The sequence below is a fragment of the Salvia miltiorrhiza genome, chromosome 8 (genome assembly GCF_028751815.1).
Source record: "Salvia miltiorrhiza cultivar Shanhuang (shh) chromosome 8, IMPLAD_Smil_shh, whole genome shotgun sequence".
In the NCBI taxonomy this organism is placed as follows: domain Eukaryota; kingdom Viridiplantae; phylum Streptophyta; class Magnoliopsida; order Lamiales; family Lamiaceae; genus Salvia; species Salvia miltiorrhiza.
Genome location: NC_080394.1, coordinates 8,327,750 through 8,388,697, shown reverse-complemented (window position 1 = coordinate 8,388,697; position 60,948 = coordinate 8,327,750). Strand labels below are relative to the sequence as shown.

The window sequence follows — 60,948 nt, the reverse complement described above, 5'->3', positions numbered from 1 at the left end:
GCCTCATAAGGTGCCATGGCGATAGTTGCTTGATAGCTGTTGTTTAAGCAAATTCGATTAGTGGCAACACACGCTCCCAATCTTCTCCTCTATCTAGCACAACAGTCCTTAACATATCTTCTAGCGTTTGAATTGTCCTTTCGGACTGACCGTCGGTCTGCGGGTGGAAAGCTGTGCTGAAATTCAACCTTGTTCCCAATTCCTTCTGCAAGCTTATCCAGAATCTGGAGGTAAACTTCGAATCTCTGTCGGACGTGATTGTCTTCGGCACCCCATGTAAACGCACGATCTCCTTGATGTAGAGTTGGGCTAACTTATCTGATCTATACGTGATAGGGATAGGCAGAAAGTGTGCACTCTTTGTGAGTCTGTCTATAATGACCCATATTACCGTGTTACCTCGTCTTGTTTTTGGCAATCCTGTAACAAAGTCCATTGCAATATCGTCCCATTTCCATTCTGGAATCTCCAAAGGTTGTAGCTCGCCGTAAGGTCGTTGGTGTAAAGCCTTTACTTGCTGGCAAACTAGACACTTTTCGACGAATAAAGCCACGTCTCGTTTCATTCCTTCCCACCAGAAATTTTCTTTTAGATCTTGATACATCTTAGTGCTTCCCGGGTGGGCGACATAAGGAGTGTCATGGGCTTCGCTCATGATCTTGTTCTTGAGTTCATTGTCATGAGGGATGCATATTCTCTTCTCAAAGAAAATAGCATTGTCGGCTTCTTCGTGATAGTTCTTGAGATTTCCTTCTCTTATCTTAGCTCGTAATTTCTCCAATTTATCATCCTTCCTTTGAGCTTCTACCACCAATTTCCTCAAATTCGGTATAATCGCGACCACCCCCGCTATTGTAGCAGGTGGGTTTATCACCTCTAATTTCATCCTATCAAAATCTCGTATGAGCTCTTCTTCCTTTGTAAGGATGTATCCCAGTTTCAATGGGACCTTGCGGCTCAATGCGTCGGCTACTACATTGGCCTTCCCCGGGTGATAATTTATACCACAGTCATAATCTTTTACTAATTCGAGCCACCTTCGCTGTCTCATGTTGAGATCTTTTTGCTCGAAGAAGTACTTCAGACTTTTGTGATCGGTGTAAATCTCACACCTGACACCATATAGATGATGTCTCCAAATTTTTAGTGCGTGCACTACCGCCGCTAGTTCAAGATCATGGGTCGGATAATTCAATTCGTGTGGCCTAAGTTGCCGCGATGCATATGCAATCACTTTGCCTTCCTGCATCAAAACGCATCCTAGTCCGTTCTTTGATGCATCCGTGTAGACCACATACTCCTTGTCTGGTTCCGGAATTGTTAGCACTGGCGCTGTAGTTAGCTTTTCCTTGAGCAGCTGAAAACTTTCTTCACACTCGTTAGTCCATGTGTATTTAATTCCCTTTCGGAGCAATTGCGTCATCGGCCTTGCTATCTTGGAAAATCCCTCAATGAATCTTCGATAGTAGCCAGCCAATCCCAAGAAACTTCTGATCTCGTTTGGGGTAGTTGGCGACTTCCATCCTTGTACTGCTTCCACTTTGGCGGGGTCCACCTTAATACCTTCTGAAGATACAATATGTCCCAGAAATGTAACTTCTTTGAGCCAAAACTCACATTTGCTGAATTTGGCATAAAGGCATTCATCCCTTAGCGTTTGTAACACAGTTCTCAGATGTTCCATATGTTCTTCTTCATTCTTGGAGTAGATGAGAATATCATCAATAAACACCAAGACGAACTTATCCAAATAGGAATGAAATACTCTGTTCATGAGGTCCATGAACACAGCTGGTGCATTTGTTAGTCCGAACGGCACAACTACGAACTCGTAGTGACCATATCTTGTTCGGAAAGCCGTTTTGGGTATATCTTCATGTCTAACCTTTAACTGATGATACCCAGACTTCAAATCGATTTTGGAGAAAACACTCGCGCCCTTGAGTTGGTCGAATAAATCTTCAATTCTGGGCAATGGATACTTGTTCTTAAGCGTTAGCTTGTTCAGCTCTCGATAATCGATGCACAATCTCAAGGTGCCATCTTTCTTCTTGACAAACAGCACCGGCGCTCCCCATGGGGACACACTAGGCCTGATGAAGCCTAGGTCCAATAACTCTTGTAACTGGATTTTCAACTCTTCCAATTCCTTCGGGCCCATTCTGTACGGTGCTTTTGATACCGGCGCCGCTCCTGGCTCTAGATCGATGGTGAATTCTACTTGTCTGTCAGGTGGTAATCCTGGCAAATTTTCTGGGAAAACATCTTGAAAATCCCGCACGATCTCTACATCTTCCATTGTCTTTTCGGTCTCAATTCCCCCGTTCAGGTATACGAGGAAGGCTTGGCAGTCTTTCTTGTTCATCATCTTCCTTGCCTGTAAAGCTGAAATAGTCGGCACTCTGTTCCTCCTGCATATTCCGTGGAAACTCAAAGCGTCCCTTCCTGGAAAGTTGAAACCGATTTTCCGCTCTTGGCACAATATCGTGGCATAGTTCTCCGCTAGCCAGTCCATTCCCAGGATTATATCAACGTCCTCCATCGATATGACGTGCAAGTTGTTTGCTATAACCTTAAACGATCCTATGGTCAGTTCTAGGTTCGAGCAAGCATGTGTTACTACTGCTATTCCTCCTATTGGTGAAGAAATTCTCAAGTCCTGATTAGTCTTTTCAGGTTGGAGCTTTAAAGTTTTTACACATACACTTGCAATAAAAGAATGCGAGGCACCCGTGTCGAACAGAAGTATAACAGGTGTGTCAAGTAATGTGCCCATACCTGCCAAATTCCCTTGGTTATTTCCTTGCTTATTCTTGTGCAATGCATAGGCTCTTGCCTGTGGAATTTGCGGTGGACGTGCCGCAGGTCGATACTGTTGCTGTGGTGGTGGGTAGAGTAACTGTTGGCCTTGGATAGCCCTGAGTGGTTGTACTTGGCCCGGCTGATTCGGCCCTTTCATTCCTCCTTGTGGTTTTCCTTGGCAGTCTCTGGCAAAATGGCCCTTCTGGCCACACTTAAAGCAGGTATTGCTGCCAGCCAAGCATATGCCGTGATGTGACTTGGAGCATTTGGGACACAAAGGTGCCCTGAGCTGGCCCTGATTGTTTCCAGCTGATCCTGGATTGACTGGTCGTCCTTGCCATTGCCTTTGTGGCATCATGTTTCCTTGCCATGGCCTCTTGTTATCTTGGTTGTTGTAGTAACCCCTATTATTGTTGTTGTTGCCTTCCCATTTTCTCTTCCCACGATCGTTGTTTCCCGGAGCTTGAGTCTGGGTTGGGCGGTCTTCAGGCATTGCTGCTTCAACATCCAGGGCTCTGCTAAGTGCTTCAGAGTGGGTGAGATCACCATGACTAGCAAGCGCCATCTTGATCTCATGCCTAAGGCCTGAACGAAACTTCTCGGCCATCTTTTCATCAGTGTCGATCAGATGAGGGGCATAGCGAGACATGTCGCAGAAAGCGCGATCGTATTCCGTCACGGACATCTTGTTTTGTTTCAGATTGAAAAACTCCGTCTCTTTCTTCTTTCTGTAGCTCTTGGGAATGTATTTATCGTAGATCTCCGTCTTGAAGTCTTCCCAAGTCAGGTTTTCCAATTGTTCGAGGGTCATTGCCCTCTTCTTGGTTTCCCACCAAAAATCTGCCGACCCAGTTAGTTGGAATGCAACACAAGAGAGTCTCTCTTGATCAGTACAGTGAAGAAAGTCGAAAATCCTTTCCATTGCTCTAATCCAGATTTCGGCATCAGTCGGGTTGCCGGTCCCGTTGAATGTTGGTGGGCTCTGTTTAAGAAAAAGTTCCTCAACCCTTCGTGGGGGTTCGTTTGCGGTTCCCACATTGTTTCTTGGGGCTCTTCTGGGAGGCATTCTGTGCTTCAAAAATAAAAGATCCTCAGTATATTCCTTACCTCAATTCATAACATATTCCTCTTGATTTAATCATGAAAGCATCATAACAAAACATCTAAATCCTTATTGATCACAAGAGGGTACTAGGACAACTCAACAATTGTAAGGCTCAATTCTTGAACGATATCAAAACAAAGTGGTGCAGAAAAAAAATTTGTTGAGAAACTCAAACGAATAACCAGATGGTAGAAAGGAGTAACTACTAGGTCGAACAAAATGATCTAGAATAAAAACTCATCTGGCTTTTCAACCGAAAGTTGAAACACATGGGTTTTCAACCCAAAAGACGTCGACTGATATTTGGATCATGTGGACTGGCTAGGTCCAATCATCATCACCTCCCAATCACACGGAAAACATCATCCCAAACTTAGAAAGCCGTGGACAACTATTCATAATAATAAAACTCAAGTTCGTACTGGCAAACCAAAAGCTTAATTTAAAGTTCTATGTCCTATTGGACCCAAACCCCCGCTATAACATGTACACAAATATATACATATATATATAGGCAAAGCATACTGTTCTTAAAATCTATCGTGTACTAAAAGTCGATTCGGTGTTCCATCGCGTGTGAACATTTGAACGTAGAGACTATGCTCAAACCCTTGATGCAGCGTTTGCCTTGAATTCGTCTTGTATCATCATCCCGTGTTTTTCCTTCAACGTGTACATGTCTTTTCATTCCTCTTTGTAGTTCAAAAGAACCATTGTTTTCTTGTGGGAGTTTGAAATGCTCTAAGTTCTCTTTCATTCTTCTACATCATCACTTTAAGAATCTAGATTGTAGAGATATCCTACTAATCCAGCAGTCTATGTTCTTTTAGAATAGTGATCATGCAACTTATAGCAATCTATGTTTTCTGGGGAAAGCATGTGTCAATTCTCTATCATTCTTCTCTTATCATAACATCATAACTGCAATGATATGCCATGAAAGGCAAAACATTCAACATTTCAATGAAAGGCAAAACTTTCAACATTTCATCATAGCATGCTCTTTACATAAACATTTTCATGAAACAGTTTAGAATAATAACATCTTTAAAACATTGTAACTGCAGTTACCTTTTTCCTTGATTGAGCACGATGCAATGGAGTGTTGAGCGGTGTCGTATGATCCCACATATGTCAAGTGAATCAATCTAGACATGACTTTTTAGAATAAGGTTTCTAGGGCCAGAGCAAATGAACTGCTCTGATACCACTCTGTCACAGCCCACTATCCCAATGACGGGTTAACCGGGGTTATGACTTGGGTGAACAATAAGAAATGGAAATTAAAAAGGGATTTACTAAATAACCAACATTAATAACAACAAACTAGTGGTATATATATATATATATATAACCACTTGGGTAATTAACAAATGAGCCAGCCATAACGACTAAACCCCAAATGAGAGTTAAACAAAATGAAGGAGTAATAAGTTCCACAATACGATAACAAATTCAGAGTGTTTGTAGCGGAAAAACGTGTGAGTTATGCATATGGAGATGCATACTCAAGGTTTCATTACATAAACATCAAAAGGGAAATCCGCTCAACACCGATCCATTCCATCGCCTGCTCAACCTGCACATTTAGAAATACATGCAGGGCTGAGTATAAAAATACTCAGTGACATAAGCCGAAAATACAACATGCATACATATATAAATTGAACTGCCATAACAGTAACACACAGGGGTTTTCATAAATGACCTGCGCTTACTAAAACATTTCATTCATTTTCATAAAGGTGGATGCATCCCATTTTCAGTCTATATGATCCATATCTGTCCTTTCTGTCACGCGCCGGGAAGGAGGCCTCCTTACCACGGACGCCAAGACCGGTCGCAAGCGACTCGCGGTCTCCATGAGTGTACACGTTAACCCTAGCTAGCGACCTTTGTCTAGCATAGGATCCCAATTGGATTTCCTTTAAAGTTGGCGAACCAACACAGATAGGATACATATAAAAACATAAACATTTTGGCAGTCAATCATTTCATAAACATTTCATTTTCATAACATTTTCATTTTCATAAAGGGCATTAAACATATAAACATTTCATAAGAACTGAATAAATAGTCAAAACATATCATGCATATATATTCGCATATGAGGCCTACGTCACGCAGGGGATCTCTATATACGTAATAATAAAATAATGCCCACCTCAATTGTTCTTAAAGTTGGCGTGGAATCGTTTCTTCTTCTGCTTCACTTTCTGTCGCTCGGACCTTCATTGATGAAGAGTCGATAAGTTCGTGAAGAAATTGTCATAAGACAAAGTCTAATTCTACGTGCCTAAGGTATCTTTTAAAGTTTTAGGGTTCTAGCATCCATATTAATCTCGTTTCATTCAATCAATAAAATGTAACCAATTATCATGTAACTATCATATAGGTTCGAACCCATTTGTTCGAACATCAACATGTACATAATCCATAACCTCCCTCTATACCCGTCATTTAGTCAAGTACTCCATCAATTAAGAACAAGCCATATATTATCACCCTGAAAATTATAAATCATGCTTTCCAATACTTCGCACATTTTCATCACTTAAATAAATAAATCATTTAAAAACACATGCTTAGTAATTTAATATCTCAATTAAATCCCAAGCTCATTTGTTAAAGTAAATCATATACTTAATCATTCTATAACACAATTCCACATTTTTTTTTTATCATGAAAATAAATAAGAAATTCCATTATTCATTTATAAATAATAAAACATTTTAAAATCCATTGATATGAAATAAAACATTTTAACCATAAACAAAAAATCCATACTCGTAAGCTTTGAAAATAATTTTATCATATAATAAATGGGGCTTAATCCCAAAATATTTGCTTTAAAGTCCATTAATAAATTTAGATAAAAGAACGGACTTCATTTAAAATAAATAGTCCCAATTTTCAATATTAAAATTAAGTCAAGAGATTTAAATTCACTAAAATAATTTAGTGAAAAAAAATCAAGCATTTTTAAATTAAATTAGGCCAAAATTCGTAGGCTTCATTAATCAATAACAGCCCAAAATTAATTAAAATGAGCCCAACAGAAATAAAATCGGCCCACTCGTTTTTTTTTTTTTTTTTTAAAAAAATTTCGGCCCATCCTCATTATAGGGCTTTGAGCCCAAGCCTAACCCTAATCATACATACATATACATACACACACAAAACACATAACACACGCACACACACAGCACGCCTCACTCTCCCTCTCTCTCCCTCTCGGTCTGCCTCCCTCTCCCTCGCCGGACGACAGCGGCGCCGTCAGCAGCGAGCGCCGCTTCGCCGGCCGCTTCTCTTCCCTTCCCCTATTCTCTCTTTCCCCTTTGGTTCTTCCCTTTTCGTCCGTCTCTATCTCTCGGAAACAACCACACGCCGCCTCTGCCTCCTTCGCGTGCCACTGCCGCCTCCGCCGTGGCCAAGCACGGCGCCGCCTGGTCGTCCCCGGCCTTGGAACAGGGTGGCAGAGGCCTCTCCGCCGCTGCATGTGCCTTCTCCGGCCGTTGTGAAAAGCCGAGCGTCGCCGCGCCGCTTCCCCTGTTCTCCGCCGTCTCCGCCATGGCCGGAATCGTGGTGGATGGCCGAGCTTTGTCTCGCCGGAAAGGTAAGCTCCAGATCTGAGCTCCCTTTCCTCTCCTTTCTATTTTAAAAAAAAACAGATCTGAACTCCTCCCTTTTCTCCTCTTTTCCGGCCGAACAGAACCGCCGTTCGTGTCGCTGCGCCGCTGCTTCCGCCGCGTCGTCGGAAAAGATAAGTCTCTCCCCCTTTTTCCCGTATCTCTCTCTCTTTTTTTTATTTTTACAGAAGCCCTAACCATCTCTCTCTCGTTTCAGATAGACAAAGGAAAAAGGCGGCGGCTGCCGCCGCGCCGCCTCCGGCCGCGAGCAGCCGTCGGCTGCTCTCACCCCCCCCAAATTCCAGTCACACGCACAAAACACACATAGAGCACTTAGGGTTTCAATTCTGTTCATTTTCATTCATTTCTATTTACAAAAACTGATCTGTACTTGTAATAGATAGAAATATAGTAAAATGTGTGCGTGTGTATTATTCTGTTGGTGGTTCTCTGATGGTGATAAGCTAATGTAATTGAAACAATAATAGTCTAAAAGAAGTGGTAATGGATGCGTGTGTTCTATCTGTTTTCATTTGAATCATAGTTTTGTAATTTAACAAATGAATGTATGGAAAAAGTAAAGTAGGAGGTAACCTTGATAATTTTCTGAACTCACAAAGTTGGATCTGCGAATCAACAATTTAACAATGAATTTGGATCTGAATCTGCTTGATTACTGGAATTTGGAAACATAAACATAGTTAAAATGGAGGGTTGTATCCCCAAGGAAGAAGAAGAGAATTGGTTGGAACACTTACCTCTGCACTTTAAACTTTGTTGGGTGTGTTGAAAAGAGAAGGAAAGAGCGGATGAACTAATAGAATGAAACTTAGCTTTTAAAACTTGGCTTTTGTCTAATTGAAATGGCAGAGGATTGATGATAAGATTTGCTAAGATTATGAGGATTTGATTGTCTGCATAAAGGAGAGTTGGTGGTGAAAGTTGGTAGTGAAGTGGAAGATTAGGTGTAGTGGTGGGGAAAAAGAAAGAAGAAGAAAAAAAAAATGTAATGGTGGGGAAGTAGGCTACGGTTAAGATGTATCAAATTTAAATAGAGCTCTTGACTCTGATCAATTAAAAGATTCTTTATGAAATCCTTGCAGTAAAATTATTGAAGTAAAACACTTTATAAAACTTAATATCCCATTTAAAGGAAATTTCATGGCTTCATGCCCACTAAAAAAAAAATCCATAAGGCTCATATAATATGCTCAAACCACTAATTAAACTTGTGCACCATATTTATAAAGATCCTTTAAAAATTCAAACGGATTCAAATAATAATAAGAATTAAGCACATCAAGACACATATAAAACAATTAAATGACATCTGATAAATCAAACCATTTTTATTATTAATGGATGCCGAACCCTAATTATTAAGTCTTTAATCAATGATTAAAAACTGGGATATGACAATAAATAACTTTATAGTGACAAAAAAAATCGTTGTCACAAAATAATGTATCAGTGACAACTTTTGTTGTTGTCGATAATTATTGTCACTATATGTCAGTGACGAACTGAGTGTTGTCACTGTAAATATGCATGTAGTGACGATACGATATATCGTTGCAAAATAGTGTAGCAGTGACATATTTAATTATTGTCAGTATTTATTGTCACTACATGTTAGTGGTGATCCTTTTTTTATCACTACAAAATATATATATAGTGACAATATTGTGTATCGTGACAATACTGTGTAATAGTGACAAATTATATTGTTGCGGATATTTAATGTCACTGTATATCAGTGACAATTATATTTTTATCACTACACGTTTGAATATAGTGACAACACATATTAATATCACTAAATAGCATAATAGTGTCAACTTTTGTTGTTGTCATTATTTATTGTCACTATATATCAGTGACAATCTTTAAATTGCCACTATAAACATATTTATAATTACAATAATTTATTATCGCCACAATGATTATAACAGTGATAAATTATATTATCGTCGGTATTTAATGTCACTATACGTCTGTGACGATTGTTAAGTTTGTCACTGCAATCATATATATAGTGACAATATATTATAGTGTCACCACAAAGTGTAATAGCTAGTGACGTGTTTTACTGATTGTCATCATTTGTTGTCACTAAATTTCTTTGTTAAGTTGTGACAGTTGTTTCACTCGTCACAAAAAAATGCATTAGTGACAAACTTAATTGTTGGCAACATATATTGTCACTATATGTCACACAAAAAACAATGATCTTATAAATATAAACGAATGCGATGATATTATACGAATTAATTTATATTTTAATATGAATTCGTTTGTATTATATTCTTCAACCTAACTACTGTAGATTAAATGTGATCACGTATCTAATAAAAAAAACATCTGTAATGAATTGATGCTAATATCACGCTTTGATTCACATAAGATTATTGCTCAGAAGACGTGATCACGCTTATTATAAAATAAGAGTATTGCTCATAAGACTTGATCACGCTTTTTATCAAATAAGACTATTGCCCAGAAAACGCGATCATGTTTATTATGAAATAAGAGTCAAACTTTTAGTGTCGGTGCATACAGTCTCAACTCAACGACGAACACAAAAGTCGTCACTTATAACCACTTATAGTGACAATTTTGGTATATATAGTGACAAAAAATGTCGCCACTAAAAACTGTTTTTTTTGTAGTGTTTTTGTCTTATTTTTCTTTTTAATTAGCTTGTTTTTAAATTGAATTTGAGTCAATCCCCAAGTTAAAGTAAATTATGAACTATTAATAATGAAATTGGTTTATTGTTTTAGAAGATAAAACAATTTTTCAAAAAAAATTACGAACAACTATTTACCATATTAAGTTAATGATTCTAATTCTAAACCCATTAAGATTCTACTTGGATATAAAAATAAACTATATACTCGGGATGTTATTAGGGGAAATTGATGTGGTCCACACCAAATAAGTATTTATTATGTATAATTTTTTGTCTTATTCATTATGTATAATATATATGCCCAACATCCCGAGTTGGTAGACGATGAACCGCAATCTGTTGATAAGACGCTTCTCCTCCAACCAATAGGTCGGGGGTTCGAGTCACCTAAAAGGCTAGAGTGTGAGTGTATTTTTCCTTTCTTTGGGTATAACAAATATATATATATATATATATATACTGATGAACAAGACAATATATACTAATGAACAAAGCAGTATATACTGATGAATAACAAAATTTAAAATATTTTGTTCCCTCCGGGATTCGAACACTAAGAGAAAATTTCGCCCTCTAGGTACAATATCAGCCATAAAATTAATAAATAAACGCACGAGATCGTGTCTAAGATCTCACTTAAAATAAAGCTGGGTCTCATTGAAGTGTTCCCCTATATATATATATAAACATCCCGAGTTAGTAAATTATTTGTTTAATTGATTTGGTGATAAAAACCTCATATTTCTATCATTCTATGAAATAAATGCGGATTAGCTCTCATATAGCAGAATACTAAAAAGTCTAGGTTTGAATCAAAATTTCTCTCTACCTAAATTATCTATATTACAAGACTATTCAAATTTAAGGGTTGCTGATATTGACACTGTATAGGCTATTGCGCCGAAAAAAACATTCAGTTTGGTAAATCTACTATTCATTATTGCGTTTCTATAATATACAATACAAATGTGACCAAAGTCATGTCTAAAATAAATACGGATAGGTTTTTTTTTTTTTTTTTTTTTTGAGGGACTATAAAATACTGATAGTGCAAGCCCTAAAATGATAGTGTTTTGTCAATACGAATCACGAATGAACAAAAAGTAAAAAAAAAAAGGAAATATCTTTTGAGACATTGAGATCTCAAAGAAAGGAATAATAACATGAGAAAATTATTTTTTTTACCTATCTTTTTGAACAAGAGCGGGCCCCATGAAAGCTTGGGTTGCTAAAAGGAAAGATTCTTTTTTGCCCTTGTGTTGTTGTGCACCTTTTAGAGAGAGAGAGAGAGAGTTTATAAGAATTTTTGGAGAAACGTGTGGGTCTCGTGGGAGTAGTCGACATTTCGAGGGGCACCAGTCATCTCTTGTCTTTCTTATCGACTCCTATCCTTTCCCTTTCTTTCCCTAAACTTTCAAAACATGCATTCTAATTCTGTATTATTTGTTCATCATATCATAATCTATTTGATGCATTAATTGCGGTTGAAGCGTCAATTTTTATCAGCCTGTCAATTTCTAGGGGTAAATTCCCAAGATAGCCACATTCTCTTTTCTTCAAATTAAAAATTTTGACAATTTCATTTGAGTTTTAATTTGGTCAAATGGGAAAAACTCATCCTATTTGTACTGTTCCAAACTCAGATAAAAAATACAACCAAATATAATTTTAGTATAAATTGGTGAACTAATCCAATATTAAATGGACAACTGAACTTTCATGATGAGAAAGGGGACCAAACACTAAATTGGGTTGATTTGTGTGAGACCTCTGGAATTTTCTAAACTTACTAAAGGGATACCGTAAATTTCATTCGAATCTTTACTGTGTGCATGTGAGTATTTTTTTTTCTTTCTGTTGTACCAAATTTAAATCGGTTAATCTCACATTCTCAATTTGTATCGACTGAATGAAAGGACATTATTACGAACCATGCATTCCATTAATGTACATCTTATGTTCTCATTTAATTATTTACTCATTTAATTATTTAATCAACACTAAAAACAGAAAAAACTACTCATGATTTTTCAAGGGCTAAAAGTGTCTAAGAATAAAGTGAATAGAGTATATCTCATTAGTACTATGTGTATATATATATATAGTACACGTAAATCGAAATGTGACAATATATATGGAGAGAGAAGAGAACTAGGAAAAATAAACTAGTTTTCATTATTAATAATTTATAATTTTACTTTAACTAGATGATTGACTCACGTTCAACATTGAAGAGTAACTAAGAAATGAAAATAGAACAAAAATAACACAAATTCAACGAATTTGTATAACAAAACACCGTAAAATATTAAGCACTGAGCTTAGATGCTACTATATTTTAAAAAACTCAAAATTTGGGAGGGGCTTCAGCCCCCAAGCCCACTGGATCCGCCACTGACAATAAGGATGGCATATATGTTAACTTTCATTTTAAAAAAAAAATCACAAAGTTATTTGAATACAAAAATGCATAATGTTAAACTCAAAAATGTATAACATTAATCACAAAAGTGTATAAAATTACGATATGTGTGAATTTAATAATATTTCTCTATGTTTTTTTTCAAAAACTAATCTCTTCATATATTACAATAATACCTATTCGCATTTTTTTAATAAAAAATTCTACCACATATATACTTCCTCCGTCCCATTGATAATGACTCATTTTCTTTTTTAGTTTGTCCCATTGATAATGACTTATTCCATAAAAGGAAATCATCTTCTCTCGTAAAAAGTTGTGGGTTCCATCACTTTATATCACTTTTACCCTTGAATCACTCTTCTTCTTAATAATCGTGCCCAAAAGTAATGAGTCATTATCAATGGAACGAAGAGAGTATTATATTTCTATATTTCTAATGTGTTCATAGGAAATTATCTGAATTTGAATCAATAAACCACTAACAAAGCGCGTAGTTACCAAATTTATATGTATAAACAATATATATTTACTTTTAAATATGAACATAATTTGTGATCTGAATTTGAATCAACAAACCACTAACAAAGCGTATTTACCAAATTGATATGTATTTAGTTTTAATTGTATAGGGCGAAAATGACAGTATAGTGGGTCCCACAACATCCACCTACTCTCCCACTGAAGCCAGTTGCCGTCAGTCTTCACGGGACGGCACCGTATGAATGAATAATAATATTATTATAATGGTACCACTATTCACAAAATTACCGCTAAAATAATAATAAAAGATTTGGAAAAAAAAGAAATTTGGAATTTTATATAGCTGTTTCAAAAGATTTTTTTAGGCTGAGAAGAATGGTCCAAAAAACAATAATGGCATAATCATTTTCACCGAATCCATGGCTGTAAAGCTTTTTAACTTTTGTTTCTCTAACCTTTTTGTGACTACCAAAGTTTGAAAATTCCACTTTTACAGCCTTCTACTTTTCCCACCTCCCCAATCCTAAATTTCCCGATTTTCATTGTTGAATAAATTGAGGAATTTACCCTAAAAAATATTTTAAAAAGTAGCTTGAGGCAATAAATAATATTTCAATGTGATATATGCTATTAATTTAGGGTGTTCATCTTGGAGTATATCTTGGATAGATTGATTAGTTTTAAGTTCTTTTAATCATACTCCCTTCGTCCATAAAAATATGATCTGATTGTCACGAATTTTAAGAAAAATTATGTTATTTATTTAGTATTTGAAGAAAGAGGCCCACAAATTAGTCAAATCATTACTAAAAATAGGCTATGACTAACGGACGAAAATGACAAATTAAATCATATTTTTGTGGATGGAGGGAGTATAATTTTTACGATATAACATGATTTAGTAATTTACGATTTTCATATATAAATATTCAATTCAAGATTTATCTTAGAAGGTAAAATCTCTCATTGTGAAAATCTTGACCCCTACAATGGAGGTCATCAATTCATGTAATTATTTACAAGGTGAAATCTGTCACTGTGAATATGTATGCTATTTTTTTTTTTTTGATCAGGCAAAGAAAAATTTTCATTATAAAATCAAGGTACCAGAGGTACCGTACGGAACAAAGGAAAACCAATTTAATAAAAGAGCAACACAAGAGTAGAGAACTCTAACACAAAGAAAAAGCAAAACAATAAAAGAGCAGAAAGCTTACATCCTCAGAAGCAGATCAAAAGCGAAGCATCCTAAGCATTAAGTCTTGCCACAGCAATCCAACTTCGAAAATCACTAACCGAAGTCGGCAGCTTGAATGCCATTCTCCATCCCCACAATCTGGATTTGATCTCGGTTATCATTTTCTCTCTACATGTCACGACCGCACTTGCTAAGGATAGCAAATTCGGGGAAACCGCGACTAAGGGAGGGAATTTAGGAGCGGGATTTAGAAAGGGGCATATTCGGTTTCTTGATGACTCGACTTGTATAAGGAAAACAATTGAAATTAACTAGAATTTAACGAAGGTCAAAAGGAACCGTACATAATATTATCCAAAAGAGGTACTCAACGAGTTTGAGTACATTATTAAATAATACATATTGTTTTGACATAATATCTTAACATAATCAGTGTTCGCAGCGGAATAATAATTTGAATATATGTATGAAGACATATACTCTACTCTGAGGTACTCATCCTAGATTGACAGAAGCTCCGCTTGCACACTACATCCTCGATCACAGCTCAACCTGCACATTTAAAAATACATGCAGGGCTAAGTACAAAAGTACTTAGTGGACACTTGCCGAAATTTACATACATGCATAATATTTTATTGTCAAGCCTTTCAACAGTAGTAAGATACGAGGGTTTTCCTTTAAAGACTCGTATTTACCAAACATAATATCATTTCTTTCATCAATAACCCGCGCAGGTATTTTATATCATTAATCACCATATCAGTAACTCGTGCCGAGAGGGAGGCCTCCCTCTACGGACACTATGATCGGCCAACCCGCTAGATGACTCACGATCACAAGGTGTACACTAATTCCGAAGGGATTTGCGGTCCCATCCAGAATCCGAATTCGATTAACATCAGATAGGCAATTAATAATAAAACATAAAGCATTTAGGCATTGACAATATCATTTAAATTCATAAGCATAAAGTCTTAACAATTCTAATATATAATTTTAGTTTATACGTAGAAAGCCTACCTGAATAGCAGACTCACGGTTTAGCTCTAACTCTGGTGCTTGACCTTTAATTCGAGAAAATAAAATAAGATTCTAATTCTCGAAAAATCTCAATAAATGAGGATGCGTGAAAAGATTATGCATGACTCATATTCCTTTAATTAAATTATGAGATGCTAATCCTATCTAAGGAATTAAATCTCGTCTTATGAGGTCGGATTATTAATCTTTAATAATCTACTCATCTTAAAATAATCTAATTCACTTACTAATTAATAATTAGTAAGTCTTAAAATTTATCACTAATTAAAATAATTAGGATTAAATAATGGGCCTAAATTAATAAATCTCATTGGTCTTAACTAATAAATTTCATTGAACTTAATCAATTAAAATAGTAGGAGTTCAATTAATAAAAATAATAAATTCATTATTAATAATTAATAGAAGCCCAATCAAAATAAATAATAAGAGCCCATTTATAAAAATAATAGAGTCCAAACAATATATATATTAGCCCAATGGAAATAAAATAAGCAAAGCCCAATTGAATTAATCTCCGGCCCAATAAAATAAACTAGGCCCAAAAGGAATTTAATTCGAGCCCAAATGAACAAATTCGAAGCCCAGTGCATTAATAATATTAGGCCCAACATCAATTAAATTCTAGAGCCCAACAAATGAGGCCCAAGATAATAAAATCATGAAGCCCAATAAGTGAGCCCATCATCACCCTTAAAGTAATTAGTAAATTTTAATATTAATCTTATCTCGTCAAAACCTTAGACTCAAAACATTATCACATAACTATCATTTAGGTTCGAAACTATTTATTCGAACATCAACATGCGCATTAATCATAACTCGTTCTATTTATGTCATCAAGTCAAATATTCCGTTATTTAAAAATAAATCCTATAATATTACATAGATAAATCATATCATCATAGATCATGCTTTCTTATTTTTAAAATCATTTAATCATTTTCAAATAATCCATATTAATAAGTCATTTGAAAAGAATTAATTTAAATGAGAGTTTAACTCAAAATATTTTATTTATAAACCATTTATAAATACTTGAAATAAAGAACTCCATTTAAATAATTAATTTAAAGGTCAATATATAATTAAATTAATCAAGCTCAATTTAAATTAATAATTAAGAGCTCAAATAATTTAAATAGATATAAGCCCAAATTAATTAGATAAATTAAGTCTATCATGTTTTTCTTTGAATAAGCCCCAAACAATTAATTAAATCGGCCCAAACAATTTAATTAAATCGGCCCAAGAGTTTAATTAAATCGGCCCAAGAAGTTTAATTAAATCGGCCCAAGAAGTTTAATTAAATCGGCCCAAGAAGGAGCCCAATATTTTCGGCCCAAACCCGGCTCAAACCCGGCCCAAACCCGGCTGAAACCCGGCCCAAACCCGGCTCCCTTTTCTAACCTAAATATACACACACAAACACTCAAACACACACATTCAAGCTTCTCTCTCTCTCTAACTCTCTCTGCTCTCTCTCTTTACTCTCTCTGCTCTCTCTCTTCGTTCGGCTGAGGGCGGCGCCGCCTCCGGCGCGCCGCCTCGCCGTCGCCTCCTCCCCTCCTCTCCTTCGGCCACCGCGACCAGCCACCAGGTGTCGCCACCCTCGACCCCCTCGCTCCCTCGGCCGCTGGAACCAGGCGCAGCAGCGCAAGCACGCCGCCGCTCCGTCGCCTCCGCCTCTCCTCCATGGCAGATCCGCCGCCGCCGTTCAACGCCACGGCCACCGCTTGGGTCGACGGGAGCCGCTGGAGCTGCTGCTGCTTCGCCGGGAGTCGACGGATCTGGCCTTCAGCCGTTCGTCTCGCTCGGAGCTCCCGCCGCCGTTGGCTTGCACGGAGTCGCCGCCGACTGCAGCTGCTTCGCCGAGAGTCGACGGATCTGGAGTTGCTGCAGGCTCGTCCGGTGGTCAGTGGCTCGCTGGAGGAGCGCCGCCGCCGGCCGCTGCTGTTGGCAGCAAGAGCCCGGCAGCCGCCTCTCCCGGAGCCGCCGTCGCCGTGAGTCGCAGGGCTCCGACAATCCACCATCCTTTCTCTCTCGTTTTATCACTCACGATAGGTTCGTAAATTTGAATTAAAAACTGAAACTCCTCTTTCCCTTTCTTGGCAGATCGGAGACAACCGCGGCTCCGTCGCCGTCCGTCAACCGCCGGCGACGACGAGCCACCGAGGCTGCCCTCCCCCTGACCTCGACTCACACACGCAAACAGCCAACACAAAGGGTTTTTGTGCGAGAATCATATACTGTAATTGCTCAAATAAAAGTTTTAACTCTTTCCTTGTAACTTCAGTTCACAAGTACATATTTAGTAACTGTAAATCTATGAATTTGCTACTCATTTTCTTCATTTATCAAAGCATATGTAAATCTGAGTTAATGAGCATGTGTTGGTATTCTGGAATTGATGTATACAATTGAAGGATAATATATAAATTAGAAATATAAACCTTGAATGATGAAAGATGTGGTGTCGTTTCTTGGCTGCGAGAGAGATGGTAGATGAATGTGAGAGGTGGGAATTGGCTGAAAAATGGTGTAGGTTATAAAAGAAAAAAAATGGGGTGGCTTGGATGGAAATTCTTCAGCTTACAGGTATGAACACTTTCAGCCTGCATGTAAGACTGAAGAATTTCCTTCAGCATGCGCTCCAAATTTCTTCAGCTGGCATGTAAGACTGAAGAATTTCCTTCAGCATGCGTAGTAAGAATTTCTTCAGCATGCTAGGATTATTCAACTTTAATCATTAAAAAAAAAATCTAAGAGATTAATATATTAATTATATGGTTCCAAACTCATTTAAATACATTAAGACATATAAGCCTAATTCTTATTGAAGCATAAAATCCATTTGAGCTTGCTTCTAACATAAAATAAATTACTCATGGGCTTAAGTAAACAATCGATAAAAGATTCATATTTAACACTTCAGTGTTAAATTCTCCACAATAAATTAATGGACTCAAAATATATTTTGAGTGCATCATCTATTGAAAATAAAAAAAAATAAATCATCACATATATAAATTATCAATTTCATATAAGTTCGTATTTTATAAATGGATGCTGAACTCTAATTACCATAATCAATCCTTAAATCAGTAATTAAAAGTATATAATCCTTAATAAAAAGTCGGGTCATTACATACTATCCCCCTTAAAAGAAATTTCGTCCCGAAATTTGCATACCTATGTGAAAAGTTCTGGGTATTTTTCTTTCATCTGGTCTTCAAGTTCCCACGTTGCTTCTTCTGGTCCATGGTGTCTCCACAGTATTTTGACTGACGCGATCGATTTATTCCTTAATTCTTGCACCTTTCGGTCCAAAATGGCTTCAGGTTTTTCCTCGTACGTCAAGTCTGGGTTAAGAATCATTTCATCTTGATGAATCACGTGTTTGGGATCAAACACGTACCGTCTCAGCTGTGACACGTGGAACACATTGTGGACGTTTCCAAAGCTAGGTGGCAGTGCCAACCTATATGCTACGGGACCTATTCTTTCAAGGATCTCATAAGGTCCTACAAAACGGGGTCTCAACTTACCCTTAACACCGAATCTAACGATCCCTTTCGAGGGTGATATTTTAAGGAAAACCTTGTCTCCAATCTGAAATTGTAGTTCAGTTCGTCGGGTATCAGCATAAGACTTCTGTCTGTCCTGAGCCTCTTTAATTCTTGCTCTAATCTGGCGGATGGTCTCAATCATCTCGCTTACTGCATCTGGCCCAAGGATTTTTCTTTCACCCACTTCATCCCAGTAAAGTGGTGATCTACACTTCCTTCCATACAGCGCCTCATAAGGTGCCATATCAATGGTTGCCTGGTAACTATTGTTGTAGGCGAATTCGATTAACGGCAGCACTGATTCCCAACTTCCTCCTCGGTCTAGCACCACTGTCCTCAACATATCTTCAAGGGTCTGAATTGTCCTTTCTGATTGTCCATCTGTTTGAGGGTGAAAGGCGGTGCTAAAGTTTAATCTCGTTCCCAACTCTTTCTGCAAACTGATCCAAAATCTAGAAGTAAATTTTGAATCTCTATCTGAAGTAATGGATATTGGTATTCCATGTAGCCGTACAATCTCACGAATGTACAGTTGGGCTAGTTTCTCCGATCCATGGGTAATTGGAATCGGTATAAAATGAGCGCTCTTCGTGAGACGGTCTACTATTACCCAAATAGCTGTGTTGCCCCTATTTGTCTTGGGTAAACCCGTCACGAAATCCATCGCTATGTGCTCCCACTTCCATTCTGGGATTTCCAATGGCTGTAATTTCCCATATGGTCGTTGATGTAAAGCTTTCACTTGTTGGCATGCAAGGCAACGCTCTACAAACGAGGCTATATCTCGTTTCATCCCGTCCCACCAAAACTTCTGTTTTAGATCTTGGTACATTTTGGTACTTCCGGGATGAGCGGTATAGGGCGTGTCATGAGCTTCACTCATGATCTCGTTTCTGAGTTCCTCGTTATGGGGAACACACAATCTTCCTTCAAAAAGAACTGCGTTATCCGTTGCCTCTTGGTAGCCTCCTGGCGTGCCTGTTCGGATCTTGAGACGAACTTTTTCCAAGCTTTCATCCGCTCTCTGGGCACTGACGATCCTTTCTCTGAGGTCTGGGACGGCTACTAGAGTTGCAATAATTGCTCTTGTCGTTGCCGGTGGCTGAACCACTTCTATCTTCAATTTGTCAAAATCCCTTACAAGCGTGTCCTCTTGAGTGAGAAGAAGTCCTAACTCGGATTGAGTTTTACGACTTAAAGCATCAGCTACTACATTAGCTTTTCCCGGGTGGTAGTTGATACCGCAATCGTAATCCTTCACGAGCTCGAGCCATCTCCTCTGTCTCATGTTCAAGTCTTTCTGCTCGAAAAAGTACTTAAGGCTTTTGTGATCAGTGAAGATTTCACATCTAACTCCGTATAGATGGTGTCTCCAAATTTTCAAAGCATGCACAATTGCTGCTAGTTCCAGATCATGAGTGGGGTAATTCAATTCGTGTGGCCTTAGTTGCCGTGAGGCATAGGCAATGACCTTTCCTTCTTGCATCAACACACAACCTAGCCCATTTTTGGACGCGTCTGTGAAGATCACGTATTCTTTATCGGCTGCTGGAACTGCTAACACTGGTGCAGTTGTCAATTTCTTCTTCAGCTCTTGGAAGCTGGCTTCACACTCTTCGTTCCACTTATACTTGATTCCTTTGCGAAGTAATTGCGTCATTGGTCTCGCTATTTTAGAGAATCCTTCGATGAATCTCCGGTAGTATCCTGCCAAACCTAAGAAACTTCGGATTTCATTAGGTGTGGTTGGTGATTTCCACTCGCGCACTGCTTGCACCTTGGCGGGGTCCACCTTGATTCCATCTGCTGATACGATGTGCCCTAGAAACATTACTTCTTTCAACCAAAATTCGCACTTGCTGAATTTGGCGAACAACTTCTCCGTCTTTAATGTCTCCAGGATGATTCTTAAATGATTTTCATGCTCTTGGTCATTCTTAGAATAGATGAGGATATCATCTATAAACACTAAGACAAATTTGTCTAAGTATGGATGGAAAACTCGATTCATGAGGTCCATGAATACTGCCGGTGCATTGGTTAAACCAAATGGCATGACAACGAATTCATAGTGACCATATCTTGTGCGGAAAGCGGTCTTAGATATATCCTCTGATCTGATCTTCAGTTGATGATACCCAGACCTTAAATCTATTTTTGAGAATACACTGGCTCCTTTGAGTTGATCGAACAAATCATCTATCCTTGGAAGAGGATATTTGTTTTTAAGCGTCAGTTTGTTCAACTCTCGATAATCAATGCACATTCTCATGGTTCCATCTTTCTTTTTGACAAAGAGTACAGGCGCTCCCCAAGGCGAGACACTGGGTCTGATGAAACCCAAGTCCAAGAGTTCCTGTAGTTGCACCTTTAATTCTTGTAGTTCCTTTGGGGCCATCCTGTACGGTGCCTTTGATACTGGGGCAGATCCAGGTTCTAGATCAATGGTGAAATCTAGTTGCCTGTCTGGAGGTAGTCCTGGCAATATTTCAGGAAAAACTTCTGGAAAATCTCGTACTATTGCCACATCTTCCACTTTCTTGTCTTCACTAGCTTCCCCGTTTAGGTAGACGAGATAAGCTGTGCTTCCTTCCTTCATCATCTCTTTTCTGGCTTGTAATGCGGATATCACTGGTACTCTTTTCTTCATACCTATGCCGTGAAATTCCGTCGGTTCCTTTCCAGGTGGTCGAAGAGAAATTTTTCGTTCACTACAAAGGATGGTGACGTGATTCTCAGCTAGCCAGTCCATTCCTAAGATTATATCTACATCCCACATGAGCAGAATATTAAGATTGTTCGCTACCATCTTAAGTTCTCCTATTTCAAATTCTACGTTCGAGCAAACATGTGTGGTGGTAGATCTTCCTCCTGAGGGTGTAGTGATTCTTAAGGCACACTTAGCTCGTTCTGATTCGATTTCTAAGGTATCTACGCAAGGGGCAGATATAAAAGAATGCGAGGCACCAGTATCGAACAGAATCATTATGGAAAAACCTTTAAGCTTGCCCATACCTGCCAGGTTTCCTTGGTTTTTCTCGGGCTGGTTTTGGGTGAGAGCAAAGGCTCTCGCCTGCTGCGGCAATGGTTGCTGCCGCCTCTGTTGCTGTTGGCGCTGTTGGTGCTTGTTTTGGTATTGCTGCTGGTATGGTTGTTGTTGGCGGGGCTGGTATTGGTATTGCTGCTGGTATGGCTGTTGTTGGCGGGGCTGGTGTTGCCCTGGAACTGCTTGCAGGGGCTGGGCATAAGTGGCCCTGATTGCCGCGCCCTGCTGTTTGTTGGGGCATTGTGAGGAGTAGTGGCCCTTCTGGCCACACGTGTAGCAACTGTCAGTTCCAGCCTTACAGACACCACGATGTGGTTTGTGGCATTTTGGACAAAGGGGAACTTCATTTTGTCTTTGGCTGCCTCCAGCTGGGGCAGGACCCTGTTGCTTCCCTTGTCCTTGTTGCTGATATTGTCCAAACGGCGCATTTCCTTGCCATGGCCTCTTGTTAGTCTGGTTTTCATTTCCTCTATGGTCGTTCCAGTTGCGCTTCCCTTTAAAGTTCTGAGGGCGTGCAGGTGGGTTGGCTGGCGCTGGGGTCTGTGATGGAGCCAACCTTTCTACTGGCATCGCAGCTTCGATGTCCAGTGCCCTGTTCAAAGACTCAGTGTATGAGAGTCCACCATGACTAGCTAGAGTCATCCGAATCTCGTGCCTCAGACCAGCACAAAATTTCTCCGCCATTTTCTCATCAGTATCCACCTGTTGTGGAGCATAACGCGATAGATCGCAGAACTCTCTGTCATACTCGGTCACCGTCTTCTTCCCTTGTTTCAGGCTATAAAACTCAGCCTCCTTCTTCTTTCTGTAGCTCTTGGGAATATACTTATCATATAATCCCGTCTTAAAGTCTTCCCAAGTGTATGCTGCCCATTGTTCGGGAGTCAGAGTCTTTCGGCGGGCTTCCCACCAAAAGTCAGCCGATCCGGCTAGTTGGAAAGACATACACGAGAGTCGCTCCTCTTCTGTGCAGTGTAGGAAAGTGAAGATACGCTCCAAGGCGCGTATCCAAGCTTCGGCCTCGGCTGGGTCGCCTGTCCCAGTGAATGTGGGCGGATTCTGTCGAAGAAACAGTTCTTCAGTCCTTCTAGCAGGGGGTGGAGGGGGGTGGGGTAGGTTCCCTGTCGTTTCGCCGCCCTTCAGGTATTTCATCGCGATTTCCATCATTGTTAACGTTTCTCCTAGGGGGGCGACCTCGTTTAGGCGGCATTCTGCAAATTACAAACACCCTTTTTAATACATTCTATACAGGAATCTCTAAGGCAATTAATAAAGAACTGTTTGTTAAATTTAACTTATCATAACTCCAAAACTAAGATATTAACAGGAACCGTTGTATACACAAGTCACATTATTCAAAGCTACTACATTCTTAACTGACTCGTGAAGAATAAAACCCGTAGAGAAACATAAAACATACACGAGATCGTCGTAGAAAACCCATGCTAGGGTCATTTTTATCTCATGGAATATTGTCTCATCGAGGGCTTTTACATTGTCAACCCAAAATGTAAGTAAAGTCTATCCAGTACTCCCTATGATGTACCGGCTTACTAGTTAAGCAATCATAAAAGGGTTTTTATTCACGGAACGTCCTAGAGACCAACATTTCCGTACTAATGCTAGCTAGAAAAAAAAATAAAAACATAGTCATTGGAACGAATTATCGTTTCCGGAGTACATCCACAAGCTAAAACTATCAAATTTGTGAACTCTGAGTCGCGGTACGACTGTTCCTCGGTGACGCCAGGGGGTCCTCTTCTGGATCCTCCTCGGGGTCTTCCTCCTCATCCTCCTCGGGGTCCTCTTCCTCATCCTCGCCCGGCTCCCCGCTGGGCAACGGAGTCTCTCCCTGGCCCTCGCCTGTCTCCTGCATGATCTGGGCTGAGCGGAAGATGTCGTTCACCATCTCACGGATCGGATCGTCTCTGGTGCTGATCCTGGCCGTGGCACGAGGCTCGGTTGGAGCTGGAGATGGCACGGGCTCGGGATGAGTACTCCTCATCGTACCATACGGTACTGTACCATCATCCTCCTGCATAGGGGCTTTGCCCCTATCTATGAACTCCCTCAGGTTGGACATGACCCTGTCAGCGTTGGCCATGGCAGTCGAAAGCCTTGCTTCTGCCGTAGGTATCATTGGTGGTGGAGGAGTAGCAGCCCGGGCTGATGAGTCAGGGGGCGATGGGAAATCCTTGCGAGCCCGTGGACGAGAAGGGCCTGCCTCGTCATCGTGCCTACCACGGCGCCCTAGAACTGAGGCTCGTGGTGGAGGATCTCGGGGCAAGGCCATCGAGGGCTCGGGAGCAGTAGTGGGTGCTTCCGCTGGCAAAGGCGTCCCCACCTGTACGTAGTCTCCCGGAAGGATGTAGGGCCCTAGAGGAGCACGGCCCCACAAAGTGAAACAGATCTGAAGCTCCGCAATAAAGCTAGGGAAGTCTCCCACGAGGTCGTGGTAATCTTCTCGGCGAAAGATATAGTGGGCAGAGACCTGTCTAGCCCATCCCTGCCACTCGGAAGGTAACAGTAAGATCAACCTCTGGATACCGTCATATCCTGATACTCCATGTGCACTCGCCTCGACCCAGTGTCTGTGAAAACCTGCGAGGAACTGTCCGAGGTTATCCTCGTGACATGGAGCATAGGTGCGGTAGGACCGCTTGACCTCCTCTGGACTAGCCCATGGGGGTAGTGGTCGTCGTCGGGTGAAAACAGTTCTCGCCATCTAACAAAGGAAATTCTATCGTCAAAAGTAGCACACGACAAGTAACTTAAGGCGATAAGGTTCTAAATATCTAAAATCGGAAAACAAGTTCGGTTCAATAACCATAACGTGTAAAAACACCTCATCATCTAAATCTACCATTTACACAAGCCATACAGGTTCTTAATACTTAATCACAGATTATCAATTCGACTATCATATAGTTCTAGTGTCGTTGTTTACCGAACTTAGGGCTTGTTATGTGATGATGATATTTTCTTAAATCTAGCAACGAGCACTAAAAGTTTCAACAAAATAAGTTCAAAAGGCCAAGCTAATTCGAGATCTCATCGTAGAAAAACACTCGAATATTTAAGCTATGCCCATGCCATCAACGTACTATTGGCGTTCGTTATGCTGCTCAATCTTCATGCTCGTGGTTTCATCATGCGACCCTTCGTGTGATTCTTCTTTCTCTATCTCGACCGTCATTGTCGATGTCATCGTAACATGAAGAAAAAGTTAAGGCATCTCCCTAAGTTCTCTTCTATGTTCCGTCGTGAGAGTGAGCATGTATAACTTAACAGTTCTAAGTTCTTGTGATTCATACCATAGTCATACTTATTCATGCTTCATACATTTCAAGAAATTAACTTAATTAAAACTTGAAAGTACTTACCATAACCTCCGTTGAGCGTGACGAGATGTAGTGCCAAGCTTTTGTCAACTAGTTCAAAGTGTATTTACTTACTTAATCTAGACTCAACTGAGTAGTACTCAGAGCAAAAGAAATGCTCTGATACCATTCTGTCACGACCGCACTTGCTAAGGATAGCAAATTCGGGGAAACCGCGACTAAGGGAGGGAATTTAGGAGCGGGATTTAGAAAGGGGCATATTCGGTTTCTTGATGACTCGACTTGTATAAGGAAAACAATTGAAATTAACTAGAATTTAACGAAGGTCAAAAGGAACCGTACATAATATTATCCAAAAGAGGTACTCAACGAGTTTGAGTACATTATTAAATAATACATATTGTTTTGACATAATATCTTAACATAATCAGTGTTCGCAGCGGAATAATAATTTGAATATATGTATGAAGACATATACTCTACTCTGAGGTACTCATCCTAGATTGACAGAAGCTCCGCTTGCACACTACATCCTCGATCACAGCTCAACCTGCACATTTAAAAATACATGCAGGGCTAAGTACAAAAGTACTTAGTGGACACTTGCCGAAATTTACATACATGCATAATATTTTATTGTCAAGCCTTTCAACAGTAGTAAGATACGAGGGTTTTCCTTTAAAGACTCGTATTTACCAAACATAATATCATTTCTTTCATCAATAACCCGCGCAGGTATTTTATATCATTAATCACCATATCAGTAACTCGTGCCGAGAGGGAGGCCTCCCTCTACGGACACTATGATCGGCCAACCCGCTAGATGACTCACGATCACAAGGTGTACACTAATTCCGAAGGGATTTGCGGTCCCATCCAGAATCCGAATTCGATTAACATCAGATAGGCAATTAATAATAAAACATAAAGCATTTAGGCATTGACAATATCATTTAAATTCATAAGCATAAAGTCTTAACAATTCTAATATATAATTTTAGTTTATACGTAGAAAGCCTACCTGAATAGCAGACTCACGGTTTAGCTCTAACTCTGGTGCTTGACCTTTAATTCGAGAAAATAAAATAAGATTCTAATTCTCGAAAAATCTCAATAAATGAGGATGCGTGAAAAGATTATGCATGACTCATATTCCTTTAATTAAATTATGAGATGCTAATCCTATCTAAGGAATTAAATCTCGTCTTATGAGGTCGGATTATTAATCTTTAATAATCTACTCATCTTAAAATAATCTAATTCACTTACTAATTAATAATTAGTAAGTCTTAAAATTTATCACTAATTAAAATAATTAGGATTAAATAATGGGCCTAAATTAATAAATCTCATTGGTCTTAACTAATAAATTTCATTGAACTTAATCAATTAAAATAGTAGGAGTTCAATTAATAAAAATAATAAATTCATTATTAATAATTAATAGAAGCCCAATCAAAATAAATAATAAGAGCCCATTTATAAAAATAATAGAGTCCAAACAATATATATATTAGCCCAATGGAAATAAAATAAGCAAAGCCCAATTGAATTAATCTCCGGCCCAATAAAATAAACTAGGCCCAAAAGGAATTTAATTCGAGCCCAAATGAACAAATTCGAAGCCCAGTGCATTAATAATATTAGGCCCAACATCAATTAAATTCTAGAGCCCAACAAATGAGGCCCAAGATAATAAAATCATGAAGCCCAATAAGTGAGCCCATCATCACCCTTAAAGTAATTAGTAAATTTTAATATTAATCTTATCTCGTCAAAACCTTAGACTCAAAACATTATCACATAACTATCATTTAGGTTCGAAACTATTTATTCGAACATCAACATGCGCATTAATCATAACTCGTTCTATTTATGTCATCAAGTCAAATATTCCGTTATTTAAAAATAAATCCTATAATATTACATAGATAAATCATATCATCATAGATCATGCTTTCTTATTTTTAAAATCATTTAATCATTTTCAAATAATCCATATTAATAAGTCATTTGAAAAGAATTAATTTAAATGAGAGTTTAACTCAAAATATTTTATTTATAAACCATTTATAAATACTTGAAATAAAGAACTCCATTTAAATAATTAATTTAAAGGTCAATATATAATTAAATTAATCAAGCTCAATTTAAATTAATAATTAAGAGCTCAAATAATTTAAATAGATATAAGCCCAAATTAATTAGATAAATTAAGTCTATCATGTTTTTCTTTGAATAAGCCCCAAACAATTAATTAAATCGGCCCAAACAATTTAATTAAATCGGCCCAAGAGTTTAATTAAATCGGCCCAAGAAGTTTAATTAAATCGGCCCAAGAAGTTTAATTAAATCGGCCCAAGAAGGAGCCCAATATTTTCGGCCCAAACCCGGCTCAAACCCGGCCCAAACCCGGCTGAAACCCGGCCCAAACCCGGCTCCCTTTTCTAACCTAAATATACACACACAAACACTCAAACACACACATTCAAGCTTCTCTCTCTCTCTAACTCTCTCTGCTCTCTCTCTTTACTCTCTCTGCTCTCTCTCTTCGTTCGGCTGAGGGCGGCGCCGCCTCCGGCGCGCCGCCTCGCCGTCGCCTCCTCCCCTCCTCTCCTTCGGCCACCGCGACCAGCCACCAGGTGTCGCCACCCTCGACCCCCTCGCTCCCTCGGCCGCTGGAACCAGGCGCAGCAGCGCAAGCACGCCGCCGCTCCGTCGCCTCCGCCTCTCCTCCATGGCAGATCCGCCGCCGCCGTTCAACGCCACGGCCACCGCTTGGGTCGACGGGAGCCGCTGGAGCTGCTGCTGCTTCGCCGGGAGTCGACGGATCTGGCCTTCAGCCGTTCGTCTCGCTCGGAGCTCCCGCCGCCGTTGGCTTGCACGGAGTCGCCGCCGACTGCAGCTGCTTCGCCGAGAGTCGACGGATCTGGAGTTGCTGCAGGCTCGTCCGGTGGTCAGTGGCTCGCTGGAGGAGCGCCGCCGCCGGCCGCTGCTGTTGGCAGCAAGAGCCCGGCAGCCGCCTCTCCCGGAGCCGCCGTCGCCGTGAGTCGCAGGGCTCCGACAATCCACCATCCTTTCTCTCTCGTTTTATCACTCACGATAGGTTCGTAAATTTGAATTAAAAACTGAAACTCCTCTTTCCCTTTCTTGGCAGATCGGAGACAACCGCGGCTCCGTCGCCGTCCGTCAACCGCCGGCGACGACGAGCCACCGAGGCTGCCCTCCCCCTGACCTCGACTCACACACGCAAACAGCCAACACAAAGGGTTTTTGTGCGAGAATCATATACTGTAATTGCTCAAATAAAAGTTTTAACTCTTTCCTTGTAACTTCAGTTCACAAGTACATATTTAGTAACTGTAAATCTATGAATTTGCTACTCATTTTCTTCATTTATCAAAGCATATGTAAATCTGAGTTAATGAGCATGTGTTGGTATTCTGGAATTGATGTATACAATTGAAGGATAATATATAAATTAGAAATATAAACCTTGAATGATGAAAGATGTGGTGTCGTTTCTTGGCTGCGAGAGAGATGGTAGATGAATGTGAGAGGTGGGAATTGGCTGAAAAATGGTGTAGGTTATAAAAGAAAAAAAATGGGGTGGCTTGGATGGAAATTCTTCAGCTTACAGGTATGAACACTTTCAGCCTGCATGTAAGACTGAAGAATTTCCTTCAGCATGCGCTCCAAATTTCTTCAGCTGGCATGTAAGACTGAAGAATTTCCTTCAGCATGCGTAGTAAGAATTTCTTCAGCATGCTAGGATTATTCAACTTTAATCATTAAAAAAAAAATCTAAGAGATTAATATATTAATTATATGGTTCCAAACTCATTTAAATACATTAAGACATATAAGCCTAATTCTTATTGAAGCATAAAATCCATTTGAGCTTGCTTCTAACATAAAATAAATTACTCATGGGCTTAAGTAAACAATCGATAAAAGATTCATATTTAACACTTCAGTGTTAAATTCTCCACAATAAATTAATGGACTCAAAATATATTTTGAGTGCATCATCTATTGAAAATAAAAAAAAATAAATCATCACATATATAAATTATCAATTTCATATAAGTTCGTATTTTATAAATGGATGCTGAACTCTAATTACCATAATCAATCCTTAAATCAGTAATTAAAAGTATATAATCCTTAATAAAAAGTCGGGTCATTACACTACACCACATTTCTTGGCTAAATTTGCATTCGTTCCTTGTTTTCCACACACACCAAATACAACAGATCCACACTCCCAATAGGAAGGTTTTATCCTTCTTATTTCCAAGGTTGGAAAAAGCTATAAGGTGTTCCTTAGCCTTGTGGTGAAGCGCTGCCTGCTGTCCAATCCATGACAAAATCGCCTTCCAAATTTCCTCAGTTTTGGCACATTCAAAAAATAAGTGGTTGATAGATTCAGCTGTCGACTTACATAGGGTACAAATCGCCTCCGTACTTGGTATCGCCACTTGTCTTTTTTGGAGATTGTCGCATGTTGCTAGCCTCCCTTTTAAGACCTTCCAAGCGGTCGTGATAGCATTGAAGGGAGCTGGAGCTTTCCAAATGAGCTGCCACTCATTCTTTTCTTTGCTGGGCTGATCTGATCTAGCTTCTGAGCTCATCGCTTTATAGGCCGATTTAACTGTAAAGATCCCATTATCCGCGGCTTTCCAACTCCATCTATCTCTTTTGCCTGCAGCCACACACACATTTTTTATAGAAGAAAAAAGGTTATTGAGCTGATCTAGCATTGAATATGTATGCTATTGATCTAGTATTCTCAAGTAGTAGACATTTTGGCATAATTCACTAGATGTAGCTCATAGAATATTGACCTCTACAATGAAGTATCATATCTATGTACGTTCCGAATGTGAGTAAGAGATATAAAGTTACTGTGATTTTATCAAAAGTATTAATTTAAATGATAAAGGTGGATAAGAAAAAGATGAGAAAATATTATTTTTTTCATCATATATTTACTACAGATGAAAAGACTATAAAATATTGGAAAACATTTTCACTCTACTACCCAAATTTAATATAATTCAATATTGAAGTAAAAATAAGTGAAAAAGAGTTGTCTAAAAAAATATTCCATCCTGCCTGGAGATTTTTTTTTATCATAATAAACATGTGAAAATGATGGGAAAATGGTGAAAATATATATTTTGTCTCATTTTCCATCAAAATAAATGCACCCTAATACGATATATCTACTAGCTAGGTAGCAAACAAAAATCATGATTTTTATGTTATTCCGTAAAAAAAAAAAGTTATGAAAATATATACTACTACTAGTTTACAAAATGATGTTATTTAATAGACAAAAATAACTGCAAGCTGCTTGTTGTTTCGACATACATTTTATAGAACTATATGTATTTTTGGATTGAAGGGCGATTTATTCCAAAAGTCCATTTTTAAAAAGTGTAAATTTGAGCACTCTTGAAAATTTGTATTCTTGCACTTGTCTGCATTTTCACCCAACATACCACAATCTTCACAAACACACAAATTTAAGATGTCCATCTTAACAAAGAACATCCACTTCAAAAATGTTATCGGACTGTCCTTTTCTCCAATTCCATACGAATATAAGAGTAATTAACAAATAAAATTTCCAAGTTATAATATTACTTAATTATTAAAGTATTTCTTTTTTCCTACTAAATCTCAACATCGATCAAATTTCACATGATTAGTTAATTATGATATACAATAAATTAGTTTCTGCAATAAGGTTTGCATGGTGTTTGGAAAAGAAAAAAAAGTGGCATAACAATCATTACGCATAATTTGAAGAATTTGCATTAATTGGCAAGATAAGCATTTGCACGAAATGTACTAAATTTATAAAAAGTTATCATCAATAATAATTGCATTATTGCAAACATACATATTTAATTTAAATCTTCAATTCCCATCTCGCTTACGAAAAATAAAATAAGAAGTTTTGTAGTGATTCTCATTTCCCATGGAATGTTTGCATCTTCTGCGTTGATCATTATTATATAATTTGATATATACTGCAATTAATAAAAGTTACTCCCCTCATCAGACAATGAATACGTACACATGTACATTATATATATATATTTATAGAGAGAGAGAGAGAGGAGTGGTCCAATCTGAGTCTATGGCTGACCGACTTTAGAAGAAGCAGCAGGCAGCAGTAGCAGCCGTGTAAGATAAGGAGAGAGAAAGAGAGAAGAAAATATTCTCCGGTAGAGCTGCGTTTCATGGCATATGGTATTTTCTGCTAACATTCAAACAAGCATGCAACACTAGTAATTCCAAATCTCTGCTTCTCCTACTTCTACTCCTACTCCTTCTTCTTCTATCCTCATCAAAACAATTCATTTCATAACCAAATTTCAGCGAGTCCCTTGTTTTTTTTTACAACTCAACTGCTGCCATCACATATACATATATATACACACATCTCTTCTCTCTCTGGAGTCGAAGACTCGAAGCAGTATATACAGCGCACCTTAAGATGATGTCTGAAGATGGGATTCATCCTTCCATGAGAAGCTTCATCCAGGATCCGAATCCCAATCCCAACCCTAATATGAACCCAAACCCTAATCCGAATTCATCGAAGCGCAAGAGAAATCTCCCAGGAACACCAGGCAAGCTACATGGATCTGGGATTTGTTTTCCTCTTGAGTAATTAATGATGCGAATTGAATTGAATGTTGTGGTTTTGTGAAATTAAGCAGATCCAGATGCGGAAGTGGTAGCGCTGTCTCCGAAATCTCTAATGGCGACCAACAGATTCCTGTGCGAAATCTGCAACAAGGGTTTCCAGCGAGACCAGAATCTGCAGCTCCACCGCAGGGGACACAATCTGCCATGGAAGCTGAAGCAGCGCAGCAACAAGGAGGTGAAGAAGAAGGTGTACATCTGCCCGGAGAAGAGCTGCGTCCACCACGAGGCGTCGCGGGCGCTGGGCGACCTCACCGGAATCAAGAAGCACTACAGCCGGAAACACGGAGAGAAGAAATGGAAGTGCGAGAAATGCTCCAAGAAATACGCAGTTCAATCCGATTGGAAAGCCCACAGCAAGATTTGTGGGACTAGAGAGTATAAATGCGACTGCGGCACTCTCTTCTCAAGGTTAGATATATTAATTCTCTACACCCAATTATACATATATAGTTAGGTAGGTTGTTGCCATGGATGGAGTGTGTGTATATATATGAAGTAGGAGTGTATGATGTTTTTGGGAACAGAAAGGATAGCTTCATCACGCATAGAGCCTTTTGCGACGCACTAGCGGAAGAGAGCGCGAGATTCAGCAGCCCCGTCGCGTCTGCGAATCTGAATTTCAGGAATGAATTGATCAACACTCTGCAAACTTCGGGAAATCCCCAATTTCCGATGTTAGGCAATCTGGATAATATGCAAAAACCTAGGCTTCCTCTGTGGCTGGACTCCGCCAATCCTCATCTGCCAACCGCCAACTCTAACAATTTCACTTTGCCGGAGCTGGTGCAGAATCAGTGGTACGGCGGCAGAGATCCTAACCAAGTAGGAGTAGGATTCATTAATAATATGAATGCGTCATCTTCTGCGATTCCCAGAGTACTAAAAGAGGAGGAAGAAAACAAAGGAAATCTGTCGGAAGCCATTACTTCACTTTATTACACAAGTAACAACCATAGTCAGCACGAAACAAATCATATGTCCATGTCAGCCACCGCATTGCTGCAGAAAGCGGCTCAAATGGGATCGACCAGAGCCACCGATTCCTCCTTCTCCGCCGCGGGATTCGGCCTCATCAGCTCCTCATTCTCCGCCGGAAACTTCAAACCGGAGAACTTGATGGCGGCGGAGGGCAGCCTAACTCGGGATTTCCTGGGAGTGGGCGGCAATGATCAGAACCGGCAGTTCATGCCGGAAAACGAGCTGGCCAAGTTCGCGACGGGCATGGACATGAGCCATAACCATTACAGCAGGAATGAGTGAGAAGAGATAGAAGAAGATTTACAGCTGCGCGCAGGTAGAAACAGAAGAGATCTTGTGAAGTGTCAGAGGTGGGGTGTTGGATGAGACGTGACATAAGATGACATGGCAATCACAAGGCACACATTCTTGATTCTACTGCACCTACAAAAACTCCTTTTTTTTCCTTTCTAGGGTTTCAGATTCTATGTGTATATTTATATGGACCACAAAATTACTGTGTGCCCTGTGATTCATTGGGTCCAGTGATCTATATTTTATGCATGTCTTCAGTTTCGGATGAGCCTAGGGGATTAATAATTTCTTGCATTTTTCATATCTTGCTCTTTCATGTATCACCACATACTCTACTCGTCACCAGCTGTACTGAGGTAAATGTGAAATTTTGTTAGAGTAAAAATAAATTCTACTTGTAATTGTAAGAATAGTAATTTTTGTGTAAATATTCCAATTTAATTACCCCTAATGAAAATTCTCCGCGCGCCACTGCCGCCATTGATTTTGAACCACTACACCATACAAGAACATTTGTTACATGATATGAACATATTGGTTTGGATATTCATGCAATCGTAATCGTATAATAGTTTATTTTGAATTTTATGCAAATGCATATGCATGATCTGTTGGTGAATTCTTTTAATTTGTGTGCCCAATGATATTTTAATAACATTGATGAGTTTTTTAATTTTATTATTGTTACGACTACTTTTCATCTCTTCTATTTCATATATAATGGTCATTTCTAAAGTCAGCTCGTCCAACAATTTTATGAACATTGGAATATCACAAATTTTCTATATATATGATCATCGGTGCGGTGATGACCAGGCCACTCACATTCCTTAATACACTATTAAGTATTACTCCATATTAAAGTGTCTATTAAAATATGTAAATGGTTCGTATGGCGCAGACGTCCGCACAAGAGAGCTCCTATAAGAATATATAAAGACCCAATACTTTTAAAGTAGAAGTTTATTCAAGAAATTGAAGTGCAGACACCAAATGTATATTCTTAATCTTATTATATGCAATATATTCCCTCCGCCACGTTTTGTCATTTATATGTACCGCATAAAAATAATTATTTCAGGTATCAACTTAGCACCCAACTATTAAAATGACATGGCATGATGTAGCTCAGTCTTATGATCCAGAATGATTAGCTGTTATGCCTTTCAGGTGTTCTCTATAAATATGATTTTGTGTTTTCATTTTGATATATATTGATGGAGAAAAGTTACTGTTCATCACTTTCAACAATATAATTTTACATATTTGTTTTAATATATCTTCATCATTTGTTCATTACCTTCAACGATATATATAATTTCACATAATTGTTTTAATATATCTTCACAATTTGAACGACATTCAATAAATACTGAACTACAGAAAGGGAGATTATAAATTGCATTTGGTCGTCAATTGTTTTTTAAGGTCATGTCTTTTTTTAGGTCTAAGGTGTCATTTTAGTATTAAAATTACCAGATTCTGAAATCTGTGCGGATCAAAAATAGTTTTTTTTTTTTTTTTTACCACTCAGTTTGGTTATCGAGAAAAAAGTAATTCTAAAACAAACTGCAATTGTTACTTGTTTAGCTCAAATTGCTAAAAAGGTTGTACGCCCTATTACAGATGGTAGGGGTGAGCAAATCGATCAGTTCGGTTGAGAATCGATCCGATCTCTTAAAATAAATCATTCAAATTTTTAATACAATTGATTCAAATGAAAATTTTACTTTCAATCAATCCGATTCAAACCATACTTAAACTTCGGTTTCGGTTCGATTTTCGATTTAACCGAACTTTAACATAATATTTTATTTTTTAATTTTAGAAGCCTATTTCCTAACATTATTTAAATCAAAAATTTTGTAATAAAATAAATTAAATCAACCTCAACTCCAATATTTACCATAAAGCTAGTCACATACAACTTAAAGAGACATGTTTGAGCTGTGCAAAAACATTGGAGCAAACAAAATATATTGAAATCCCTAGAGAGTTGGTTCAATTATGATCAAATTGTAAGTATAATATATATATATATATATATATATATTAAATTAAAAAACTCCGATCGGTTCGGTTTCATCCGAATATCTTAAATACAAAATCAATCCAACCAAAAAAATTCAATTTTTTCAAAATTGGAATAGATCCAAAATCAAAATAGTTGAAAACAGAACCAAACCGACCAAATATCAATGATTCGGTTCGGTTATTTAGTTCTGGATCGGTTTTGCTCACCCCTATATAAGAGAAGGGAAATGAATCCTGAGCTCGTAATGTTATGAAGTACTATCTTATCTAATATTTTATTTGATCAATATAACTATAAAAATAACAATAATGTTATTTGGATCAAAATATGTCCATACAAAATATGATTTCATTCTTAGAAAAATTAATTTATTTAATTTTTTTGGTCAAAAAATAAAAAAAAAAAAGAAGAAAAAGATTTAGTTAGTTTCATTGTTTTCTCCACATTATAGTTTTTTTTTTGTAGTTTTCTAATTTTTTTAATTATTATTATTTTTTAAGTGCAAAATTACAAAAACAATAATAACAATTTAAAAAATTATTAAAAATTTACAAAAAAAAAACTATAGTATGGAGAAAATAATAAAAATAACTAAATCTTTTTAAATTTAAACGATTTTTTTTTAAAAAATAAATTAATTTTTTAAAATATTTAACATTTTTTATCCGAACATATTTTGTCCAAATAGCACTACTCTAAAAATAATGATATCATTAATATATTTTTGGTAATGGTGTACTAATATGATGATCTAACCATAAATATAGGAAAAGGGTCAAATAAATACATCTCTAATTTTTACTCGAAGGTTCAAATTAATAGCTAATCTCCTATGTAATTTTAGGTAAATAACCAGGATTAACGTGGTAATTATAACATACATGCCCATTTTTTTTACTATTACCACTTCAAGTGAGTTTTTAGGGTTAATGATGCGAAATATTTATTAGGGATAGTGGAAATCAATATTTATCCACCAAATATTATTTCAATAAATTACGGAATTAGCCTCGTTTTTTCCCTGTTTTACGTATGTACAAAAGAAAACAGGGGCTCTGATATATTTGTTATCGTTCTCTCTCTCAAACGCTAGCTTTCTCCGCCATCCCTCTTTCCATATATTTCTTTCTCCGACGAGCTGCTCTATCTTTTTATCTCTGACGGCCTCTTTTCTTCGGCGGCTCTGTCAACATTATCATTTTATGCAGAATTCGGTGAAATATGAGTTTAAAGAGTTCTAAATTTAAGAAAATGTTGAACAAAATCAGACGAATTCGTTACATTCGTATCAATATCTGTCGTGACAGTCAGTGGAATGGATGGTCCAAATCTATCCACCAATACCATCCATTCTTAGAGCAATAATTTAACTCATATATGCGCGACACGAATGGTACGAATTTTGTCACTAACATTAACTGCCTCTAGTTTTTATATCAAATTTTATTATACTTGTTTCATCACAAGAACCGCAACAAGGCTTGTGGATTGAGCGCGAGCCAGTCTATCGCGCGAGCACTACACAGTTGCGGGACGTTGGAATCGAAGTAAGGCGCGCCTTTGCATACCGGGCGCAAAAGAGGAGAGAAAGAGGCGATAGTGCAAACACCGATGGCTCAATTGTTGGAGAGCCCGATGACTCGGACAGAGGGACCCATCTACGAGCCCGAAACCTTGGCTCGCGATTGTGGATATGGTCTTAAACTCATACTTCATCCAATACTTTGTTTTCTGAAAAAGGTCAGCATGCATCATTGTTAAAGATATATATATATTTTGTAAACTTTTTAGTAGTTAATTCTATTATTAGTTGATTTTACATATACATTAAATTTTATTTTGACATACGGCCGAAAACTCTACTTTAAGATACATGTAGGTTAAACTATTGAATTTATAAATAACGAGAGTAATGTAAATTTAGATGATTCAAATGAAATTTAACTAACTAAAAATCAGTAACAAATTATATTTATAAATTAAAATAAAATTTAGATAATTAGTGAGCATTGTTTTACGTGTTTGATATTAAAGAGAATAATAAATTAAATCACCTCTTAATGAGATTGAGTAGCTAAATCGTATTAATCTCATCATTTTGACTTTTCGCTATTATCCATTATAGAAGTCTAGATTACTAACTCAACCCAAGTATAAATTTATTTTAAAATTTTCTAATTATAAATTACAGCATAATTAAATGGATTTTTTCCATCTAAATTTGACGGGTTATGAACTAGTTTATTTATATTCCTTTCGCGATTTTCTTCGATAAGATTACAAGACCCCTGAAAAATGTGAAAACATGGAATTTATAAAAGTGAGAGTTCCCGGACCAAATTATACATTTTTCTTATTTGAAATAACTTTTCTGGAGACACATTAATTTATAAATTTTCTTAGGATTGTTGCATTGCAAAGACGCCTCTCTCTTCCTTCCATAACGTGACACTTGGGCTTACGGGGCCAATTTTTCTACAATTTAAAACACTGGCAATTTGGACTCACCCATAATCATTCCGGCCCTAGTACCAGCCCAAACCCAATTATAAGAGAAGACGACAGACTACATAAATGAAAAAAACAATGCTGGGAAAGGGAAAGAGCCATGGAGTTTAACACACTTCACCATTTTGATACTGCAAGTTTTGTAATTTGGTGGTGTTTCTCTAGAATATATTAAGAGACTACGGTACAAAATTCAATCCCACATTTTTATTTTCCAAAAAAAAAAAGGAATTTTGAAAATAATTTCCCTTAATTTTACATGGGCATATTCAGCACTTATATATAAAAAGTAGCAATCAATCAAAAACTATTTCTACACAAGATCCTTCCCATCTTCTATTCTCGTATCACTTAACAATATATATAGTTCTTGACATAATTAATAATAAGGGCGAGGATTATTACAGTACTATGGTATAATTAATGGTAAATAATTTATGTGGTCTCCCATGAAGACGTTGGGATTGTATGGAGTACTCTCATATATATTCTTATATATAGGATACTTTTAAGTGTGATCCTATTAAGCATTCTAAATAGAATACCTATAAGCGTGTTTGTAGAATATATGAATGGTCCGCACCATGTGATCAATAAGCCAATAATAGAATTTGTGATAATTTATTTGAGGAAGTGAAGTTTTTTCTAAGTATTGTGGGAGAGAACTTTTACGCAACCTTTTAGTGCATTACTCATGTCATGTGATGTACCACTATCAACTTTTTCATTCTGGTTTTTTTTGTTAATCCTAATTAATTATTATATTTAAAGAATGATATTGAACATGGCACGACCAAGTAACAAAAAAAATACACATTTGAATCAATGTGTACCAATCATATAAATTCATATTAATACTGTAAAGCATTATTTAACACAATGTGTAACACGAAAATCTATCATTCTAATAAAACGTACACGTGCTAATTAAACGACAATTAGAAGATTAAAAATATTTCTCACCAATATCGGTACAAATCTTGAATAACATGAAAAATCAACATACACAAACTCCACAACATCAAAATCAGAAAAATAGAAGAAGATACAAATTGAATATGATCAAACGAAACAAAAATGATGGAGAAATCTCTTCTGGTCAATTCCTCATGCACAAATCTCATCACAAATGATAAAGCATCGCCACCACAGCTACTCCGAGTCCAATAATTCCATGCAGACGACGATCAGCCGCGTCTGATGCATCCGCCGGAGAATCTCCACCGGCCACCGGGCTATCGGCCGCCGCCGCCTTCTTCTTGGTGGCCTTAGGTGAAGTGGGCGCCGGAGTAGGAGACGGCGTTCCAAAGATACTGAGTGGAAGAAGAACCTTATCCACTTGATACACTGCCAGCTGGTTGTCGGTGTATATGGTATTGGCCACCGTGGCTTCGTTGACGCCGGTGGTGATGTTTACCTGGTTGCCGGAGGTGGTGACGTTGAGCGGGAAGGCGCCGTTGGCGCTGTCGCCTGCTTGGGTGCGGACAGGGTTGCTGACGGTTTGGAACTGAGTGGTGGTGAGGAAGGTTGGGAGGATGTGGAATTGAATCAATGAGACCTTCTGCTGGTCGGATAGGGAGTTGAGGGTACCGGCGGGGAGGCCGGAGAAGGCGTTGTCAGTCGGGGCGAAGATGGTTAGGCCCTGGTTGGAGTTGTTGAGCTGTGTGTTGATCTGATCTCCGATTTGGGTGATCTTAAAGAGGCGGATCAGGGTGGTGAACTGACCGGCCTTCTCGAGGATCTTGGTGACGTTGGTGGGGCCGGCCGGTCCCGGAGCCGGGGCTTGAGCTAGGGTGGTGGTGGTGCATTGAATGAGGAGGAGGAGGAGGATGGGTATGGAGAATAGGGTTTGGTCCATTTTTGTGTGCATGGGTGGTTTTCTTTAATTTAGGGTTTGTGATTTGGGAATAGAGAGGGAAATGGTGGTGTGGGAGTGAGATGGTTTGCTGGAGAGGTGTAGGGGATTTTATGGGGATTGAGAGATAAGAAATTATTGGGTTTGGGTGTGACTAGTGGTATTTCTAGTTGATTAATTAGCTAGAGAATTAATGCGATAGAAGTTGGTGAAAGGTTTCAATTTTAGTTTGAACAAGTGATTAGTGAACAAGTGATTAGTGAATGGCCCTTCGGGTGCAAATATTAATTACGTGAATATATCATTTTTTTAAATGTGAATTTTGAAATATTGTATATTTCAAATCTTCCGTTGTTGAAGTTTAATTTGGAACAGTTTCTAATTACTTCGTTCCATCTCTGATATTAGCTTTGTTTCTGGGCTTAAATGTGTAATAGATCGAAAAATTGTACTATTAAATTAACGAGTATATATAATTAATTGTGGGTTCTTTAAATTAATTTGAGGAAAAATCAAAGAAAATTATCTTCTTCAACTAGCTAGCTCAAACACTGTAAATTAAATCAAACAAGCAGAACAAGTGGGGGGGAAAATAAATTATAAAAAAAAAAAAGTAGGTTTGCTTGGGAATGCAGGAAGAAGAACATTATACTATCTTAGAGGTGGGGATGTTGTTTCTATCATTGCTTAGCTTTTACTTGTATATGGATTATATTTCTGACCTCACCACATGCTTCAGAATCAAGTTTCGTTGAGTGATTATAATTGTGTTGGCAATCATGACCACAGACCACTCATGCACTTATTTTTAATGCATTTTATATTGTTACATACTCCCTCAGTACGTAATATCGTTTCCACATTGTGGACAGCGCGAATTTTAAGAAAAATGATGAATAAATAATAATGGATATTGTAGTGAGTGAAGTTTGGATCCCACTATTATTGTGAGTGGGAGTTTGTGGACCCTACTTCTATAAATGGAAGTGGAAACGATATCGCAGACGGACCGAAATGACAAATATGAAAACAATATCGCGGATGGAGGGAGTATATATATATATATATATATATATATATATATATATAGGGGTGGGCTACCGTGAGAGCACATCTTAGAATAAGAAATAAGAGCAATTTTTAATGTATGAATTTTATGTAGAATACGTATGAATTCGATGTATAAATGTATGAATTGTGAAAAATAATTTTTTGCTACCTTTGGGATTCGAACTCAGGACCATAAATCCATCCAACAGGATTATGAATCAACCGTAGATCTTGATGATCTAAGGGCTAAAAATGATTCTTATTTTATATCTTAAGAAATTCTCTTATTTTAGCCATTCCATATATATATATATATATATATATATATATATATATAGGGAGAGGTTCAAGAAAGAATCATAAATAAAAAAAGAACGGAGAACTATTTTCAGCCATTCGATCATCAAGATCTACAGTGGATGCATCATCTTGTTGGATGAATATAGAACCTGGGTTCGAATCCTGAAGGGAGCATTTTTTTAAAAAAAAATTAGTGCATTAATTTTAACAGCGAATGCATTAATTTTAACAATGAATGCATTAGATTTGATGGTTCTCTCGTTCTCACAAATAATGTGGTTCTCTCTAGAACCACACCATATATATATATATATATATATATATAGGGAGAGGTTCAAATAAGAACCACTAAATAAAATTAGAACGGAGAACCATTTTAAGCCATTCGATCATCAAGATCTACGGTGGATGCATCATCTTGGTGGATGAATGCAGATCCTGAGTTCGAATCCTGAAGGGAGCAAATTTTTTATTATTTTCGGATGCATTAAATTTAATAGCGAATGCATTAATTTATATAGCAGATGCATTGATTTTAATGGTTCTTATGTTCTCACGATAAGTGTGGTTCTCATTATAACCACACCCTATATATATATATATATATATATATATATATATATATATATATATATATATATATATATATAATTCGCTCTTCACGTAAATATCAGTCATAGGATACATGAAATCAACCCTCACAAATTAATTTGTTTTATATATATATATATATATATATATATATTAGTTATTTATAGCTACTAATAATTTAATATGATGTACTACAAACGAGATTGAGCTCGTACGTCTTGATATAATTCCAATTGGGATGTTTGGAAATTTTCGGTTTCGTTAATTAAGATCAATAATTGGATAAATCCTGCAGACTTTACAAGATTAATTAGTGAAGTATCTTAGAGAATATTCTTTCTAATGTAGTACTTTTGGTGTGGATGACTAGATTTTAGATTTATATACGGAAAGAAATAACAGTGCTTATAAATTTATAAATTTAGTCGGACTCAGACAAACCACTATTATTCTCAAGAGGCCCATTAATCAGAGGGCAAACAGATAGAAGTCTTTTTATTTTCCTCTTATATTTGAGTTCCATGTATAATTATAATAATATCATAAAAATGTTTAATAACCTAACTTTAGGATAATATTATTTCATGCATGACTGAAACCTATATGAGTAGCATATACTCCCTCCGTCCCATGAATTTTGACACGTTTTTCATTTTGAACCGTCCCACGAATCTTGACACATTTCTAAATAAGGTACTAATAATTATTACATTCTCTCTCCTACTTTATCAATTTTATACTTTATTAATTATACACTTAGGGGCCGTTTGATTTGCAGTTTAGGATTGATTAGGATTAAAATTATCTTGAGAAATTAGTGTGGATTAGTGTGGATTTATATTATTTCATGAGTGTTTGATATCATGCCTACTTAATCCTATATTATGTTTGATATCCATAGGATTATGTTGGATTATATTATCTAATACCAAAACTATCCTCACATAATTTTAAAAATATCATGTGTGTCCACCATTACTTGGGCATTTGCATCGATATGCGTGAGGAAGGGTAGCAGAATTTTTATCCAACTTCTCAGTATTAAATTTATCCGAGGGGGGGTGGGCGGATTATTAGTATGGGTTAATCCCACAAAATAGCATGGAGAAGTAGGATTAAGTAGGAGTTGACCATATTAACTGCACATGATATCAAACATCACACTAATCTGTATTAATTTAATTTATCCTACCTATAAACCCATATCAAACAAGCCCTTAAAACACTAATCTACAACTCCTTAATTCTCGTGCCGAAACCAAACGTGTCAAGATAACATAATTAATTAAATCTAAGATTTAAAGCACATGGGAAAAAAAATAGTGATTCTATCCAATTATAAAAAAATTTGAGTCGCAATACTAGAAAGTAGAAACAGTTGCTTTCCCGTTCGTCATAGGAGTATTATTTTTCTGTTAAGATTTAAAATCAGATTAGCATTAGATACCAATTAAATCAGTGGGCTGATGGCCAATTAAATCCGAGACCGATTCTAGATATGATTGCTTCTGCTTGCCAAATTCAATCAATTAATTAACAGAAGTGACATATCAACAAATTTTCCTTTTCAGAAAACAACTGGCAGTTGAATGTGCCGCCTGCCTAGCTCCCTCCAAATTATTTGATCGACTTAAATTATAAATTATGTTCTTGATCTAAATTTCTAAATATTATCATCTCTATTGATGAAGTTTGAGATATACAATGCGCTATATAAATTTTTAGGCCATGAAGGGTATATTTATAAATAATGACTATATACATATACTAATAATAATATGAACATAGAAGCATGCATGGGACTCCAAATATAAAATACGAAAAAAATTTGTGATGTCAATTATGATTAAGGAAAGTGACAATATTATAAAAATAAAAGTAATAATGTCAATTATTTATTTATACCGTTGCTTCGTTCTCCTAGGACTCTACCACTATAGAATATATATTTGACCAAATATTTGAAATCGGTAGAATATATATTAGGCCACAAAATAGATAATAATGCCAGAGAATGGAGGAGTACTGACATCTAACATAAATGAAAATTCCAACTTAAAGTTTATAATCTTATACTTTCATCTAACCGATTATTATTTTAAAATTCTATATTGTAATATTTCATTAAAAAAAAAAAACGATTTTAGCAACTCTCGTCGGCAATTTTTTTGGATTTTAGCGTTCAGTAAGTATTATTGGGGTGGGAGCTGCTCGACTGGCTTAAAGAGGGAGAATAAAAGTTAAAAGGCGAAAACATTGTTGGTCATGAAGGCTGGACATGTTGATGGTAAAGTAATAGTGCATGTTCCAAGGATTTCCCTTTAAGTAGAAATTAAGAATTAATTAAATTGAACCGTTAATTAGATTAGATTGTACACTGTATCTAAATAAAAAAGATTAAATTGTACAGATATGATTAATCTTGTAAAGAATCAAAACAATTTGCAATACCTTGTATTTGCATTAGATACCCATTTACATGCATATGAATACATTATCATTAGTTAAGCAGTTGTATGAATAAGGTATTCACCGATTATGCGAGATTCTTGTATGAATGCACTACAAGAATTAAGATTATAGACAACGTCGTATAGACAACAACCTTCAACCTTCAAAATCGTTGTCTATGAGTTAATAGACCACGGTTTATGGCTCGACCGTTATCTATAACCGTAAATTCAGACGACAGACCTCCAAACACGTCGTCTAATACACATAAAGACAATGGTTTTTTCACCTCCCGCGTCATCTAAGAAGGTGATCATAGACGACGGTATTCAAGCATGTCGTCTATGACCGCCTTCTTTAGACGGCGGGGAGGAGAAACCGTCGTTTTTATATGTATTAGACGACGTGTTTGGTGGTCTGTCGTCTATTCGTCTATTCTCGAATAGATGACAGTCGATCGTTCGTCGTCTATTCGTCCATCGTCTATCAGCTCCCCTAAATAGACTACACGCACCTTCATTTATGACAGACGATTTTAGCCTGTCATCTATTAGCTATTTTCTTGTAGTGATAATTTAAAATTTGTGATGTAACTTGTATATCTTTTTATAAGACAATCAAATAGGTGTACATGTTAATTAAATGGTATGGATCTTCCAAACCAGAAGTTTAGGATTTTTGCATAGAATACATATTCTGAATTTTGTTTACCGTTGTTTGGGGACCATATATCCGGCCGGCCCTATTTATATAACCTAGCTAGATTCATAATTCGGTCCCTCCACAAATTACAAATCTCCTTATGGTATCTGTACATTTATTTTTTCATGATTATTTGATATTCTTTTAATCTTACTAATATATATCTTAATAGATAGTACTCTCTGAGTCCCATGAAGCAATATCAAGTTTTCTATTTGGTCTGTTCCACGAAGCAAGATCAATTTACTCTTTATTCACCTTTTCATTTTTTCACCTACCATACTTAACACACAAAATACCAATTTCTTAATTCTCGTGCCGAAAAGAACTGGGTCTTGCTTCATGGAATGGAGGGAGTACTTCTTTAATTGAATTATTGTAAAATATCTGTGTTATGTCGCCTCAAGAGAGAAAAGGACAATACACTTGTGTCAATTGGATATAATGCTGTTTTGTGTTTTCTATACTTATATACAAATTATATGCAACAGAAATTGTTGTACAATTGATATCACTTTTCTTTTAAATCCAACTCTAACAACGTGTAGGTCCATTCGGATTCACTCAAACAAGAGTATTTTCAATTCCGAATGCAAGAATAAAGGCTTCTTAAATGCATTGATTAATTTCCTTAAAAAATGCATTGATTAATGAAATAAAAAATGTAATTTTTATTATTGTTTATATTCATTTATATCTTTTTATTATTTTACAAATAATAATTACACCCAAATCAATACAACGCAGTAATGACTTATATGTAGCTACACCGACTCTACGAAATTACTATAGATTAGTAGCAATTTTAATCTTACTCCAATTTGTATATATTTTAAAAAGTGAGAAAAGAAAAAAAAGATTTTGGAGTTAATTTTTTTCAGTACTGTGTTTTTATACCACGAAGAAAATTTTAGGAAAAGAATAATGTGCTGATGTATTAATTGTTGATCTATTTTTATTTGTTATATCTTTTTAGGCTGCGTTTACTTTGATGGATAAATTTATCCATAAAAAATATGGATAACAAAAATTTATGCCTATAAATATCTTCTTTCTTTTTCTGATAAAAAAAATATCTACTTTCTTTTCCCATATTTTACACAAAAGAAAAGTTCACCATTTTTCATTCTTTATTTTCACTTCAACAATGGATAATATTATCCCTCCATTTTCGGTGTGATAATATTATCCATCATTAAAGTAAAAATAAGGAAGGAAAGATAGTTAACTTTTTTTTGTGTAAAATATGAAAAAAGAAAGGAAACATTTATAAGTATAAATTTTTGTTTTTCGTCATGTTCTATTAATAAATTTATCCACCAAAATAAACGGATCTTTATTAGTATTCGACAATTTTAATAATAGCAAGAAGATAATGAGCAGAATTTCATTTATTGGGCTGCATAATGAGCTCATTAACAACTGAGCACATAACAAAAAGAGTGGATTCACTCTTTTTTCGAATTTTCTTCTGCTCATTGGTGCTCTAGGCTAATTATATGCATTTCATCTATTCTTAAATCAGACGAACTTTGTCTCCAAAGGGACACCGGTGCAATCTCATGTGTGTGAACAGTGAGGTTCCAAGTTCAAACCCCACTGCTCCCCCTCCCCAACTCCCCCAAGTCAAAAAAAAAAAGATGAACTTTTGTAATTGAATTTATTGTGTAAGAAATTCGAGTACCCCGTACTCGTTTTATTATTTATCTCATTTTGACATTAAAAAAAAAAACCTAGCCCAAGTATTGGGCCAGAAAAAGACACGGAGCCCATTTCATTTATTGGGCTGCATAATCAGCTAAACTTAAGATTCTAATTCAGTTGGGCCTCTCTTTATATTAACACAGATTTTATTTATGCTGAATCATCCATATAGTCATATAAAGTACATAAAATTCATGTTCATATCCGAACAATGCAGACACACACACAAACTCTAATGAGATATTTACAAGTAGTATTTTATTACATTGTGAATGTCTGTGATAGTTATTATAATAAGATTGTTATTCTTCCAAAATTTGTGAAATATATTTTGATTTAATATTCAAAAGTTACATTCATCATTTTTATTTTTATTTTTTACTAATACTTATAAAATATTTAGATGTAAAAATTTGAAAATGATAACTATTTAAGAAAAATGTGTGTATATATCCCTATCGCCCTAAGAGTTGTATATTAATTATAAGTTGATGTCGAAATACTATCACTTAGTCAAAATCTTCTAAAGTAGTGATGCAATTAATTACAGTATGGAATATATTTATGCTAACAACTCCAACAAAACCTTATTGATCGTGTGGAAGCCATAATTGCATAAGACATAACTAAATTTGTTTATTTTGGTATTTAAAATGTAAAATAATGGCACCAACTACCGCCGGGGTCCCAAATAATTAAATAAAAGTATATTAGCCTTTTTTTTTCTTTTTCTTTTTTTTGAAAAACTTATCCAAGCCTATTAAAATTGCAATAACTATTGAAACTAAAGTTGTTGAACTGCAGTTATATAGCACAACAGTATCTGCTTCAGTTTCCATTTCTCTATTTTATCCATTTAATAAAGTTGGACAAATAAGTGATGCAAATATAAGCTTCACTTTTCAGGAAGATGGTGCAGTTTGGTGAGTCGGTGACACAATCTTTTTTTTTTTTTTTGCGCAAAAGTACAAAGTTTGGGCCCAATTAGCAAATAACCTTTGTTAATTTATTTTTTTCTTTTCTTTTGAAAAATAATCAATAATAATTCCTAATTTTTTATTGTGATAACTCGAAGCTCCGAAATAATCTTATCAATTGAGATGTTTTTCGTTTCTTTTATTGGATTCATAATGTGAATGCATTCACAGATGTGAGCATGTGAATCATGAGTCGGTCTATCAAAGATGGACAATGTTAATGCAGATTCAAATTCTTCTAGCAGGAGAATTAGGTTTGTTTTTGTTAAATATATGACATGAACCACAACAAAATATGCAAAAAAAATTATCTAAAGTCAAAAAAGGCTCTGCTATGGGAAACAAGCTGGTATGATGTAAAGAAACTTGTTGATAATTTTACAATATGACACACTTGACCATTGGGCGGACATAATATGTGCGAATTGTCCGAATAAGAAAGAAATGAAATTCGAAAAAAGCTTCTTACTTAAAGAAAATAAAAGAAGTTTAGATTCGATGAATATGAGGAATATATGATTCATCATCAAAGAACACCTCGAACACCAAAAAGATAAGATGTAAGACAAAGAAAAGAAAGTCATGTGACTCTAATCAGAAAGAAACCTAGCCCACAAGAAAACGACATGAGTGGGTAAATATACAAGAAGCTACCCATTAAAAATAAAACAATAAAAGTGGATACAAATACACGAGGACCACTCTAAACAATAATTGTCTATTTGAAAACAAAAATTAGGCAACAAAGTACTGACTCTGACGATCAAGATTAGTTGGCCACAAAAAATGAATTAGATGCTAATAATTCAAGAAAGACAAGGGACTCAAACCTCTGAATAGATAAGAGCAGATGGAAGCAGAAGATCATCCAAAAATAAAAAATGGAAATTAATTTCTATACACGTGCATATCTCAATCCTATCATATCCGAAGCCCAAGCCCTATAATCATTCACCTATTCTACTCAGCACGACGCTTGGAAGGCGACATGTCTTGTCCAATTTTGCAATCGTAGCAATTTTAAGTTTTCAACCCACTCCTTATTTTATTGTACTACCAACAAGTATAGGTCCGTTTTCATAGAAAAGATTCCTCAAAAATCAAAATATAAACTTATATAATCATCAAACGATGACTTGATACTAACACCTATAAAAATATATGCTATAGTATAAGGTTTGTTCAAAGACCTGGTCTTTTGTGCGCCCGTGGGCGCGAATATTTTCCAACTTAGGTCCTACTTCGATTCGGCCCTTTATTTTTATTTATAAGAACAATAATTTTTTATTTTTATCAAATAAATATATATTTTTAAAAATAGTGTGACGATAAACTTAAACTTAAAACTTTTAGTTTTAAACGTTAATCACGCTACTATTAACACAAAAATATTAACTTTTATTCAAACAATGATCACTTTTTACTAGAATCGTATCTTTCTACTAGAAGATTAAAAAATATATAAAAAAATAATTATTACTTTTTTAATAAAACATGTGAGTATGTCATATATTCATTCATAACAACTATCGCTTATATACAATAAAACATTATTTGTTGGAATCAATACTATATTCATAATAATTGTCATTTTTATTCAGAATAATTGTTTCTTTTTTCCATCAATTAACAATTATTAAATTTAAAGGTCTCGTGATTGTGGACTTGAACCCGAGACCTTTGACTTCGAACATTAACCATTCTACCATTGAACTAATAACACAACACACAATAAATGTTCATTTTATTTATAAGAAAAATTACCTTTTTTTCCATATCATTTATTCCTTTTTTAATCAATTAATAATTAAATTTAAAGATCATCATACGGTGAACTAGAACTTAAGGCATTTGACTTAAAACACTAACCACTTCATTATTAGATCCTAGCATGCACACCAGTCATCTAGCACTTTTAATTATAAAAATTGTCACTTTGATTTGAAAGCATATAAGTTTTTCTGTTGTTTAAATTGCTAGATTAGGTGCTTTCGAATTGAGTTCTGTATCCCCCACAAGTTTTTTCTAGCATGTTTTGACCTTAATTAATTTCACACTTCCTTACAAACTTTTCAGTAGGGTCACCTATCATGGAATTGCTTCAAGTCAAAACACGCTTAATCTATCCTTTTTTTTCAAGTAGTCACTAGAAAAAAAAAATATAATTTATTGATATAACTAACAACTATTAAATTATTTAAGCTCTCCTTGAATAAGCTTGCATACACTTAGGGCTGGAAAAATATACCGAAAACTCGGTATACCGGCCATACCGTACCGTAAAATACCGCAAAATACCGAATTTAAGGTATACCGGTTTTTTTGGTAAGGTATGATACCGTACCGAAGATTTACGGTAAGGTAAAGGTATGGATTTTTCAAATACCGGGGTATACCGGTGTATACCGATACCGCGGTATATACCGAAAAAATCAATAAATACCGTATTAAAGGTATATACCGGAATACGGTATGATACCGTATTACTGGTATACCGAATATTACTGCATATAACGGTGATGCGGTATCATACCTTATTCTGGTATACCTTAATATTCGGTATATACCGGTAATAAGGTACAATACCTTATTCTGATATACCGCAGATGTCCGTATATATTGGTATACCGAAAATCGCGGTATATATCGTATCAAAATCTATAGTTTTAAAATATATAATATTTAGTTTTATGTTTATATTTTTAAAAATATTTATAAATTTTATAAAATGATGTATATAATCTATATTATGTAAATATATACAATTGTACATGAATTTATAAATATCATCAAATGATACAAAAATAAATAAAATATAGTATATAGTATAAGTCATACAATAAAATAAAATTGTTTATTTTGATATTATAGTATAGTTATAATATATAACTAAAATTATTGTTTTACAATAGATTATACATCTAACTTATAATAGTTACATATATAATAGCATAGTTATAATATTAGTATTATATTATAAATAATATTACGTCTAACATATAAATTATAAGTAACTTATAACATCTATATAATTTACTATATATTACATGAATGCATACAAGTATGCGAACATAAATATCATCAAATGATATAAAAATGAATAAAATATAATGTAGTATGTAAGTTATATAATTTAATATAACTGAATTATTTATATTGATATTGTAACACCCTAATCTAATTAAGGAGTTAAATATAAAATTTAAATAAATATTTGATGCGGAAGTCTTTTAAAATAATTTAAAACTCACTTTTAAAATAAATATTTCGAAAATAATTTTAAGAAAAAGAAATCTTTAAATAAAATTGGTTTTTAAAGCACTTTTAAAAATATTTATGAGATATCAAAATTTTCAGTAATGTATTCAAATATAAATCTTGATTTCGAAATCATAAATTTAACAACTTTATTTTTAAAGCACGACATGAAGATGTCAGAAAAATAATTAACTAATTAATAAAACTTGTACTATGGAAAAACTCTAAATATAAAATAATATCTTTTTAGCAGCGGAAAATATAACAAAATAAAATCTTTATATAATTAAAAATTATGTATATATCCATGTATATATTTTCGTAAAGATATAAATTCTTAAATAAATATTTGAAATGAATTTAAATATAAATTAAACAAGTCATGACATTAAAATAATATAACAACATTTATTTAAACAAATCACACACAAATCTCAAATAGTATAGAATTTCAGAGTTTACATAACCAAAAGATATCACATGAAATAACATAATATGTTTTAAGAAACATTTATCTTTACATAGATTCGACTTGTGACACCCAAATTCATTTTAATTTTAAATGAAAACGCACGCGGAAAATCATGACTATAAATAAATATTTAATGTGAAAATAGGGAAATAAACATCTTATGTTAAAATACTTTACTAAACATAACGTTTTTAAGTATAACTAAATTCAAAACATTTTACTCGCCATTCGACCTTCCACGCGCCTCCGGCCTTTAAAACCTGAAAATGTTAAATATGGGATGAGCATACAGGGTACACTCAGTGTGGGAACATGCAATAATTGTCCATGTTAATAAAATGGTAACACATATTGTCATAACGTAACATAACTTCCATACGCACTGTGGCAACTCCAAGGACTTTAATGTCCCGGACCCTATATATGGATCCCTGGCGACAATATAATGGTTGCAACCCTGTAACATGAAATCGCATTGTGGCATACCAAGGACGGTGAAGTCCTGGACCAATTATGCTGGCCCCTAGCGATAAATATTTTTTACAACACATACGGTAAACACATAATATTAAAATGGACAAATATTAACCACGTGCATGTACTGAAATAAATCCCACACCTGAAACTTGAACTTTTGAGCTTTGAAAATTAACTGCAAAAATTTAAAGTTCACGTCCTAGTCGCGCCGCACCTAGTCAGATAAATTCAAATAATAAACATAAGGCCTAATTAAACTTAAAAATAATAATAATAATAATAGTTTAAATCTTAAGAGTTTATTATAATAAAATCATTGGGCTAATAAATTATAAAAGAATTTTTCTTATAATAATATTTGAGCTCAATATTTAATTAAAACTAAGTTAATAATGTAAATCGAAATAAAAAAAATTTAATGTTATCCTTTGAATAAATGTATGCAAATGCAGTCCATAAAAAAATAAGTAGATTTAAGCCCAAACATTTAATAAAATTAAGCCTCAATTAAAAGCCCATAAAAAATAACACCCATTCTAACTCATCATATATGAGGCCCATGCCATATCTCCACCCTAATTTAAATCACACACACAACTCCACACTTCACAACTTCACGCAGCTCACCAAAATTCACAACTCACGCAGCCCTTCTATTTCCCTTCTCCCTCTCTCCCTCGGTCTCACCCTTCCGCCGCCACCAGACGGCAACGCCGCCGCCGGAGCTGGCGGCTCTCGCCCTCACTCTCCCTCTCTTCCTCGCGGCTTCTGCCGCCGTCAAACGGCGCCGCCCGACGAAGATCGGCACCCCCTCTCTCTCTCTCGATCCCTCTCCATACCGCGCCTCCCTCTTCTCCGGCGTCCCTCTTGGTGCCCTGCCGCCGCGTCGACAGCAACAGTCGGTCAGGCCGCCTTCCCCCTTTCCAGATCTGGTGCCGCCCAACCGCCGTCGCCGCCTCCCTGCCCATCTTCGCCGGCCGCCGTGGCGCGGCAGCGCCCAGCGACGCCTACTAGCCAACTCCCCCTGATTCCGTCCGCCGGTCGCCGCCCTCCGCCAGCAACAGCGCACGGCGCAGCTTTTCAGTCGGTTCCCTTTCGTTTTCCCGGATCGGCAGCAGCCACTCACCCACTATTTCCCATCCCTTCTATTTCTATCTTCTTTTCCATGTATTTAGCAGTATATATAAAATTACAGAAAAAAAAAATAGATGTATGCATGATTGGATTTTTGAAAACAAAGTTTTTGAAATGAAATAACTTTACAAAAGTTATTAAAATTACCGATTGATGATGTGCAGTGAGAAATGGCAGATTTGAGTTATTTTGTGAAAAGAGCAAATGGAGAAATCTGTTGCTGGTTTATGATTTGAAGCTGATGGAATGAGAATGATACAATGAGGTTTAAATAGATTGAATTACTCGTTCGTCAAAGATTTGAATGTGAAAGAAATCAAAAATTTGCTGCTTGTGGAAGAAAATCAAATCTTACGGAAAGGAAATTTAATTCAAGTTTGGCATGCTGTGATGTTTGTCAAATACTGCAAATACTGATACTGTGATGTTTGTCAAATACTGCGTATACTGATATGTAAAATATGGAATATGGATTGGAGTCTGCACAAGCAATTCTCATTCTTTTAGTTGATAAGTTATAAATATTTTAACTTAATAATTATTTTAGGTGCATCATAAAATTTGGACAATAATAAAAGGCCTAGTATTAAATAAGAATTATATAAATACTTTAAATATAAGGCCCAACAATTTAATAATTTTATGTAAATATTTGTCTATGGCTCAAATTAACTAGAAATACTTAAAACATAAATCTATATAGTATACATTTTTAGAAGATCTATAATTTAAAATCATACATCTAACTAGGAGCGCGATTAGATAATTCATGACATAGACTAAAATTTTAAATAACCTCACAATTTAAATATAAAATGCTTCAAAATGATTTAAATATGAAATAATTCAAAACAAAAATTTAAATGAATTATTTGGTTTCGGGCTGTTACAACCCTACCCACTTAAATAAAATTTCGTCCTCGAAATTTAACTTACTTGGTTCTAACTGGGGATATCGAGCTAGAATTTCTTCTTCACGTACCCAAGTAGCTTCATCAGGTCCGTGCCTAGTCCATTGAATTTTGACTAAGGGTATTTCTTTACCTCGCAAGACCTTTACTTTTCGATCTAATATAACACTTGGCTCTTCTTCGTATGTAAGGTCCTTGTTGATTTGGAGATTTTCATAATGGACGATGTGACTAGGATCGTGCAGATACTTTCGCAACATGGAGACGTGAAACACATTGTGCACTGCTCACAATTCTGGTGTTAAAGCTAGACGATAGGCAACATCACCTATGCGTTCTAGGATTTCAAACGGTCCAATAAATCGAGGTCTCAATTTTCCTTTCTTCTCGAATCGTAGAACTCCTTTCATTGGTGCTACTTTGATAAATACTTTTTCGCCAACGTCGAAATATAACTCCTTTCTTCTGCGATCTGCATAAGATTTCTGTCGATCCTGCGCCATTTTAATCCTCTCCTTTATCTTTTCAATGACCTCAACCGTCTTCTCAATGATTTCCGGACCTAACACTTTTCGTTCACCAACTTCGTCCCAATATAATGGCGATCTACACTTTCTCCCATATAATGCCTCATACGGAGCCATTCTAAGAGTTGTTTGAAAACTGTTGTTGTATGCAAACTCGATTAATGGTAGATGAGTTTCCCAAGTGCCTCCAATATCCATGATACTAGTCCGCAACATGTCCTCCAAAATTTGTATAGTCCTTTCGGATTGTCCGTCTGTTTGAGGATGATAAGCTGTGGAAAAGTTAAGTTTAGTTCCCATAGCTGCGTGTAAGCTTTTCCAGAATCTGGATGTAAATCTTGGATCTCGATCAGAGACAATAGATACTGGCACTCCATGTAGTCTAACCACCTCTTGAACATACAGTCTCGCCAATTGGTCCATCGAGTATGTCATTTTTACTGGGATGAAGTGTGCGGACTTAGTGAGTCGATCTACAATTACCCAAACTGCATCGTGTCCACGTATTGTTCTTGGAAGTCTCACCACGAAGTCCATCGTAATGTGTTCCCATTTCCATTCGGGTATCTCCAATGGATTTAGCAATCCCGACGGTCGTTGATGTTCAGCTTTCACTTGTTGACATGTCATACATCTTCCAACATACTCAGCTATTGACCTCTTCATTCCTCTCCACCAAAATATATTTCGAAGATCTTTGTACATCTTGGTGCTTCCTGGATGTGCTGTGTAAGTCGTGCAGTGTGCCTCATCCAAAATTTCTCTTAGCAATTCTTTATCCTTAGGGACGCAAATTCTCCCTGCATATGTAAGTGTTCCATCACTTGCCAATGAGAAACTTGTATTATTGTCTTTTAACCCCTTACTTTTCATTTTCTGGAGGAAGCTGTTGGTCTCCTGCGCTTTTCTAATACGATCACGCAATGTAGGTTTAACAACTAGTGCTGCAAGCGTAGCCTCTGGGGTATTTGGACTAACCACCTCGAGATTCATCCTTTCAAATTCTTTTATCAAGGTTTCTTGTTGAGTTATCATTGAGGCTGGTTGTCCTTCTCCTTTTCTGCTAAGTGCATCGGCCACCACATTAGCCTTTCCAGGGTGATACTGTATGGTACAATCATAATCCTTCACGAGTTCTAGCCACCTTCTTTGCCTCATATTCAACTCCTTTTGCGTGAAGAAATATTTCAAACTCTTATGATCTGTGAAGATCTCACATTTTCCCCCATACAAGTAATGTCTCCAAATCTTTAGCGCGTGCACTACGGCTGCTAGCTCCAAATCATGCGTAGGGTAGTTATGTTCGTGCGTCTTCAACTGCCTTGACGCGTAAGCGATAACCTTTCCTTTCTGCATTAAAACACATCCCAGACCTTGCTTCGAGGCGTCGGTATAGATGACGAAATTTCCTGATTCATCGGGTATGGTTAACACTGGTGCTGTTGTTAACCTTCTTTTCAATTCCTGAAAACTCTGCTCGCATTGATCAGTCCACTTGAACACGACTCCTTTTCTGGTTAATTGTGTCATTGAGCCTGCTATCTTTGAAAATCCCTCGATGAATCTTCTATAATAACCAGCGAGTCCTAAGAAACTTCTCACTTCACTGGCGTTGGTAGGTGCCTTCCAGTTATTTACAGCTTCCACCTTCGCTGGGTCCACCTTAATTCCTTTAGCACTCACCACATAACCGAGAAAGACAACTTGATCTAGCCAAAATTCACACTTCTTAAATTTGGCGTAAAGTTTCTCATTTCGTAAGGTTTCCAAAGTGATTCTGAGATGTTCTTCGTGTTGCGCTTTGTCCTTAGAATATATCAGTATGTCATCAATGAATACTATGACAAACTTATCCAAATAAGGGTGGAAAACGCGGTTCATCAAATCCATAAATACCGCAGGGGCGTTTGTTAAACCAAAAGGCATGACTACGAATTCGTAATGGCCATATCTCGTTCGAAAAGCCGTATTTGGTATATCACCTTCCTTTATTTTGAGTTGGTGATAACCCGACCTCAAATCGATTTTTGAAAACACTCCTGCTCCTTTCAACTGATCGAATAAATCCTCTATCCTTGGCAGAGGATACTTGTTCTTGATGGTGAGTTGATTGAGTTCTCGATAGTCGATACACATCCGCATTGTTCCGTCTTTCTTCTTGACAAACAAGACTGGCGCTCCCCAGGGTGATACACTTGGTCGAATAAACCCTAGGTCCAAAAGTTCTTGCAATTGTGTCTTCAATTCTTCCAATTCCTTTGGTGCCATTCTATACGGTGCTTTCGAAACAGGTGCTACTCCAGGTAACAAATCGATCGTAAATTCTACTTGCCTATCAGGTGGTATTCCAGGTAGATTTTCGGGGAAAACATCGGGGAATTCGCATACTACTGGAACATTTTCAAGGGTGAGTTCATCATTTTCCTTGCCTACTATGCTCACCAAATAAGCGTTGCAGCCTCCTTTATTCAATATCTTCATCGCCTTCATAGCAGATATCACCATGGGCATTTTCCTTAACTTTGATCCTTGAATAGCAACTTCTTTCTCCCCTGGTATTTTGAACACGACTTCTCTTTCGCGGCACTTAATTGTTGCATGGTTTCGACTTAACCAATCCATCCCCAGAATCACATCGAAATCGTGCATTTCGATAAGGTATAAGTCAGCTTCAAGCTTTCTATTCCTAAAATTCAAGGAAATTTTTCTAGCAATCCTATTAGTCTTAATGGATTCTCCAGAGGGAATACTTATGTTCAAGTCTAAGTTCTCTACCTCCCAAATGATCTTATTCTTTTGACAAAACTTAAGGGAAATAAATGAGTGTGAAGCTCCAGAATCAAATAGAACAACAGCAGGTGTTCCTGATATAATTAACGTACCCGTCATTGTGTTGTCATCCTCAACTTCTTCTTGTTGTTTTAAGGAAAAGAAACGAGCATTTCCTTTTCTTTCTGGCTCTTTGCCACTTCCTTTGTTTAGCCCAACGTTCATTCTCCCTTCTGGCACATTCCGCTTGTTCTTAGGACAAGTACTCGATGTATGTCCCGGTTCATGGCAAAAGAAGCAAACTCCTTTTCCCCACAGACACTCTCCATTGTGGAACTTTCCACACTTCTGACATTGTGGTTTGGTTACTTGTGTGTTTGCACTGGTGTTACTGCCAAATTTCGACCTCTTATCTTGGAAGTTTCCTCCACTTTGGTTAGGATTTTCCCATTTCCTCTTCATTGGTTGATTTGTCGATTTTGATGTAGGATGGTTTGTTCCAAGAGCCGTGTCCACTTCTTCCGCTCGCTTAACCAGGTCGCTGAAATCGTCAATCACATGTGCAGCCATAATTCCTTTGATGTCAATTCTTAACCCTTTTCTGAACCTAGCGATCATCTTATCTTCTGTATCAACTAGGTGTGGAGCAAAACGGGCCAACTCATTGAATTTCCTTTCATACTCCTCTATAGTCATATTCCCTTGTTTCAACTCAAAGAACTCGATCTCCTTCTTTTCTCTGAATGAGAGAGGAAAGTATTTATTCATTACCACCTCCTTGAAAATTTTCCAATTTAGAACATTGCGATCTTCCTCCCCCAACAGACGATAGAAATGTTTCCACCATTGTCGAGCGTCCTCTTTGAGTTGAAAAACAGCGCATGAAACTTTCTGCTCATCACTACAGTTGATGTGAGTGAAGATACGTTCAAGCTCTTCCAACCACTCTTCGGCTGCTAGCGGTCCATCACGTCCATTGAATCGTGGTGGATTATAGTTTCGAAATCGCTCTACAGCTTGATCTATCGTGTTAGAGGTTCGGTTTAGGTCGGTTTGGGTAGCCTGAGTTTGGGCCTGCTGTTGGACAAAACCCTGTAAAGCGCTCAAGAATTGACCCATGAAGTCTCCTCCATTTGTTGGATGAGTTCGTCCTGCTTCTGCTTCGTGATTAGTATTTGAACTATCGGCGTTGTGGGACTGTGCGCGTGTATTCCTCATTGTTCTATATTCAAAGGCACTATCAGTTTCTATTCTACACTCGCTTGAGAGAATGATACTAAAAGAAAATTCTAGGTTATTCGTAATTCGAGGACTATGTTTAAAAAAAATAAATTTTCGTGAATCATACTTTAACATCATGAACTGAAATAATTTCTGAAATAAATTCATTACTGCAATTAATCTTCAACATAATAACTTGTATACTGAACTTTCTCATAATAACTTGCATAATGAACTTGAACTTTCTGATAACAACTTCAATTATTGCAGCAAATTTAACATAAATTCGGAATATAAACAGTTTATACTCATCCCCTTAAAAACTTTTAAAATAACTTTTACCTTAAAGTCGGAGCACGTAGAGGTCGAATGGATTTTCTCACACATGACATTTAAGAATTTTATGTAAAATATTTTGCAGAGTCTACAGGAAAGTAGACCTGCTCTGATACCATGCTGTAACACCCTAATCTAATTAAGGAGTTAAATATAAAATTTAAATAAATATTTGATGCGGAAGTCTTTTAAAATAATTTAAAACTCACTTTTAAAATAAATATTTCGAAAATAATTTTAAGAAAAAGAAATCTTTAAATAAAATTGGTTTTTAAAGCACTTTTAAAAATATTTATGAGATATCAAAATTTTCAGTAATGTATTCAAATATAAATCTTGATTTCGAAATCATAAATTTAACAACTTTATTTTTAAAGCACGACATGAAGATGTCAGAAAAATAATTAACTAATTAATAAAACTTGTACTATGGAAAAACTCTAAATATAAAATAATATCTTTTTAGCAGCGGAAAATATAACAAAATAAAATCTTTATATAATTAAAAATTATGTATATATCCATGTATATATTTTCGTAAAGATATAAATTCTTAAATAAATATTTGAAATGAATTTAAATATAAATTAAACAAGTCATGACATTAAAATAATATAACAACATTTATTTAAACAAATCACACACAAATCTCAAATAGTATAGAATTTCAGAGTTTACATAACCAAAAGATATCACATGAAATAACATAATATGTTTTAAGAAACATTTATCTTTACATAGATTCGACTTGTGACACCCAAATTCATTTTAATTTTAAATGAAAACGCACGCGGAAAATCATGACTATAAATAAATATTTAATGTGAAAATAGGGAAATAAACATCTTATGTTAAAATACTTTACTAAACATAACGTTTTTAAGTATAACTAAATTCAAAACATTTTACTCGCCATTCGACCTTCCACGCGCCTCCGGCCTTTAAAACCTGAAAATGTTAAATATGGGATGAGCATACAGGGTACACTCAGTGTGGGAACATGCAATAATTGTCCATGTTAATAAAATGGTAACACATATTGTCATAACGTAACATAACTTCCATACGCACTGTGGCAACTCCAAGGACTTTAATGTCCCGGACCCTATATATGGATCCCTGGCGACAATATAATGGTTGCAACCCTGTAACATGAAATCGCATTGTGGCATACCAAGGACGGTGAAGTCCTGGACCAATTATGCTGGCCCCTAGCGATAAATATTTTTTACAACACATACGGTAAACACATAATATTAAAATGGACAAATATTAACCACGTGCATGTACTGAAATAAATCCCACACCTGAAACTTGAACTTTTGAGCTTTGAAAATTAACTGCAAAAATTTAAAGTTCACGTCCTAGTCGCGCCGCACCTAGTCAGATAAATTCAAATAATAAACATAAGGCCTAATTAAACTTAAAAATAATAATAATAATAATAGTTTAAATCTTAAGAGTTTATTATAATAAAATCATTGGGCTAATAAATTATAAAAGAATTTTTCTTATAATAATATTTGAGCTCAATATTTAATTAAAACTAAGTTAATAATGTAAATCGAAATAAAAAAAATTTAATGTTATCCTTTGAATAAATGTATGCAAATGCAGTCCATAAAAAAATAAGTAGATTTAAGCCCAAACATTTAATAAAATTAAGCCTCAATTAAAAGCCCATAAAAAATAACACCCATTCTAACTCATCATATATGAGGCCCATGCCATATCTCCACCCTAATTTAAATCACACACACAACTCCACACTTCACAACTTCACGCAGCTCACCAAAATTCACAACTCACGCAGCCCTTCTATTTCCCTTCTCCCTCTCTCCCTCGGTCTCACCCTTCCGCCGCCACCAGACGGCAACGCCGCCGCCGGAGCTGGCGGCTCTCGCCCTCACTCTCCCTCTCTTCCTCGCGGCTTCTGCCGCCGTCAAACGGCGCCGCCCGACGAAGATCGGCACCCCCTCTCTCTCTCTCGATCCCTCTCCATACCGCGCCTCCCTCTTCTCCGGCGTCCCTCTTGGTGCCCTGCCGCCGCGTCGACAGCAACAGTCGGTCAGGCCGCCTTCCCCCTTTCCAGATCTGGTGCCGCCCAACCGCCGTCGCCGCCTCCCTGCCCATCTTCGCCGGCCGCCGTGGCGCGGCAGCGCCCAGCGACGCCTACTAGCCAACTCCCCCTGATTCCGTCCGCCGGTCGCCGCCCTCCGCCAGCAACAGCGCACGGCGCAGCTTTTCAGTCGGTTCCCTTTCGTTTTCCCGGATCGGCAGCAGCCACTCACCCACTATTTCCCATCCCTTCTATTTCTATCTTCTTTTCCATGTATTTA

The 60,948-nt window shown here is 36.5% G+C and overlaps 4 protein-coding genes and 1 long non-coding RNA gene across 5 annotated transcripts; 3 read left to right on the top strand and 2 right to left on the bottom strand.

Annotated features, from left to right (window-relative positions):
• The first annotated feature begins 7,498 nt into the window (after positions 1 to 7,498).
• On the top strand, positions 7,499 to 17,829 carry LOC130998025 (uncharacterized). The gene is made up of 3 exons (XM_057923461.1): positions 7,499 to 7,525; positions 17,024 to 17,380; positions 17,493 to 17,829. Exons 1-3 carry the CDS (start codon positions 7,499 to 7,501, stop codon positions 17,799 to 17,801), a joined length of 693 nt encoding a protein of 230 aa, XP_057779444.1. The 3' UTR covers positions 17,802 to 17,829.
• Positions 17,830 to 18,023: 194 nt separating this feature from the next.
• LOC130998024 (uncharacterized) lies at positions 18,024 to 28,827 on the top strand. The gene is made up of 3 exons (XM_057923460.1): positions 18,024 to 18,047; positions 28,022 to 28,378; positions 28,491 to 28,827. The coding sequence occupies exons 1-3, from the start codon at positions 18,024 to 18,026 to the stop codon at positions 28,797 to 28,799; spliced, it is 690 nt and encodes a 229-aa protein (XP_057779443.1). The 3' UTR covers positions 28,800 to 28,827.
• Positions 28,828 to 31,306: 2,479 nt separating this feature from the next.
• On the top strand, positions 31,307 to 33,599 carry LOC131000666 (zinc finger protein BALDIBIS-like). Its single transcript, XM_057926689.1, has 3 exons — positions 31,307 to 31,980; positions 32,071 to 32,467; positions 32,584 to 33,599. Exons 1-3 carry the CDS (start codon positions 31,845 to 31,847, stop codon positions 33,317 to 33,319), a joined length of 1,269 nt encoding a protein of 422 aa, XP_057782672.1. The 5' UTR covers positions 31,307 to 31,844; the 3' UTR covers positions 33,320 to 33,599.
• A 5,213-nt stretch (positions 33,600 to 38,812) lies between these two features.
• Positions 38,813 to 39,958, bottom strand: LOC131000665 (fasciclin-like arabinogalactan protein 11). The gene has a single exon (XM_057926688.1). The coding sequence runs from the start codon at positions 39,742 to 39,744 to the stop codon at positions 38,998 to 39,000; it is 747 nt and encodes a 248-aa protein (XP_057782671.1). The 5' UTR covers positions 39,745 to 39,958; the 3' UTR covers positions 38,813 to 38,997.
• A 19,306-nt stretch (positions 39,959 to 59,264) lies between these two features.
• On the bottom strand, positions 59,265 to 60,008 carry LOC131000664 (uncharacterized). The gene is made up of 2 exons (XR_009093767.1): positions 59,917 to 60,008; positions 59,265 to 59,557 (listed from the first exon to the last, which is right to left on the bottom strand). It is a non-coding gene; the product is annotated as an uncharacterized LOC131000664 (long non-coding RNA).
• Between the last annotated feature and the right edge of the window lie 940 nt (positions 60,009 to 60,948).

Excerpts from the sequence above, each read along its gene's own strand:
- LOC130998025 (XM_057923461.1), top strand. The coding sequence starts at position 7,499 with ATGGCCGAGCTTTGTCTCGCCGGAAAG. Across the intron at positions 7,526-17,023 it reads AGCTTTGTCTCGCCGGAAAG|GCGCAGCAGCGCAAGCACGC; the intron begins GTAAGCTCCAGA and ends CGCTGGAACCAG. Across the intron at positions 17,381-17,492 it reads CTCCCGGAGCCGCCGTCGCC|ATCGGAGACAACCGCGGCTC; the intron begins GTGAGTCGCAGG and ends CTTTCTTGGCAG.
- LOC130998024 (XM_057923460.1), top strand. The coding sequence starts at position 18,024 with ATGCGCTCCAAATTTCTTCAGCTG. Across the intron at positions 18,048-28,021 it reads GCTCCAAATTTCTTCAGCTG|GCGCAGCAGCGCAAGCACGC; the intron begins GCATGTAAGACT and ends CGCTGGAACCAG. Across the intron at positions 28,379-28,490 it reads CTCCCGGAGCCGCCGTCGCC|ATCGGAGACAACCGCGGCTC; the intron begins GTGAGTCGCAGG and ends CTTTCTTGGCAG.
- LOC131000666 (XM_057926689.1), top strand. The coding sequence starts at position 31,845 with ATGATGTCTGAAGATGGGATTCATCCTTCCATGAGAAGCTTCATCCAG. Across the intron at positions 31,981-32,070 it reads AAATCTCCCAGGAACACCAG|ATCCAGATGCGGAAGTGGTA; the intron begins GCAAGCTACATG and ends GAAATTAAGCAG. Across the intron at positions 32,468-32,583 it reads TGCGGCACTCTCTTCTCAAG|AAAGGATAGCTTCATCACGC; the intron begins GTTAGATATATT and ends TTTTGGGAACAG.
- LOC131000665 (XM_057926688.1), bottom strand. The coding sequence starts at position 39,744 with ATGCACACAAAAATGGACCAAACCCTATTCTCCATACCCATCCTCCTC.